The 72,089-nt window shown below is 37.5% G+C and overlaps 2 protein-coding genes across 2 annotated transcripts; both read left to right on the plus strand.

Annotated features, from left to right (window-relative positions):
- Positions 1-7,295: 7,295 nt before the first annotated feature.
- Positions 7,296-40,864, plus strand: LOC145771643 (C-myc promoter-binding protein-like). Its single transcript, XM_082583369.1, has 39 exons — positions 7,296-7,463; positions 8,105-8,257; positions 8,787-8,881; positions 11,082-11,242; positions 12,115-12,184; positions 13,793-13,962; positions 15,384-15,628; positions 16,172-16,238; positions 19,405-19,463; positions 19,882-20,026; positions 20,861-21,036; positions 21,243-21,435; positions 21,923-22,040; positions 22,276-22,501; positions 24,049-24,271; positions 24,685-25,043; positions 25,637-25,914; positions 26,046-26,168; positions 26,502-26,774; positions 28,734-28,837; positions 29,368-29,689; positions 30,148-30,301; positions 30,796-30,899; positions 31,199-31,330; positions 31,631-31,810; positions 32,011-32,153; positions 32,522-32,613; positions 33,031-33,220; positions 33,553-33,724; positions 34,079-34,165; positions 34,474-34,598; positions 34,909-35,030; positions 35,134-35,185; positions 35,603-35,970; positions 36,462-36,522; positions 36,864-37,070; positions 37,343-37,553; positions 37,847-38,053; positions 38,328-40,864. Exons 1-39 carry the CDS (start codon positions 7,303-7,305, stop codon positions 38,468-38,470), a joined length of 6,471 nt encoding a protein of 2,156 aa, XP_082439495.1. The 5' UTR covers positions 7,296-7,302; the 3' UTR covers positions 38,471-40,864.
- A 4,235-nt stretch (positions 40,865-45,099) lies between these two features.
- Positions 45,100-59,123, plus strand: LOC145771552 (lon protease homolog, mitochondrial-like). Its single transcript, XM_082583255.1, has 19 exons — positions 45,100-45,544; positions 46,362-46,510; positions 49,259-49,470; positions 49,585-49,704; positions 50,711-50,801; positions 51,237-51,329; positions 51,778-51,882; positions 52,400-52,559; positions 53,362-53,506; positions 53,792-53,879; positions 54,244-54,417; positions 54,871-55,014; positions 56,037-56,159; positions 56,472-56,588; positions 56,737-56,877; positions 57,004-57,175; positions 57,486-57,694; positions 58,090-58,254; positions 58,653-59,123. Exons 1-19 carry the CDS (start codon positions 45,148-45,150, stop codon positions 58,866-58,868), a joined length of 3,021 nt encoding a protein of 1,006 aa, XP_082439381.1. The 5' UTR covers positions 45,100-45,147; the 3' UTR covers positions 58,869-59,123.
- Positions 59,124-72,089: the final 12,966 nt, after the last annotated feature.

Below are 72,089 nucleotides of genomic sequence, written 5' to 3' on the forward strand. Positions count from 1 at the left end.
AAATGATAGGCCAATGTGTGTAGATTTATTAGCAAAATAGTAAGGTTGTAAGTACTCCTACTGGCCTTCTGGTTCTTGTGTTTTTTTTTTTTGTCCACAGAAGTTCGACAGAGTCTGCAGAAGTTTTTCCATCCTCTTCGACCAATCGCCATCTTTCGGTGAAGCGGTGGCCATGTGCTCCAACCAGTTGTTATTATATCAATATCTTGGACTGGATCGTCATGCTATTGTTTGATTGTTTATCTATTTTTCTAACATGCCGAATTGGATTTTTTTTATTTTTGTTATGGTTTAACGTGTAAAACATACGGTAACCCAAATTTATCATATTACTGTGTCATGCCACTACTACATCCCAGCTGGCGATGCCTGTAGTTTTTGCATTGATTCAACGTTGGATCAGTGTGGAGGTGACGAGTTTAGCTGACTGAGGTCTAAAATTATCGCTTTATCAACGCAACTTTTATCAAAGCACGCTTGATATCTTCAAGACATAACTTCCCTGGGTATAATTAAATTTCCGCAAGATGATGATGTTGTTTTTGCTAGTTTGTTTTACTTGTTTTTGTCATTGTTTTTATGTCGTCAAGTTATAGCCTATCTATTTTGTGAGTCGTGCAAGGCCTATGGTGCGTTGCGCTTGAAATGGCTTTGCCCGTGGTAGGATTTCTTTGTGGGGTTTTCTTTGCCTGCCTTGCTCTTCTTTGCTATGAGCTAAACGCATCAAGACGTGTTCCCCTTATGACCATCAGCACTCTTGATAACGCACCATGGCCGATCTTCATAGCAACTGTCCATACAAATCTTAAATATATCAGCTAAAGCTATGTGGGCTAATAAAGCTATAGCTTAAATATATGTTGTTTTCGTAACATTTTCTTTTTTTATTTTCCCTTTATATCTTAAATTTTTCTGAAGGTGTTGCGACCGTGCCAAATTTCTTTCAACTCAATAACTTACTTCGGTCTCAAGCACGTTTTAACGTTCGCGTTTTGTCGCTTCTACCTTTTTCTCGACCTTTGCTATGCTGACGTGTATTGTTTTGATATGATGGTCAGAAATAAAAACAACTGAACTGAACTGATTTGGTGAAAATTGTCGGGAACACCTGGATCACGCCAATCGTGCGTTTGCCCACAAATCCCGCATTCCCGCCTAAACCTACTGCCCTTGAAATCCAAACCAAGGCATGACCGCTCTTATAAACCTGCCATATGTCGCGCGTGTGGGAAAGTGGAAGATACTCTCCTGAACAATCTTGTCTTATACAAAAGAAGAAGGCACTGAGTCAGCATTAAATAGCGCCACTTAACGGTAAAATGAAACGATTCTTCAAGACTTTGCTTCAAGTTTCCCTCATTTAAACATTTTGAGATTGAATTTGAGTGCTTCTGAGACCAGGGTAGTGAGTTTGTTTACTGACTGACGTTATAACTGGAGTACTGAGAGCTCTGTTGCTTAGGCTAATCCAGCTAATAGATATCCTATTACATAATTATAGATCAGTGCTACAAAGCAAAGTTTTTTTATTCATTATAACAACACTTTAAACACCAGTAACCACCGGGTACATTGTACTGGTACCTTGTACTGGTACCAGTGGCGTAGCCAAGGGGGGGGTTTTGGGGGTTACAACCCCCCCCTTTGGCACATGTGTGACGTCACGATATTGAGAATGATGCTTTCAGTCTAAAAGAAATTGCCTAATTTTAAACAAAACTGCATTAAAGACCGAGTTTTGCCAATACCAAACATCTCAGCCAGGAATTAGCAACAAGAAAACATAGAGAATTAGCTTTATTTCCGAAAAATGCCGAAGAAAACATGATCTTATCCTTTTGCTATGCCACTGGACAGCACCATTTTACAGGAATATTCATACTCACATTCTTGTTGAAAATGCTTTCAGAATGCACCAAATTCAAAGCAATTTTTCAAAATTTTCTGGGGGAGGCCCCCCAGACCCCCCGCCGCTGGGTCGTCAAAACCCCCCCCTTTCAAAATTCCTGGCTACGCTACTGACTGGTACTGTAACTAATAGCCTACTGCCAGCAGTAGTGTACGGTGAGTTGTGGCCATTTTTTGGTGTTTAATTGTTTAAAACGTTTCAAACACATGCTTTATTTGAACAGTGACTCTTTATATCATATCAAATCAGTTTTCCTCTTGATTTTCTGCCCTCCAATCTAGCCTGGAAAGATCTGTTCATACGTCTATAATGATATCAGATCAGTTTATTTTGATGCAATTTAACTGGCTATTAAAAGCAAACTGCAAATTTAGTGTGTGTTTAAAGCCTGTTGAAAAAATGTGAAAACCCAAAAAAGTTGTCACCGTATACTAGGCTACTGACTAACAGAGGTAGGTATCTGCAACTTTAAAAGCAGCGCATTACGATTTCTATAGAATATACCAAAAACGGGTGCTATCGCTACTGTATCATACCCTCTGCCAGTCAATGAAAAGTAGCACGCTCCTGCTACTTGGACTAAAGTAGCATGTGTTACTACCACCATGTCACTTCTCTGCGTTACCATACTTTTGTTTTAAAGTGACACTCGAAAGCCTTACTTAAGTGTATATCTTGTGAAGTCAGCTCGACCCTGAAAACGAATGATACCATCTCACATTTGGGTAAGCTGCTATTTTAACGCCATGGTGGAAAACAAATTTTATTTCTATTCAGTGTTTGCATCAAAAATCTCTAATTAAAAACAATTTATTTTTTCCGCTTTAAAGTGGAAAGTAGTGGAAGAACAGCCGAAGCAAATTTATCGCCTACTTTAAGTCAAATGTAGCATCGCTACTGCAGCCATTACAAGGTTGCAACCTGTTTCATCCCCTGAACACTTCGTACCCTAAAAAGATCAAGAGAAAAAATAGAACACAGCCGAAACTCCAACACTCCGGTTTCCGGTGTCCACAAATTATTTTTGATCCAGTTGTTTTGCATATATTCACATAGCTGAATGTGATAATATCGGCAAGATATGTGAAGCTGGAAGATAGCACTAACCCATCAACTTTTTTTATGAATGATTGTGTGACCATATTGCAGCGACAGTGTTTGCAAACCAAGGGTTTGCACGTGCCTGAATACAGCTTGGGTAAAATGAAATGCACATTGCACAACCACGCATTCAGAGATGGGCAAGATCACCAGTATTGGTGATCTTGAAGATCAAGATCACCAAGAATAGGTGATCTTGAAGATCAAGATCTCCAAACTATGTGATCTTGAAGATCGTGATCTTGATGATCAAGATCACTTTCAAGTTCACTTTTTGTGTATATACTTGAAAAAAAATGAAGTTTTTGATCAATGATGTTGCAAAAAATAATTGATATATATAAGCAACCTGGGTAAAGGTGTATATAGTTGGTATTGCTAACTTTACTTTTAACTACTCGGTCGCTGGCCTAAGAATTGTAATAAGTTAGTGACTGTTGCTATTAGGCCTATCAATTGTTGACTTAGTTTGCGTAGAATCGCAACGTCACACACAAGGCCGAGGTTAATTACAGTACGCTAGTTCTGAAAAAGTCACAAAATTTGCAATTAGTTTTATACTTTTTTTTATAATAAATAAATAAAAATAAACTTTGAACTACATCATGTTTTACCAAATTTTTGTCTGGTTCATGTGGGAGTTTTTATTCTTGTTACTAAGTAGTTTTAACTTTCACTGTATTATGTCAATGTTTATTGCACCATATACCCATCTGGTAATTTTGATACTGTTGTCTGCTATCAAAAAAGTTCAGAGGTTTGCGGTCAGACAAACCGCTCCATACACAGACCCTAAACAAGTCTTGGTCTGGTTGATTTGCTGCAATAAACCACTTTGCATGACCAAAGTCAGCTGGAGTCCAGATTTTTTAACATTGCTATTCTAGACTTTTGAAACATTTAAAATTGGGTCAAAGAAAGCAAACATTTCTTTAAAATTCACACATAAAAATTGTGAACAAAGTTAATTCATTTTTTATTATACGTCAACACAAAGTACATGGAAGTTGACTTCTTTATTATGACCAACACAGAAAACTTTTTCAATTTTGAAATGGCAGCACTGACCAGATTAGATGGAGACTTTAAATCGTCTTTTGTTGGACACATATCATATTAACAGTGGCTTAATGTTAGTAGTTGCCACTAACTACTTTGTACAGTACGAGTTCTAAAAAAATGCCACTATCTAGGCAGTAAAATTCAGTTTTAAAGTGACCTTGATCTTATTGTTCTTCAAGATCAAGATCACGCAAAAGAAAGTGATCTTAGATCAAGATCACCAAAAAAAAAGTGATCTTCAAGATCATGCCCATCTCTGCACGCATTCTATGGTCGGAAAAACAACCAAGGGTTTGCACGTGCCTGAATACAGCTTGGGTAAAATGAAATGCACAACCACGCATTCTATGGTCGGAAAAACAATTTCAATTGCTTTCCAAATCGCTGCTTCGAAATCAAGCACAATACGCATGACACTGGGTTTGGTTGCAAAATTATTACAAATTACTTCAAAAACAGCTTTATAATCCGACATGCATCGTCTCGACATGAAACATAGTGCCAAAGGAAATTGTTTCTTTTCTCCATTTTTTTTCACAAAAGCATGAATAAAAAAGAGTTGTATAAATGGTTTTCGAATGGATTTGAAAGTTGCATCCACGTACCATGTCTTAGCAGAATGCAGTAATTTCAATTGGTACTTTGTTGCAAAAATAATATCATATGTCTTTTGTCACCTAGAAAAACAATCAACAAAAAATCCTCAGGAAAGTGTTCAATCAACAGTTTAAATTTTTTGCTTTTTGGCTCTTGTGGTCGATGCTTTCGCCGAAAGAAATTTACGTTCTTGTTTAAATTTACAATTGAAGGCATTGCTTGCAACGCTGTTGACCCAATCAGAATCTCCGACCGAATTAAGTTTCGGGACATTGTTGCAGCTGTAACAAAAGGCTGCTGTAGTGCTTGCTTCTTGCACTGGACGAGTGAACGTACACCGATGCGGTTTCTTTACAGGCTGCTTTAGAAGGAGAGTGATTGATTGTGGTCTCTGTGTCCTTTAATGGGCTAATCAAATAAAGTCAAAGTCGACGTTCCTTCTAATTCAAAAATTTTATTTCCTTATAAAAAAACGTTTATTTAACACATAACTTAAGGTCGCTGTGAGTCATTATTTTCTACAATGTCATGCTTAGTCGCTGGAAAAATAAAAGAGCTTAGAGCTTGAACTCTAAGAATTTAATGCAGTGTGGGCTAGCTGTAACGGGTCTGCTACTATTCGGTGAGTTCCTAACCTCAACCCCCTAACCCTTAACCCTAAAACGGCAATGATAATTAGGCTACGGTACCCCAATAATTTAAAAAAAAAATTGAAAAAATCCCCCGTTAAAGGATCGGACTCACCAAAACGGGCTATTCCGAGCTGTAACATGCAAAATGATAAAGCAAAGTTCAACAAATTTCAATTTTCTTATTTGCTAAAGATTGATGAAAGGTTTTTGTATTAATTGTAATATGTTTTTAGCACTTCAACAAGCTCACAGTATCAATGCAATTATTATGTAAAATTGTACATATCGTGTAGCCTACATCATTGCCATGAATCTATTGCTTTGTTGAACAGTGAATAGCCTACCCAGCAACAATAAGATTTAGTGCCACGTTTAAAAAGTTTTTGGTATAACCCAACAAGGTATCAAACCAATGTGTACCGATTTACAAGCAGACGCTCAAACTACTAATGCTCAGAGACGATTTTAGTCACTGGCGTGTTTAAAACCCAAAACATTTCAACACGTATCACCTAGTAGTATAGCCCAGGGCTTCCCAAACATTTTTGCTCGCGACCCCTTTCGATCTCCTAAATTTTTCGCGACCCTTCCGGTTAAAAGGATAAACAATGCGAAATATTTCGCAAATATTTCGTATTTTGTATATTTATACGTTTCTAATATTTGTTGAAAGGTTTAATTTAAACGAAAACTAATAACAAGCTATCCGTACTCGAAGCCTGCTACTTTAGGCTACTAGGCTACTTGTAGCCTGCTGGAAACAAAACCAAAAAGCTGCACATTTATTCAGTGTGATGGGTGCGACTGCTTTCTGCTACAAAGCAAGTCTAGCCGTCGCTTTATGTTTGTCAATGCTGGTCTGAAGACGGTTTCAATGTTACTTACGCTGGAACGGTATTTTATCAACGTTGAAAACACTAACACGCACATATACGTGGAGACAAATGGCAGGTGTGCGGTTACTGCTAAGCCTTATGATGGTGAATATTCTGCTCTAACGTTAGGCTAAGCTAAAAAGTGTGAAATTTTTTTTCCAGAAAATTCAAGCCACAACTTAGAGTCAAAAGATAGATCTGAAAGTTTTTCCTGAGATTTGAAACAGAGGTGCTCGGTAGCCTACTTTGTGTTTGCATTACTAATGGGTTTTGGATCCAATCTAAATTGGTATTGTCCAAGTCTAGAAGAAAATACTTTTTAAACTCTTTCAAAAATCTTGACAAGTGTCAATAACCAGAGGCTTAATAACTTTTGATTCCACATCCACATTGTTAGCCAAAAAGTTTCAGTGAATGAGAATATTTCAAATAACTCATTTTCAATCTTTTGTTTCTAGATGTTTTTTTTTTTGATGAACGCTCCAACATTAGATTTCAATGTAAAAGCATAGATGTTTTCTCCTTGGAAGGACAAATTAAATTCGTTCCTCTTTTTCAAACAAACCTGACAAATAGCATAATTTGAAAAGCCTTTCCAAAAACGTTTTTAAAAAAAGCGGCCGACAAAGTCTAAACTTTTTTCGTTGGAAAAATCACGACTTCATTTTTTAACACTAACAACTTTTTAAAGCATTGACTTTAGTTTTGAAATCCACGTTTACAATGCAGCAAAGAGGGTTTAATCTCCTATTCTATATTTCACTAAGTTTATATAAATTTACAAAATATGGGTAGCTTATTGAGTGCACAACTTTTTATAAAGTTGATAACTTTTGCAGCATCTTGCACATAAGTGTTAATATGCAGTGCTTTGTGTAAGATTTGTATACTTTCTGCGACCCCCGAAGTTTGTTACGCGACCCCTTGGGGTCGCGACCCCCACTTTGGGAAGCCCTGGTATAGTCTACTTTGATTTAGGTTTTTGAAAAATTGTTAATTTATTACACATCTATCTGATTTAGGCTTAGCCGACTATCATATAAAAAGGCAAGTACAGTAATAGCCTACTTGCATAAGCAGATATAAAAGTTTCTTTGAAATTATCCAATAACATTTGCTAACACTGATGGGATCGGAGGAGTATCCCAAAGTGGCAGAATACTTTGTTGTTGCCGGGTTGACTGAATCTTCTCAAGTCTTAGAAGAGGACCTTGCTTTTCCCAATGCAAGTCACAAGTTGAGTGATCATCGCAGAGATCCCATCACAGACATTATTGTTATTGATAAGTGAGTCTTTTAAAACATATATAGCATAAGTGCGATATTGTTTGAAACTGATACTCATAGAACATACTTTGAAAACTGTTTTCTCATGAATGTTGGTTTATTTTTGTAAATTGGTGGTTTTTGGCATGTGTACAACACAAAGTACGCATACTTATTGGTTGCATCATTTCCAGTGAACTTTCAGTAACACTAGTAACTATAAAAAAACTAGCACTTCCTTTAATTGTAAACTGAATAAAAAAAATTGAAATTTAACATTGCCTGTAAGACGCAGAGTGGTTTTCCTCTTGCCTTCTCCATTTTGCTGTGTTCCATCTATGGAATATACAGTATATTTACATTTTCCAAACAAAAAAATAAATTAAGAGAACCAAATGAAGAGAAAACCATGTGCAAGTGAACATTTAATGGTTCTTGTAGGTTGCAATTTTTGCACATTTAAAAATTATGATTGCTCATACAAGTACAGCATTTACTGCTTTATAAGAATTACTATTCATTATTATAGAAAAATTGCTTCAATGTATTATGTCCAATATTTATAATTATACATACATGCTAATTTTCGCTAATGTTTTGCGTGAACTTTCTAAATTAATTACAAAATATTTTAGTTACCGGTACCCATTTTTTTATTCTAGAACTCTTGAGGAAACTTGTCCCGAAGAATTTACCTGTGTTGAGCTGACACCTGGAGGATTTACTGCTGATTTAAATCATGGCAGTCTCACTGCTCACAGTATGTTTCTGTGCTATCGACGTGGAAAAGATAGACCTCCTTTGATTGATCTGGGGTATGGATAAGACAAAGAATTAAACGTCCTTAGTTCAATTGTATTGCTAAAATCATATTAGCATTATCTCATATAGTGAAGAGATGAAAGTCTTTGTACAATATTTAAAAGGATGCCAGTTTGGCATGCCTGTCGCCTGAAGGTTGAACGCATAGATTGGCTTCCTTACCTTCCTACCCACTGGGTTGAAATCTTTGGCCACAGTGTGTAAGCCTGGATAAGGCAAATCAGTAACACTATGTTGTTAATGGTGATTAAATATATATTCATTACGGTACTTCTGATCATTAAAATTTTCTTAGTAAATTACAAAGCTTTTTTTTCTAAATGCACTAAATTAGCACGGTAGCCAAGCGATCACAATGACAATCTGCTCCAAAACAAATCGGATCTCACACATAGTAGGGATTTTTAGTTTTGGGTGTCAACGAATTTTGCTGCATTGTTTTTCTTTGATTTGCAAAATCATTTAGTGCTTTGCTCAATGTTCATATTTACCATTTTTCTTATTCGTAACTTTTGATTTTAGAGTATTCTATGAGGGGCTAGAAACCGTTCGATCAGGCATATCTGTATTGGACGCAACACCAAATGGAAAACCTGCTAATGTCAACAACAAGAGTGGTCAGTATTTATCCTAATTGACCATTTGCTTCAACTTTTTACATCTTTCTGGTCTTTATGTTTAAGGCTTCTTAACCTGGATAGGTTAAATAAATGGTCATTTTGTTTTTGTTAGGATGCGAAACAAAACGTACATGAAATATAAAAAACATACAGTGTGCATGCAATGAGAGAGTGCCAAAGATCGCAGCCCTGTGAAGGCGCAGGAGGTCATCGAGTCCACTTTCTCATTCTAACAGATATACGAAAGCAAGTATTGCTTTTTTGAAATGGCAAATTAACACATTGAAGAAGAAAGATACAAGAGAAAAATAAATAAAACAAAACCAATACGTGCGCAAGAAATGCAAAAATAAAAATAATAATGACATTGGAGATAAAATCATGTGGTGGTTGTCGCTTCTACTGCTCTTGCTTATTGAAGAAGTGTTTTTTGCAGGTATTGCCTAACAGTTTGGTTGACTATCTCTGTAGACTGGGTTATTTTATAAAATATTATGTCTACTTTCTTGCAGTTTGTGTTAAATGCATAGAGTAATGGACGTTTTGCAGCAATAGCCTAAAGATAAGTTGGAATGTTTGGATTTTGTCGAAAAAGCAAACACCAGTGTCTCAGTTGTTGATCGAAGTATTTCTCCATATTTTGCTTAATGTATACAAATATATACAGTCTTATTTTCCCCAAAGTAACGTTATATAACTTCTAAACGATTTCTTTGGTGGTTTAATAAATCATTATCCAATGTAATATCTTTCTAAAAGACTTTTTCATAAGATGCAAAAAGTGTTTCATGAGCTCGGCTGCATCTATTAATGTCACCGTTTTCAGCATTTATATTTTAATGTGTGTTTACAAATGTGGTTTACAGTGCTACATTATGCATAGTATATTTTGAAATTCCATCAATAATTCGTACCAAAACGTCACAAATGGCTTCAGTGTTCCACCAGTTGTCATTTTTTGAATTCTTAACCTTTTCTCCACTGGTTTAAGTTTCACGCTTGGGCGATATTTACTTTAAAAAACAAATGACAAATCACGTCAGTGCATTGTTAAGATGGTGAAAAGGTTTTTGGCCTGATTCTGAATAATTAAGTCAATCCCTCGGCCTCAGCTAGTAAATCCGTTTCTCCTTCCATTTATTTAACATCTGGAGACGTTGAATCCACATAAAAAAGCCTGATTTGCTGACCACGTCGTCACTACGACTGCATGATGAGAGATAAAGTTGCTACGCCTAAAACTATTTTGCCTCTGGCTTGTAATTGACAAACTGCATGCGTTTGTAATTCCCAGTACTTATACGATTTGTTACAAAATTATGGAAAATATGATGCATGGTTTGCTTTAAAAGCCCTGATTAACTGATTTGGCCAGTAAATCCCCAGACAGCACTTCAATCGTTGTTTATGATTCAAGGTCTATTGAATCAATGAAAAAAAAAACCGGTTCATTTGCTGTCTGGGTCAGTCTTTGAAACGACTTGAGATCATGACGTGGAACATTCGGTTGAAGGTCAAAGTTGATTATATTATCATGTTAGTTCTCTTCCTTTCTGATGCCGCCAATATAATTTACGTGCTGTGTACTCTGCTTTGGTCTATTTAGTCTATGCAAACATTGAATGAATGCGGATCGGTTGGTAAGGACTCGTCATGTGTGTGGTAGATATTTAACTTGTCGAGTCGTCGTCTTGTGCTGTCTCACAAAACGACAAAATTGTTATAGTTGATGTCAATATACACTAGATAAAAAGAGGTAAGTTTGAACCGATGGTGCATTGAATCTATCAACATCAGGTCGATCAAATGTTCTGAAACATCACACCAACCGCTTAATAAAGAAAAAATGAATAACTATTAACTAATCATACAGAATATGTCATTCCGATATTATTGATCTAGCTTCCGTAGCTCGGCACAGCGCATGTCACTGTGCTTCTCACTGCTCAGTAGTAATTTTATTTACAGAAGAATTCTTGCCTTCAACCGCACTGCAGTATATAACTGCGCAAATTTTATTTTGTATGTTATTCTCTCGGAGGATGCGCATTGTCATTGTGCGCGAAACTTCAGTGAAGCAATAAATCAACTTTGCTTTTACTTTCACTTTCATCAGATGAACGTTGCAACTGGTGCTAGATGTGAGAATTCTTCCAAATGTTCTCACACTTAATGAAATGATAATTTTACTTTGCAGGTATGGGCAGCCATCCTATCTATTTCACTTATCGCAGGGCCAAAAATACCGCCCCACAAAATTCACTCGTTGTTACGGACATTTGTGTCATTCTTACCAACAAAGGAGAAAGGCCGCCGTACGCTTTTTGTCAAATCGAGAAAAACCTCAACAAAGGACTGGTACGCTTGCGCAGCGGTGAATCACCGAACTGTTACAGCAAATCAATCGTTTTTTACGGTAGACGTTTGATCAATGTAAAAATCGGTTGATTTGCTGTCCGGGCTGTGACAGCATCACCGAGTTTGTGTTGTTTGTAAGATAACCACCAGTCAGATGGTATTAAGTAATCGTATGTTGATTATTTCTACGTCAACTGGCGTTAAACTACGATTTACTGTAAAATCACCTGTTCTATTGACCGACATGACACATCCAGTTTCAGGTTATTTGTCACAACTCAACAACAAAATTTAAATGGTAAACTCAGCATTCAACAAGTGTTTTTTTTTTATTCGATCAAATTGTCAAGACTGTGAACTCAAAGTGGCGATTATGCATTGATTGCTGATATTTTAAAATAATTGACAGACTGTCCACCTCATGGTTAAGACAGACTGTTCACCTGTGGCATGTTCTAAATTTACGCTTTTTATTTGCACGCCTTTTGACTGCGATGCACTTCCGTCATTGTTGTAAATGAACAGTTTGTCCGTTGTTCTCGCAGCGTTTGGCACCTTATGCGTATTTGACCCGTATTTATGTTGGGCTATTATTGTACTTTACTCTGCTAAACATTGAATTTTGTTTGATTAGTCAGTTTTCTTTTACTTTGTTTTGTTTAAAACATTAGAAAAACAATCGAGTAACTTACGGATCCTTTTTTTAATCCTTGTAATTTTTCAGCTTATCAATTCAGAAAAATGATTGGGTGATTGCTGTGAGGATAAAGTTTTCAGATTTTTGCGTACTTAGCCATGTATCCCCATGTGCTTAGTGATTCATTTTGCATGACGAAACAGAAGTTAACCATAAAAACTATTTTCTTCTTCAGATTGGATCCAGCGTATATGTCTGTTACAAAAAGTCAATGCGTCAAGTTGACCAGATATCATACAAAGCAGGTTTGCATTGCTACATAAATTGAATTCGCAGTGTGGTTGTTTTCAAGGAACTGTTGAGCCACAGCAGTTTAACGCCGGCTTTGTGTGTACGGTATCATGCTGACATTTCATCTTCACATTGTGAAAAGACTGAAAAATAATATCTTTTTTTCGACTTGTAATGATTTTATTTTTAAATCGTGTTTTGACCGTATGTCTGTTTCATATAATGTGTCTTTCTATAACGCTGCAAGTTTGCAAGGCATGCATTTTTAACATGGAAAAGCTTCAAAAATCAAAATCGCTGACTTGCCTTCGTCAGTTAAGTTTCGAAGTCTTCAGAGTAGAGTATTTTTTTAAAAATTGTTGCCAAGGGGTTCATACAAATATTACAAAAAAAAACGTTTTTGCGAAAGTGTAAAAGCTATCTGAAAATTTCCGAACTCTGCTACGTGACTCCTTTTCCTACTATGGTTTCGTAACCATTACAAGATTGTTGCTCCAATGTACGTCTTTCGCAGAAGTTTAACACGCGTCACTATTGTTAGGGTATCGATTACTTTATTTTTGAATGGGTCGTGAAGCGAGTGGACTTCCTGCCATAAAACCCAATGCATGCTGATTTGCATCAGACTTGCAAGTTTCTTCAGCAAGTTTAACATCAACTTCCTGTTAGATTTGCGTACTCTCTGACGGTCACGATGTTATCCCTGACATTCGTACCACACAATGAGTCAAGTGAACAAGTCCAATATTTAGGCCACTGGCCATTCATCAAAAGTTTTTAGCTTTACATCGTTTCAACGTCTAACAAATTTTGATGACTTCCTCGACAGCAAAATCTGCCATTTTTATATTGATTTAACGTCTGCAGACGTTGAATCGATGTAAAAATGATGGATTTTGCTGTCTGCGAAGGTCGGCAGTCCGGACTCGGCTCGCTCTTAAAGATTACGTCATCGTAATGACAAAAGGAAGCAACAACTACAGCATTGACATCGATGCACTTGATATCAATTATGCATGGTTTTGATATGTCGCGCCCGCAAACAGTGCAGTGTTTCGTAATGTAAAGAATTGCGTTTATATTTCTAAATTTCCGACTTGCAAGTTGCAACCTCATGTTATTTCGAGATGCAGAGGTTTTAAAGTTGATTATTTTCTATCTAAATTACTATTCATTGGTTGCACTTTTTTAAAAAGGTGACACTTTCAAAAGCAACAGTTTTGAGCCATCTTTGTCGTTTTTCTCACGACCGTAGGCCACCGTCAAGCTTTTGACGGCACTCGTTCATTGACGTGTTGAAATACTGCTTGTTATAGCCAGTATTGTCTTTTGCATTTTTGTCCTTAAAATTTTAATGAAGAAAAATTATATATGATAGCACAAGATTTTCAAACCCTTTTCCGAAGTTGCTTCTATTGTCGCTTTCAAAAGCACAGTTACACAGTCTCATTAATGCAATTTCGAGAATGACCGTACGTTTTCCTTGCTAGTGAGTTCAATCGATCTACCAAGACAGAATGTGGCCAGTTAGTCGTAATTAGTACCTCCCTTGGGGCATACCATCATCATCTATTTCGGAACAATTCACCTCATAGGCAACTTTTTACCTTTTGTCTTCTTAGGACTTATTGGAAGATACCCTCAGGAGGATGTGGGTTCGTTTCCTCTCCCAGCCACTGTCCCGTTGTTCTGTCTACCTATGGGCGCCACTGTCGAGTGCTGGTCCAGTGAAAGACGTCACCCACTACCAACCTTTTCTACGTTCGTCCTCACAACTGAAACATCTGAAAAAGTAAGGAGTTTCGTTCTTATTCGACGAAAGATCCCCAGTCAGCAAATCAGTCCTTTTTTACATTGATTCAAAGTCTGCAGTCTACAGACGTTAGATCAATGTAACAAAAGACTGATTTGCTCTCTGGGTTATTGTTAGGCGTTTATCTGTGAATGGTCTCCGGATTACTTCTAAAGCTCTTATGTGAGTTTCATCAGCTTATCGGTTAAATCGATTTCGATCTATAAAGTTAAAAAGATGATTGCTTAAAGTAATTTAGAGCCTCCTTGCTTCTCGACGTTGAATTGTCATTATGTGGATCCAACTGTTCGTCTGTCGAACAGACTAATGGCTATTCCGAAAACGAAAATTGATGACTGAGGTTTTCGATTGTTACGTTATTTTGCACGCATCTGGCTTTCAAGCAGCGCAGCATGTTTCGTGAAATAGTTTTCTATGATTACTTTTTGTGAACGTTTTGATAGATTCTGATACAAATTAGAAGAGACAGCTGATTTGTGCTGTTCAATCCATTAGGTATTAATATGACAATTTATGCACAGTACAGTAAGTGTGACCTTGCAACGTGAACTTGCAATTGTGAACGGGTGGACGAGATTCTGCCTGAGCCGCCACCCTTTGCATCGTTTGGAAACTACAAAATGACCACCAACTGCCTTGCGTACCTTTTCATTTTTTGTGACAGGCCTAGTCGCGTTTAATCGTTTCCTGTTGTGCAGTATGATTGGCCATTTCTTACCAGTTATTTGTTTGTTTTTGCCAAAAGCGCTGCGAGTGCAGTGTTTCCGCTTTTTGCATCTCTTTGACGGCCACAGACGTTACTCCATTGTTGCAAATTGTAATTATTCACCTCACGAGTTGACGACTTTATGAGCTCGAGCCACCATAAAGATCATACTGTACGAGTTATGATTGAAGACCAACATTGAATTCGAATTTCTCTTTGTTTACCCAACTGACTAGTTTTTACATTGATTCAACGCATGTCAATGTATATTCTATTCAAAACGACATTCTCATCATCATGCATCAGCTGTCTCAAAACAAAGAAGACGACGGGTTACCAGATAAGTGCCCATCGTAAAAGTCATCCATCCACCCTGTCATACCAGTAAATTATTGCTTTTTTATTCAATGTCTACAGACGTTGAATCAGAGCAAATCAGAAATGATTTGCTGGCCGAGTGAAGGCAATTCGATGGTGCTTATGTGAAACCAATCCATGGTGCTGTAGAAGCAATTTTGTATTCCAGTGACGTAGATGGATCGAAAACTGACGTATTCAGCAATATCCGTCATTTTTAAAAATGACAATTTTTGCCGTTTGGAAAACTGGTGTTTTTGATCCTGCGCAGGTTTGATTGGGTTCTTTTTCCCAGGTTAAAATAAAAAAAAAAAATTAATCGATCCTCTTTTTTTAGGTTTTTGGTGCTGTTGTGTCTTTTTATGAAAGTTACCCTGATGGAAAATTAACAAACACTGAGCTTGAAAAACTCGGCTTGCTGCAAGACAACGGTTCACGCACTCACACCACCAAAAGTCTTCATACGAACAAGGCAATCTGCTTGCTATCTCGCTGGCCTATGTTCACAGTGTTTCGTGACTTTCTCATGTACCTTTACAAGATGACTGTGTCACCAATCGCTCACTCTGTGCCGGTGGAAAGGTAATTTTCTATAAATCTGTATCAACACATTAAAATTTTGTTTGCTTTGTGTTGCTTTACGATATGTCCGTATTGAATCGACATCGTAGATATAATGTGTTTTATGTTGAAACAGATAAGTTAATTCAATGAAAATAAATGTATTTTTATAACCCAATAATTTTATGAGAATGTTATCACTGGTGCATGTCCGATGTTAATTTACGTCACCACATGACTTTACCCTGATGCGTCGTCCAATTCATAAATCATTTTGCGTGAAGTTCGTTTTCTGGCTACGTCATAGAGTTATCAAAATCGTTTTTTATTAAGCAATCGTTTGTGTTTAAAATCTACAAGACATTTTAAAGCAAAGCATCATTGTTCTTTGAAGTAAAACGAAAAAAAAATGCTTCTACTGAAGTTTTGGACAGCACAGCCAGCTTGTTGAACTGTTTTCAAACAATATCCTCGAGAATCTCCTCCCAAACAGCAAAATGTGTCATATCTGTGTGTCTGTGTCATATCTTCATGCAAATTGCAAGACCCTTCATTTTGTTACAGGCATATTGGACATTTCATTCATAACGTTCCCTTCCCTTCGTCACAACGACCCAGAGTCCAGTACCAAGTATGTTTAATGTTTATTCCCCAGACAGCAAATCAATCGTTTCTTTTACATTGATTCAACGTCTTGAACTCATGCAAAAAACGCTTGATTTGCCGTCTGGGTTCTTTTATCAGGAAGGACATTTTTTAACTTTCGATCTCAGTTGGGCAACACTTTATTTCATATCAACTTTCCGACTTTGCGTACATTACATTGCTGTATATCATGCGAACATTACATTGCTGTATATCATGCGAACATTACATTACTGTATATCATGCGAACATTACATTACTGTATATCATGCGAACATTACATTACTGTATATCATGCGAACATTACATTGCTGTATATCATGCGAACATTACATTACTGTATATCATGCGAACATTACATTACTGTATATCATGCGAACATTACATTACTGTATATCATGCGAACATTACATTGCTGTATATCATGCGAACATTACATTACTGTATATCATGCGAACATTACATTACTGTATATCATGCGAACATTACATTACTGTATATCATGCGAACATTACATTGCTGTATATCATGCGAACATTACATTACTGTATATCATGCGAACATTACATTACTGTATATCATGCGAACATTACATTACTGTATATCATGCGAACATTACATTACTGTATATCATGCGAACATTACATTACTGTATATCATGCGAACATTACATTACTGTATATCATGCGAACATTACATTACTGTATATCATGCGAACATTACATTACTGTATATCATGCGAACATTACATTGCTGTATATCATGCGAACATTACATTACTGTATATCATGCGAACATTACATTACTGTATATCATGCGAACATTACATTACTGTATATCATGCGAACATTACATTGCTGTATATCATGCGAACATTACATTACTGTATATCATGCGAACATTACATTACTGTATATCATGCGAACATTACATTACTGTATATCATGCGAACATTACATTACTGTATATCATGCGAACATTACATTGCTGTATATCATGCGAACATTACATTACTGTATATCATGCGAACATTACATTACTGTATATCATGCGAACATTACATTACTGTATATCATGCGAACATTACATTACTGTATATCATGCGAACATTACATTACTGTATATCATGCGAACATTACATTGCTGTATATCATGCGAACATTACATTACTGTATATCATGCGAACATTACATTACTGTATATCATGCGAACATTACATTACTGTATATCATGCGAACATTACATTACTGTATATCATGCGAACATTACATTACTGTATATCATGCGAACATTACATTACTGTATATCATGCGAACATTACATTACTGTATATCATGCGAACATTACATTACTGTATATTATGCGAACATTACATTACTGTATATCATGCGAACATTACATTACTGTATATCATGCGAACATTACATTACTGTATATCATGCGAACATTACATTGCTGTATATCATGCGAACATTACATTACTGTATATCATGCGAACATTACATTACTGTATATCATGCGAACATTACATTACTGTATATCATGCGAACATTACATTACTGTATATCATGCGAACATTACATTACTGTATATCATGCGAACATTACATTACTGTATATCATGCGAACATTACATTACTGTATATCATGCGAACATTACATTGCTGTATATCATGCGAACATTACATTACTGTATATCATGCGAACATTACATTACTGTATATCATGCGAACATTACATTGCTGTATATCATGCGAACATTATCATCATAATCCATCGTCGGTTTGTTCCCCACTAGTGGGGGTGGCCGATTGTTTCCGCGCAGCAATTGTTTTAATCCCTTTTCTCCATTTCACCCTGTCCCTTGCATCTTCCTCCTTCAGTCCGACTTTTTTAAATTCATCCTTCACTTGTTGTTTCCACGTTCTTCTTGGACGACCGCGTTTCCTCTTCCCATCCACCTTTAGATCTAGCGCCTTTCTAAGAAAACTTCCTTCCTCCCTCCTTATCTCATGTCCATACCATCTTACTCCATTTGCCCTTGCCAGTTGGTCTATGGTCTCTCTCATCTCTAGCATATCCAACAATTCTTCAGTCCTTTTTTCCTTTCTCGTTTTCACCCCACACATTGCTCTCACCATTGACCTTTCCGTTCTTCTCAGGATTGCCAGTTCACTCTCTCTCAATATCCATGTCTCGCTACCATATAGCATTGCAGGCCGCACACAGCTCCGATATACTTTCCCTTTCATCCTTAGTGAGAATTTTCTGCCATACAACATTTCCCCACATTCCCTGAACTTTGCCCAGCCCAATCTTGCCCTTGTTGTCACCGCTGCTTCACATCCACCACTTCCATTTATCCGATCACCCAGATAACAGAAGTCTGTCACTGTTTCGATGCCATGGCAGAACTCATCATCATGGCCTTCCACTTCATTCCTTCCTTTACTGCATTTCCCACAAACAAAACACTTCGCCAATCTTGTTGCGGCTCTCTTGAACATTACATTACTGTATATCATGCGAACATTACATTACTGTATATCATGCGAACATTACATTACTGTATATCATGCGAACATTACATTGCTGTATATCATGCGAACATTCTAAGTCACATAGCTTCGTAGCATGTACACTTGAACAATGAACACTGTACAGTAGAGTAGTACATTGCTAGTAGGGTCAGTGTTGTTATGCTGAGCCTTTTGGGTGTAAAGAATCATTTTGTTACTTGGCTCCCACTTGCTTTGTCACTTGCAGTCGATACCATCGGGCAGCGTATTTTAACTTCAAAATCCACAGACGAAATGTTTCAAGTTTTTTTTTTTTTTTCTTTTTGCGGCCTTCCTCGGTAACGGGGACATCACCGGATTAAAACTGGACATACATACAATCATACATACATACATACATACAATATTATATACATTACATATTTTTCTCATGCAACGTGTTTTTTCAACGTTTGAATGGGTTTTATAGCGGTGCTAGCTAACTTTAAAGTGTTTTGGCACTTTTCACGTTCATTATTATGCTGGTACATAACGGACTAACTGCAGCTGGTATTTTTTCGTGTCAATCAAGTTTATGACAAAAAATTAGACGATTTCTTTGTGGGATTTGTAACAGCATTGCTTGAAATTTCAGATGTCTCCGTTTCACGTCACTATTCTGACAAGGCCTCAAATCACTCCCATACCACTGAGGTAAGCGGAAGCAGTCTAGCTGCATGTACCCATCGACCCAACCAGAAACTCCCCAGACAGCAAATCAGTCGTTTTTCACGTTGATTCAACGTCTGCAGACGTTGAATCAATGTGAAAAACGACTGATTTGCCTGTTGTGTGATTTTGATCATTGCTTTGTGTATTCTCTTGTGGAGTTGGATGTGAAATGTTTGAACCAACGGAAATTTCTCGCACTGTGTTATCATTCGCCTGATATTATTGGAAGTAAAAACGAAAATTTTTTGTAGATATTTTCGTGTTACGAAAAGATTATACCTCTCATGATCTGCATCGACTGGACGTGATTAACGTCTTTCAATTTTACAACATGTCTCTCACTTTTGACTTTGTGCGGAGAGATACCAAACGTTTGTCATGCCAATACTTCACATTTCAGTGGTGCCTCGTTTTTGGCGTTGCTCGATGACTTGGGTCCTGAGAACACCATAGCTGTGTTGGTGCTGGCCTTGACTGAACATAAGATCGTTATACATTCACTCAGGCCAGCTGAAATCACCAGGGTCGCGGAGGCCCTCATCACGGTGAGTTTTCGTTGTATCTATTTGCACCCAGTCAGAAAAGCATTTGTTTGCTTCAAAATAAATCACACTAAAACTGATTTGCTATTCCGGTGCTTGTCACATAAAGTTGACTGTGGATAGGATTTTCATGAGTTTTTTTCCCCACGACCATATGGTCGATATCTATATGTAGTCATATTATGGTTTGGTCGGACTGATTCAGTAACTCATGTAGTGAGCGACTTGCAAACCTCGCTAATGGAGTGGGGAAGAGTTTCAGCCTTGTGTTGGCAGTTATGAAGAGCGTCGTTAGCTCAGTATGTAGTTATGTTGTATTGTTGTATTTTATGTATATATATTGCAGATTTGTAATTCCTGATGAGGACACAAGTATGCGTCCAAAACGTTAGAGTTTATTTTCTTTTAATTATGTTACATTTTGTGTGTAATACATTATGTTAAACCCGTTAAAGTTGCTTTGTTTTGTCTGTCACTGTTATATTGTTGTAGGGTTTAGAATCCGCAAACCCAAAGCTTGTCCGCATTTTCACTGAGAAATAATGAAGGAATATTATTCTTAGACTATAAAAGCTAATAATGGCAGTTACGTTAACTTCAGCCACAGGCGCAAATTCGGTCATCGAGATTTCTCATTGTTGTTCTTAAAGAATTTTATTCAGTTGTTCACTCGAGGAGTGGAACCATTGTCACTTGATATCTTGCTATTTTTGTTTGTGAAACCAGGTGGTTTCCAATTTGTACATATACAGAACTGTCAGGGCGAACAAACACAATAGTTTCTGTTTGTTTCTCAATCGTAAGAAGGGAAATAACAAAAATAACTTTCTGTTTCAGCTTTTGTTTCCCTTCAAATGGCAATGCACGTATGTTCCTCTATGTCCTATAGAGATGGGCTACGTGCTGGAAGCGCCATGCCCATTCATAGTTGGAGTTGATTCACGATACTTCGATCTGTTTGAGCCACCCTCAGATGTCGCATGCGTCAACCTTGACACAAACAACATAACAATGTAAGTCATTTTGCAACAGATCAAAACAAAAATTGAAGCTTTGAAATCCCCCAGGACTGCATCGAAAACAGATCAGTTCATTCTAAAATATGTCGATTGTATTAATCCAAACTTCGATGTTTGTGGTGACGTTTATGAAGGGGATTTTACTGGTTTTAACCAGTTGCACCAGCTAAGATCTATATAGTTGAATGTCTCTTTTGCAGAATGGAAGAAAAAAAGCACATAAGTTGGAAGCTCCTGCCAAAGAAGCCTGCCAAGTTCCTTCGTTCCACCTTGCAACGATATTTCAAAGAAGTCAAGGAATGTCCAAGGGAAGAATCGCTCGGAGCTTCCGTGGGTGTTGATCTTGACACATCACGCACAGAGCGCCATCGCCGCCTTGAACTAGCCATCCAGGTGACAGCGATGTCTCCATTTGAAGACTGTCTTAGAGTTCTTTATATTCAATCATTAAATGTGTCAGTTTGAAGGAAACAGTTTACTTGTCAGAATGTTGTATATATTGTGGTTTGCGAATAACAACTATTTCTGTCGTCTTTGATGAATCTTGTATACTGTCTGGGTCGCGCTGCTTTCTAAAACCTCGTACTATTTCATGTCCTGTAATCACTAAGTTGTTGCAATTCATATGTTGATAAAAAATTTTAAAAAGAAGTTTAGAGTCACTTTCTCATCTCCAGTTGTAAGCCTGGTAAAGCTCTCAACGCCAACCGTTACCAAAGATAAATCGATTTCTCCTGAACTGGTTGATGTGATGCTCCAAGTCTTCCGTATGATCTTTCTATCTTTAGTTGGCTTAATTCTTAGAGGAGTCTTTCTATTGTCATATCTATCAACGCTCGTTCCAATTGCTATCACTTAACCAGTCTCTCCCAACATTCAGGAAGCCGTTCTCAAGCTGATGACTGTCCTAATGAAAGGCTACCGTCAGTATCTGCTTCCGATCACGGAGGCACCTAGTGCTGGAACGACCGATCCAAGTTCTCTTTTTAACATTCAAGGTAACTGAGGAACATCTTCGCACAGGAATGTGTGATTACATTGTTTGTGTGTTCCTGGCCACCACGTGCTCGTGGTCAAGAAGGTCCCAGACAGCAAATCAACTGTTTTTTACATTAATTCAAAAACGGCTGATTTGCTGTCTGGGGTATCTTTCATTGTTTGAGCTGGATATCTGATTGCTGCGATTTTAGTCTTTTAGTGATATTTTACCGGGTACCGTATTTTTTATTGTAGAATTCGTGAAGAGCCGAGATAAGTCGAGTCAGCGTTTTTTCAATTCTTTAACCGGGACACAACTGTTCTCCTCCTTCATCGAAGAGCGATCCTTGACTTCTTACATCGGAGGTGAGGGAGCGGCAGGCCGCTCCTCCAGCTTGGTCTTCTTTGACGAGTGCATCGATCGCATTGGGACGGATTTAGAATCCATAAAACTCATCGAAGCTGATGAGTCGTTGAAAAGGTAAAAATCGATTCCTTAGTGTACTAACAACATTTAACAACGTAATAGATTGAGTAGAATGGAGCGTTCCTCCTGACTATCAGCATAAGGCTGAGCATTCACTGGATTGTTTCGCTTTTACCCGCTCGATCGTTGTTTATTTTCACAAGTGTAGGTACAAACGACCTGTTTTAGCCGGATCATGCGTGGTAGCGGTTTGTCACTCATTGAATACAGTTCCCTAGTCATGTGCAATGCTAGTGACAAACCGCTATCACCTCATAGCGTCAAACTAAAACAGGTCGTTTGCATCTACTGTACACTTGTGAAATTTAACCGCATATTTGGCCGGATTTGCACTTGATACATTCACATCGGTAAAAATTAAACTCTGGTTCCTGCTCAGTTATCTAGTAAGTTACTAGGCCTACTTGTCGTATAATTTGCGTTGTACAGTGGAAACTCCTGCCGCGTTTCGCGCATAATGCCTTTGGCCAAAGCAACTATTGAGTTGGCGCACCCACTCTATTTACTTGCTTGTTATGTTGAGGTGCGGTTCAGGTTGATAATTCTTATTTGTCTGAAGTACTAATTCATTTGTTTATATTTATTTAGATGTTCTATTTAGTTTGTTAAACCTAATATAAGCTTGCGTAATAAAGTATATATTAGAGCATAGTAGTATGTATGTTGGAGGTAGGGTGTGAAGGCGATTGCGGCACTTGGAGGTGAATCCGGCCACCCCCCGTAACGGGGACATCATCGGATTAAAACTGGACCACTACTACTAGTTCACGACACTACTGAAACAATTAGTGATGGTATAAAACGCGATTAGTCCTGTTGCCAACTCCGTAACACTAGTTGTCATGTTCGCTCGGTTCTCGTTGACAAGCACTCATATTAATGGGCGAACCGTCAAAGGTAACTTGCCCACGAGTTGCAAGTTTCGATAACAAGGAGGGAAGTTTTTAAGCCAATTACATTTGAAGTGTTTTGTCATAAAGTGTGCTTGAGAAGGAGAAATAATGAATGCCTGGCAAATTATTCTTTGTTGTTTTTACAATACTCATATTTTTAGTGTTTTGTTCTTCAGTTATTGGCGGTTTCTTTGAAATGGCCCTTCTGCAGCTGAGGTTCGTTATCTTGTGGTTTCATTAAAACTTTAACCAATCCGTAAAGAATTTCCGTGAGAAAATGTCTTCATTAGCAACAATGCTTCACTTACTGATCTAACTCCCACAATACCACACAGCGCGAAAAATGTTTATTCCCACCGCTCGCATGCAGGTTACCCAGTAACGAGCTTTCAAGTTACCGCACATGAAATAAATGGCATTGTTTCTGTTACGTGTTTTTTGTATCCAAAATATACCATTACAAGACAGATTCCAATAGGAAAAGCACGATGTTTTTGCACAGGTGTAGCCCACGGTCTCTTTAGGTGCCAAACTCTGGAAAATGCTTTTTATGTACAAAGCGATTTCAGAAGCTTGTGCCTAGTTTTTCTGTGTTCCTTTATTTATCCTCTGATCAAGAGTTTGATCCCTGTGTATTTTCCTCCTCAGCGAGCACACAGTGATGATCATGGCTCCGGATGAGACTGGACTCCCTCCTGGTGTTGGTTACCAGTACACCACCTTCCCGGATTTGCAGGATGAGTTGTTCATGGTGGATGACCCAGATGCAGAGCAAGATCAAAAGCTGGACAAGGTGGGAAGAAAAAGGAGGAAATCTGACTCCATCACGTTTGGAAGGAGAACGAAGCAGGAAGTCCGAAACATGCAAAAAGTAAGCTTGTTCAAGTGCATTTATTAATTACTCATTACTAGTGTTATCATGTTATCCTTGTGCAAGAAAGCATCTCATTGATCACCGGTTTCTGTTTTGTTTTAACAACATTTTTTTTTCCTTTCAAGATAAGTTTGATAGATTTGCAAATGCATGAAAATTACAAGGCCCTGCAAACGTTGAAGAGCATACAGGTGTACACAATTTTGCTCAAAAGTTTATCAACAAGTTTTTTTGTGTTATGACCTTGAAGATTATATTTTTAAATTTAATCTTTCCATTGAATAATGATAAATACATAAACGCCTTTCTTCCTAATTAACTTTTTAAGGCCAATTGTTGTTGCAACTTTGTACATCAACGTTTTGTTGTAATTTTGACTCTTTGCCGTGACCTTATTTTTTTAATTGCAGGTTTCTAAACTGCACTACAAGGACCCAAAGTTGTGGGCTCAGTTATTGCTGAGTCATACTTACGGTGCGTGGTTTGCTTGCCTGCCTGCCTTCGTGCAGGAGTGTCGTCACAAGGATGCCGCTCTCAGAACCGCTCACAATGCTCTCCATAGTCTGAAGGAGAAGAATTGCTTTCCTCTTCCAGATGAGACCTACTATCGGATGTTGCTGCATCTCTGCTTAGTTCACAACAAGCCGGCGCTGGCTGTACGTGTTTACCACTTCATCCGAAACTCGGGGATCCAGCTGAGCGCCATCACCTACGGCTTGTACAACAAAGCTGTACTGGAAGGGACATGGCCAACTTCAAACAGAGATGGGTAAGGTTTATTTTTCTGTTGCTTTTTCCAAGTTTTTTTTTATATATTAGATGTCCAAAAGCCGGTAAATGTTTTTATATCACGTCAATCTTCGTTCGACTTCGTTGACGTTCCTTCGTTGACTCCCGGCTTCAGCTGGTTGTTGAAAACATCGCTCACCGCTACCTGGGGTGTAATAAATTGGGTGGGCAACTGGGCATAATTGCTGCAGGAAAGGCGGCCGAGAGAAAGGAACTGGCCACCCTACACTCCTTAGTGCCGGAGGCTTAGTACAATGAGAACCTTATCTTCTCATACCCAACACTTGAATCAAGTATGGGACCACCTTTACCTTTTTACAACCTTTGTTCAAGTTTCATTTTTGTGAAGCTTGCAACCGCAGTTTACAACCAAGTGCGACATCAACTCCTAAATCTTATCATTTCATTGTTGATTACAGTGACTTGTATTGTGTCCGATCTGTTTGTTTTCTTAGTGCCAAGTGTTAACTCTTATTTGCTGTCTTCGATAGTCGTTAAATTGCATCCATCAGAAACTGCATTGCCACTCTGTCATGTACGTTTGAAAATTTAGGGATACATGCTGTTGCTCAGGTATATGCTCTGGCAGAAGTTACGCAATGTGCTTCTTGCCACGCGCAAGTTCCGTTACGTTTTGCGTCGACGCTCGAGCAGCACAAGCTTGGAAGGAAGCTCCGACGCAGACACTGTAAGTCGGACCAGCTCTGGCGAGGAACAATTTGCCGCTTCCGAAATTCAGGACTTGCCACAGCCGCTGCAACCGATCCCTGCCCAGACTAAGGCGACAGAAGATAGCTCCAAAAAGACAATTCTTCCTGCTTCTAAATCGGAAGATGATCGAAACAGCACAGGTACACAAATGTGTATTAACTTTATGGCGTTTCATTTTTCTTGCCTATGAATTATGACAGTAATGTTTCATGATAGTAGTACAGCATTGGCGGATTTATTTTTAATAAAATGCGATTTATGTTTCCTGCAGGAGGTCAAAGCGACCACGGGTACAATTCGATGCCTAAAGATTTGGTCCGCCGCGGATCGCCGGTGAAGAAAATGAAGCCGTTAGATGACACTAGCGAGAACGTCGCAGGACAAAGTGTGTCAGGTACTCGCGTCAATATTGTTTTTTGAGAAGTAAATACAATTTCACATTGTGATACGAACAGCAACAATGTGCCTAGTTTTCTTACTTTGGTCACAGCAGATCGTGATGATCAAAGTTAAACGTGTTTTATATTTTGCAAAGCCAGCACTTTGGTAAAATGACTAAGACTGCCCTCCCAGACAGCAAACTAGTCGTTTTTTTTTTCAAATTTGTCTGCAGACGTTGAATCAATGTAAAAAACGACTGATTTGCTGCCCGTTTTTCGCTAAGTGACAAAATTAACAGAAATACAAAATATCAATTCAACCTTCAGTTAGTTGTTTCTCTGCCCAGATTCTACCAAGCGGAACGACAGTGGAAGCACCGAAGCAACAGACAACACAGCAAGTTCGACAGATACAGATGGCACTCCAGAACATCTAGTTTTCCAACGAAGTTTGTCGAACCGAAGTGTCCAGCCCCCCAGTACTCTCGACATTCCCCCACTGAACGGGCAAGCTGATGCCGAAAACCACTTTCCAGAAGTGGGCCTCAAGAGCGACGATACCTTGGTAAATGGGGAAAGCGGTCAACAGTTTAAAGGCCTTGTTGACCAAATAGAAAAAGGTAAGACATAACTTAAACAATGCGCTCATTACCAACACATTTTTATGCAATAATGATCAAACAAAGTTCATCCCACCAACCACGAATCCTATGTGGCGTTCTCATCATATCGGATGAGTCTCCCGTAACTTCGTTCTGGAGAAGCACACTCACTATGACACATTTTTGTCTTTGTCTATCAATATGTACAGTTTGTACACTAAGATTGTATGGAGAAATAAAGTGATTCTGATGTTTCTTCGCCTCCGTTCTCACTTCTCGATGTTTTGCAGATTATAAATTTTATGATCTGCAATGACTTTCATGATTTTTTCATTAGTTAAGATTATATTATGTATAGTGCTCTTAACAATTCGAATTTTGTTTAAATCTCTTTTCCAAAGCACTGGCACATATGTGCGTGTGCAAGGATTGCAGCGTACTAAGTCATTTCAATCGTTTAACATTGCTTGCGTTTGGTTGTTGAAATTTCTGCAATTTCGACAACAATTACAAAATCTGCATCTTCATTACACATGCTGGCAATTCAACATGTGAAGAAGATTTATATTTTTTTATGCTCTTTCAACATCACAAGATGTTGAAACTATGTCTACCTGCAAGCTTCTATCAGTTGTGTAACATTTATTAGATGAACTGTTGCCTCATCGCCCGAGAGTCTCTCCCGTGTCTCCAGGCCTGCACAGGAAGCCAGGCCGTCTGAGGTCTATTGTCAAGTCATCCAGCAGCTACTGTGGTGGGTCGTGTGGCGAGGGAGAAGAATTCTCTTCTCAGGAGAGCCCAGACACTCCGGATGACGTTTTTGCACCCACTAATTCTTTTAACGTCTTCACTCATCACAACGGCACTAATCACATGCTTGACGTTGACGTAGATGGTTTGGATAACCAAAGTTTCGCTACTTGCAAATTCTCGTCTTCAACTAACTCGACAATGTTAAAGTCTGAAAACCCAAACGCTCAAAATCTCAAATTCAACAATCTCAATGATTTGGTACCTTTACCGAACGACGATCAAGTGAAGCCATTATTGCCGAAATTTGTCGAATCCCATCGCCCCGCCCCTCATGTAAAAGTTACTGATTACGACACTCCCACCTCCACTGACCAATCACCACGCATCGCCACTTCAACTGGTTTGATACCAGGTAGAAACAGCATGGCCGATTTTTGCACCATTTTTCTTTCTTTTTTTTTTGTTTCTTTCAAAAGTACGTTTGATTTCTTATCTGTGAAGACTGATTGTCAACTTCTATTGGATAGACTACCAACAGCTACAACAAAAATCAACGCTTTAATTTCTCTTGTTTTAACATGGCTGTGTTTTCAACTTCACTGACTTATTTGAATTGTTTTGTGCTGTGCATTTACAATTGCTTTCTATTGTTCATAATTTTGATCTATTTTAATCAGCAATGGTTTGTTTCTAAATAACAATTCTTTTTGATTTTTATTATTTGCAAAAAAAGTATATCTTGCTTTCTAAGTGGATTATTGTCAGTTTTTGTTTCATGATTGCTGTACTGTAATATCGGAAGTTATTTCGTCAAATCAACAAAAAACAAAACATTTCTTAAGTAATAAGTATGATATACACCAACGTTGAAATAGACATTGTTACATTTGCTTTGTTTTCTTTTTTTTGCATGCCTTGATTTTTAGATTGTTAATTGTTGTTTTGATGGCATTGGTTACGAACGTGACATGCTCAACATAATTATTATCTATATACAAACACATGAATCTATAACCAACTAGTTTTATCAAATTTATGTAGAACATTTTGGTATACAGTAAAATGTCCCTCGTTGCTGACTTCCTTACTTTTTCAACTCCATTGGAATTTATGTCAATAAACTATAGCTAAAAAACATCCATTGACTGGCTTGACCATCCATAGAAACAGGATGCTTATTTTTCTGATCAGGAACTGTATTTCAATTTTCTCATTTCATCGCAGATGTATCGACCATGCCACTGCTTTCGCCAACCATCGCTGATGACAATGTGTTTGCCGAGAAGAACTCTGAAAAACGTCGTGCCAATCAAGATGGCGTTTCAGTGGTGAGTATTTTGACCAGTAAAACGTGACCACCTACTGTAACTCTTGTCACGAGCAACGCATCAAAAGCAAAAAGGGTTTATTTTAACACTTTGTTAGAAAGTTTATATTTTTACTGGCCGGTTCAGTGCCACTGTGGTGTACTAGTGTACGTCGCATGTTGTTGATTGTGACTTGTTTGAGATCATCACTTTGTAGCTTGATGGATGCGATATCCGCTTTTTAACTAAAAAATCACGAGAACGTTTATCTCTCGACACGTGCAGTTAGGAAACGCATTTGGTCGATTGATCTTTAATGATGTGTTTTTCTTCGTTTGAGCATCTGGGGTCGAATGTCTATCATTTTACCACCCGATGTTCCAAGACTCCCTGCATATGTTGATAAGAAATATTGGAAAATTTCAATGGATAAATATGTAGACGTCACTGTACGTATCCCACGACAAAGTTTAAATTTATTTTAAAACTGAACATCAGATTTTTAATTTAGTCTTTTTCTATTTTCAACGTCAATGAAATTAAATTTTTAGAACGCTGAAGCTACAAAGTTACCAACCAAAGACGACACCAACTTTCTCACCCCGGAACACAAACCTTCTGGAACTTCTCACGTGACGTCGTCAACTTCCGGGTCTCCCGCTACGCCCGAAATAGCGAATTTGTTTGGCAGCGACATTAAGTTCTTCTCCAGTCTCAGCGACGCTGACCAGTTGCGCTACCAAGAGCTGTGTGGTCGTCGGCCGTCCAGTGTCGACCCAGAGTCTGCTGACAAATTTCGATCGACGAGACACGGGTCGCTCATGCTCACTGCCAACACCACCAGAGGGCGATCAAGTACCTCTATATATACCGGTTTGTTATGAAATTTTTGTTTTGTTTTGTTGAGCAGTGACTGATGAAAGTAATTTATTTATTAGTCAATTAACACATTCAGAAACTTTTTGTGTCGATTCATCTGCTATTTGCAAGGTTTGCTTGAGGCAAAACATTTATCACAATGTGATGATCTTAAGGCATCGATGCTGGTCTTGTCATAGATATTGATGTAACTCACATGCACATTGCACAAGTATGATTTGCGCAAAGACAGCTTTTTATAATTCTTGGCACGTTTTTGCAATGAGAAATTGACTGAAAAATTTAAGCCTTTTTTTGCAAAGCAATCAGATGTTCAGATTCACCTAACGCATCATGCGTAGGCCATTATGTAAAAAGCTTGTTTTTCGTTAAACCTTATCGTTTTATGTCATTTTTTTTAAAGAACATTGTTTTTATTTCTTTTCATGAAAATATGTTTTTCAATTTTTTAGGAGGTGGCGGTATAAGCCCGTTAGTGGGTCAGAACTCGTCGCAAAGTGGCAGCAACCCCAACACGCCACTGACTCGGTGTAACTTCGACAACATGACAGCCGATGATCTGATGTTAGCCGGTGGCTCTCCCACCCACTCACTACTGATGGGAAGGTATTTGAGTAACATACTTTCATCAACGTAGAACTCGCCTATAGTGATACCTGAAGGGATTTTCGAAAAAGTGTCACTGTAGGCAAAATCTGCCTGTAGTTTAAAAGTGGGACTTGGCAACAGATGTCACTATAGCCGAATTCTACTGTATTTGAAAAAGTTGAAAAAGTGGCACTAGAATTAACCGATGTTTTGCTGTGTTTGATCCACTTGATGCTGCAAACTGGTGTTTTCTCTCTTGATTGTAATGTCCAACATCTCAGTGCCGATCACATTGATTTCCACTTCGAGCAAACGTCACTCTATTTATATAATTTCAACATCACCAAAGCTTGAAACGACGTAATAGGGTAGATTTTATTTTAAAATAAACATTGTGACGTTATCCTGACCAATGCACCCTTTGTTGCTCACCATGGGCTGAACGCCACCAGCAAGCTGTCGTGGCTTCAAACAGTGGCAAATTACTGTGACGTTGAAACCTGTACATTTAGATCTGTCAATAGAAGCATCATCACGAACAAGAGTCGCTCACCGAACAGATTGTTGTCTGCATCAGACTCGCCTGCCCATAAGAGAAGTGCAAGGAAAATTGCGGGTAAGTGGCGTCTTAAAAGTCATTCGTTCAACGCTCTTTTTATGTTTGTTGGCAACAAAACGAACGTTAAATATTTTAGTTTTGTTCAAGTTGACATCTTAAAGCCATAACTTAACGATATTTAGTATGCAATTAACGATAGAATTTTAGGCTTAAAAAATGCAATTCGCAATAATTATGGCACACCGCAAACCGAGCGACTTTTACAATGTTGCATTTTTTTCTGCTGGAACGGATCGTTTATAAAATTGTGAATAATAGAGTTTTGAAACTTGTTGAACCTTATTGTACCGATACAGGAAGCAACAGTCTGGTAATGAAAGATGGTGTCCCCATGCTCTCTAACACCCCTTTGCAGCCACTGATAGAGCCAAGTTGTCCCGAAACAGAAGTAGTGGATGGGGCTGCTGTAGACGCAGATAAATCAACAAGTGCGTGGCCGAGAATTGTTGTACATTCGTTTCAAACCAACTGTCATTGACTCTGGTAGACTGACCAAAGTCGACATGAGTTAGGAAGCTAATTGCAGTTTGAATCATAACCTCATGCAAATAGCTGAAGTTTTTCGCTGCAAAATTTGATTGAATTAAATTGGTAACAATGATAAGTTGTACCAGATCTTGCGATTAGCTTAGAATTTTGGACCATTGCCTGTAAAGTTCATTTGTTCAACGACAAAACGTCAATTTCAATACTGATGTGGTGGCTTATCAACGTTTGTGTTATCACAGAGAATGTTAAAGACTTCCTCTTAGATCCTCTTCATTTATCCTACACAACATCATCGCTTCCTTCGTCCAAACAAACCGCTGTCAGAGAGGACATCAGTCATCTCGCTGAAGATCCTCTCTCTCCAGGATCTAACAACTTCTCTGAACCTTTCCGCCCAGGCTCCAGTGGAGATGCAAAACGTGAGGACAACTTGTTACTTCGACTTTAATGTTGATACGTATGATAAACCATATTATGTTTTTTATTATACCTCTTATTATTACATCATTGCTTATAATATGGAACTTATATTTACTTAGTTTTTATTAGTTAATTGCCAGTAATCAACTTTTGCTTTCTGTTCCCACAACGTTGCACGATAACTTTGTTTAAATTTCAGACGCAAAGTCCAACAGCCGTCACTTAGTGAAAGAAATTGAAGATTACCTGCAGAACGATACTTTAGTGCGTTGCTCATCTGATGCGACGATCTTGGAGGACCAGAAGAAAAGGATACAAAATTCCGACGAAAAATTGAACACCGTAAGTAGACGCAAATTCACTTAACCTCCCCAATGAAGCCACGTAAGGTAGAAACTGACACCGGTAGTTACGAACCTGATGTTGAGGCATATCGTTTCTCGGCAGCCAAGCCTAGTAGGAATTGACAGCGATGAACACCAGTGTTGCTGCGTTCGGTTGTCGTGAAACATGTTGCTGATTGGATGGTTTGCTTGGTTATTACGTGGAGGACCCGCCGACATGGTCAACAAAGAGCAATGCTCGCTGTGCTAGTGACTGCTTAGTCCAGTGCTGACACCAAGAAGAATTACAAAATGCCCTCTAACACCAGCCGAGTGCTGCCTACGTTATTTTTTTTTAATATAAAACTTGTTTCTTTGACATTGCAGGATGTCAGTGAGAGCAAATTCCACAGGAAGAGCAGCTTGCCTTCCTCCAGTCCGACAATTCCAAGAAAGGAAAGTTCCTTGTCATTGCAGAGGTGGGTTGCTTCCTTTTCTAAACATGAAGTTGTCGTACAAAGAAGACTGCGCCCAGTAATTAAAATAGATTGTATTTGCATTGTTTCAACGTCTACAGAAGTTGAACGTTACAAGGACTAATTCTTCTCGCTGAGCTATGCTTTCATTTGAACGTCATAAGGGCTCAATTCAGCGCTAAAGGTAATATGCTAATATTATACGTCAGCATATGATGTAAAATGGCAATGTTTTTTTATTATTGATTTAGGAGTGCGAAAGGGCACAGGGTTAAAAAAGAATTGTTGCAAAATACTGTATAGTTGACCCAGACAGCATAATCCGTCATTTTTAAATTTTGCTGTCTGGAGATGACCCTTAATATAAGTTCCAGCAAGAGAGGCGCACTTTAGCTTATGAATTGAATGTACGATTTTCAGATCAATAACATACCACGATGACGAATCATCAGCAAAACAAGGTTGGTTTGGTACCGGGTCAAAGTTCAACAGCTTGTTGAAAGCAACAACGTTAGGTATGGCCTCAAAGGCTAAGAAAGTGGCGACAAATCTAGCAAAGGATCTGAACGACACCATGCAAGCCAGCATCGCATATTATACCCCAGAAAAGGTACTTTTGCTAGTGCAAGTGGTATGTTTTGTTGTGTTTAAGTTTTCTCTTTGTATCTGCGAAAAGAGTATGCTGTTGCGTGGTTTTCTTACCTGATATACTGTAATGTTGATTTGTACCCTACTCTGAAGTGAAAAACCTTTGCACCCTTACATTTTCTCCTAAAAATCTCAATGGCGTTAATATTTTCATTTTCTCTAAAAGTTGTTTTGCTTGTTTTCACAAAAAGTTCGATTCTTTTTTGCCGTTCTTACTCAAAACTTCAGCAATTTGCATCAGATTATCATTCTAATTGGGAGTGGCTGCCTCATTTATTCTGGTGTGTCTTTTAGACCAAAGGATCTACATCTGACTTACGCGGATCTCAGGAGGATATTTTAAGCAAGTCCTCATCAGATTTCTCCAATTCCGTGAAGCATCTGTTGCAAGGACAGGAGCATTACAGCAGCCAGTCTAGCCTGCGTAGTATTGAAAGCATTCACAGTGCGCAAGAGTCGCGAAACAGTAAGTTGATCACAGTGTTCTTACGTCATCATTTTAGACAAAACTTGTTTTCGAAACATGTGTCTAATTGGCCACGTTTTTCTACGTTCGACTGCCTAGCTTTTGTGCACTATCACGGGATGGTTATCTCATACTTATTCAGAAGAGGTTTCTTAGCCAATCATTAATTTTCATTAAATCAGTATCAACTATAGTTCTAGCCAATATAATATGTCGATCTAAAATCATGCGTGTTGAATTGACATCACGCAGTGTAGTGTAAACGTTCTGACAGTGAAGACGTGGCAGTCGAGTGCTTCAAAAGTACATCACTCCCGTGCATACGTTCATTCTAACACAAATATGCACTCGTAGCTCAAGAGGACAAAGTGACTCGACGTACCAGAAGAAAAAACAAAAAGACTCATAATCTCGGGAGGCCCCACAGCGTGCCTCAAGCCGGTAAGTGGATGGTTGAAATCTATGTGGTCATGGTTGATCGATTTCATTCTTGTTTGGATTGGCGTATATGGTTTGTCCCATTGTATCATCTTCAGCCGATGTTCTGATATTTGCTGACGCCGATATTTATGCCTCATCGGCTGGCCTAACCCTAATCCTGGTTGTACCTCGCGTAAGTGTAACTCAGTAACAAGTAAGATCAAAGTGTCATGTAAAACGTCAATCAAAACGTCAATCAATGTCATTTATGACTGAAAAAAGTAAGAGACACAGAGGTTACTATGCTATCAGTCTGCTTTTTTTCTTAGACACAAATCCTTCATCCCGGGTTCCTTCTTATTTAACGAGCTCGCATCTCTCCATACCTGGATTGAACAATGAACCGCCGTCTGAACTCAACGTCACGTCATCGATGACGTCATTAAACGTCAAGGTAATTATCACTTTCGCCGAGACCATTGTGTGGTTGGCTGTCGCGTGGTGGTGAAGAAGGGATCAGTGATAATAATGGTATTAAGCAACATCCTTATCAAAGTAGTGCGACCCATGCTCTCCTAGGCGCCGCACAAGACTTTAGAAGATGAAAATACCCAACGAATTGGCAGTAATGTCCATCCAGTGGCGTGAAAGGTTTTGAAATGGCCCTTGAAAACTTCCGACTTCTTATTTAACGTCAAAGACGAATCCTATCAACTAAGTGCAGTGGTGTATGAGAGATTAATGTTTGATTGTTTCATTTCCAGGACACGTACCTCGTTGAGGTGACCATCAGTAGTTGCTCTCGCTGCCACAAGTGCGGATCGTTGGTCTATGACGAGGAGATCATGGCAGGCTGGATCGCTGATGACTCCAATCTGAATACGCAGTAAGTTGATAAATTACGTTACTGTACGTTCTATATACGTTACGGAAAGTCTGTAGCACGATAGGAAAGTCGAAAATCCAACCAACTGCTGTTTCTTTTCCAGCTGTCCATTCTGCGATTCCTTGTTTGTTCCTTTCCTGAACATCGAAATCACGGTGAGAAAGTTTTGTCGACAACTCTGCTTGTTTGAAATGACTAATGTGCTGAGCAGAGCATGTACGGAGCAAAGTGAATAGAAAAAGCTAATAAAAACACTCCCTTCAGAACAAGCGATTGTACATTAGTTGTGTACCTGCGTCCTTCTTCGAAATAGAAAATGATGACCATAACTTTTGTTAGACGTTTTTGTGAAAAAGACGATTTTCAGGAGTACATCGTCATTTTAGTTTGGTTTAATATTCAAATATTCATCGACATGTATTCAACATAAATAGGGTCAAATTACCGTGAAGCCTTGTTGTACGTATTGCTGCTTTAATGACACCTTTTTTTCTTCAACTTGAAGCAAGAAATCGTTTTATTTTACATTCTTTGCGATAACACACGATTCTAACTCACACTGTTGTGACTAGGATTACCGGCACATGGGGCGTCGACTGTCAAGCGGTAAGATTAAACCAGCCTCATCTCAAGAGGCCGATGTTGGAGGAAATTGCAACATGTTGGATCCTCATGACCTGACCTCTGTCGATCTTCTCTCCTCTTCCAATGCTGACGTAGCTCAAGGTGATGCCGATCCTCAAAACCAACCTTTTCCTCCTCTTGACATTTTAACAGCACCCTCACCTAGTTCTCAGTTGTTACCTTCGCCTCTGATACCTGATCAACCCCAACCAATACCTCCATCCACTGAAGATACTGAACTACTCGTTCCAGTGCAGAGTGGAGAACTATCATCCACTGCCACCGAGTCTTCATCAATCGTGGATTCTGCTGATGGGTATGTGTCTACTTGCTACACCGCGTGATAACGTTGACTGATACTCGATAGGACCTCGGTTCGACACCCACTTAAAGAATGTAGCTGAGTCTCGCCAAGAATGTAGCTTAGCAACGCACGTTAAGGACTCTAATGGATGGAATAATTCCCCGGCAACAAGACTTCAACAATCGGAAACTTCACTCTGTCAATTAATTCCACTCTGTCAACCTCGGTGACCGGGCCTGCGTCAGTGATTCAAAGCCTCTAGTCTACAACTATGCAAAACTGCCAGGATTAAGCTATGCAAGAAGCTTTCCTACTTCGAGGATAAAGATTCAATCAATCACATCCAATCGCATGCTTGAAAGTAAACGCGACGGATTGGTTGACTTCGCTTTCTCGTTCACTTTCGTCACTAGGCATAAACTTGGTTGGTGGAAACGACAATTTTTGCATAATAAATTCTCAAAATTCGTTGCTTACACTAATGAGTGCTGTCCTTTAAACAGAAAAGAAAATGAGGAAACTTTGAAGCCAAGCTCTCCACTGCCAACTCCGGATAACACATCGGTAATTTTACTTGAAGTTATTACATTGCACTGTTGTTGGAAGTAATGATGCAGTAACAAGCTATAAGTTGACAAGAAGCGTTACTATATCGCTTGTTTGCTTATGCTTACACGACTCGAATCATCCATCTAGTCTTTCCTGTTGTTCTAGCACTAACGCTGTGTTTTGACTTACTTATCTGTGTCAGTTTGTGATGTTTTTTAAATTGTAGCAAAGAATAAAAAGTAGATGACCTCTTGTTTTTACTATCTTTAACTTTTCACAAATTTTAGTGATTGTTTATTATTTCTTTCAATTTGCAAGATTAATATAAACGTTTGATTCGTAAATGGCGTCAATAGGAATCTCAGAGCATCGGGACGATGGAGAGTCAGTCTACCGGAACTAACAACGTTTTTTCTCCGCGAGTTTTGGAACCTGTTGCCGTTCCTTACCTCAGTTCATTGGTCTTACGAAAGGAGCTGGAAAGCTTGCTTGAGAACGAGGGCACAATCGTTTTGTCAAGTCCTGGATTTGTCGACCATCATCCAATTATTTACTGGAATTTGGTGAGTGGTAATAGAAGGCCAACTGTTTGCTGAAATTCCGTCAATATTTTTCAGGTCGAAAACGCTAAAAGTTATGCTGAAATTTTGGAATCTTTTAACAGTTTGTCGACTCATACTGCGATAGAAAGTATGATTTGTTGTTTTGCAAGCTTGTAGAACACAATATGCACCACTAAGGTTTTTTACTAAGATTTTTTTTCTTTGTATGATTTTTTTTATAAAAAAGTGAATTTCTGTATGATGTTTTTAACACAGTCTACTTTATATTTTAGGTTTGGTATTTCAGGAGACTCAATCTTCATTCCAATCTTTACAACTTGCTCTTACAATCTCAACTGGTGCAAACCGGTATTGGCGAGATGTCTGTTGTGAACAACCAATCACAAACGACCAAAAGCAACGTCATAATCCACGTGATGTGGGATAATCTGAAGCTTCATGATGGCGCAGAGAAGCCTCCTTTGTACTGCGTCTGGCATCAATGTAATTATCTACTCACTGTAGTCAATCTATAGCTGACTGGACAAAGGAAAACTATAAGTTTTTCATTCCTTTGACTTTATGTCTTCAGGAACGAGTACAATACCTAGAAAAATAATATGTATTCTTATGTCAAATGCCCAATAAACAGTTGATAAATTTGAAAATCGACCAATAGGCGACAAAATAGAAGACTTGGTTGGGTGTGTGCTAAAGAATAGACTTGCGTCATCTTATTTCACAACGCAGTGCACTATTGTTAGAACAACACGACTCATTATCATCTCCATTCGCAGTGGTAAACCAAGTAACGAACGAGGAATTCGCTTATTCCTCATCATTCCTGGAAAGCATTCGAGATAGTATCATGCAAGAAGACGTACGAGGACCTCTGGTGGCCGTTCTCAACGAGTTGAACGTGCAGCAAGGTGTCAGGAGAAGCTCATACAGAGAGATCTTGTACTTGATCATTGTCGCTCTTGGGAAGTTATCGATCGATTTCGGTGAGTTGGAACGAAAAACTTCTATTCAATGTTTCAGCTTTGTTTTCGGATCGATTTTCGTAACTGGTTTTATTTGCTGTTTAAGTTTGCTGCACTGCAACCATGCGCAGTTTAAATGACAAGAATCAAAAAGATGTTGTCTTTGAAATACGCTGATACTGAAAGAAGTTTTGCTATTATAAGTCAAACACTCGTTGCTTCGAAATTTCTACGAGAATGCGTCCTTGCTTTAGCTGAGTAGACTATTGGATGACGTATTTTTCTGTTTTTTCAGTTTCTTTCGATCGCGGATACATCAGAGCCTACGATGCACTGACAATTGGCGAACTCGCTCTCACGAAGACGTGCGACCAGCTGCCTACCAACCACGCGATCAACTGCCGCCATTTGTTTGGAGAACTTGATCTTTACAAGTGACGTCAAAACCAACATCACTTGAGCAAAGGAGGATTCGTTTATTGACTGTAGTCACTGTGATGCCTGCGTTGCTTGTATGCAGTTAGCAAAAGCGGCACTTTTACATCGTTTCAATGTCTGGCGACGTAAAAAGGGCAACTTTTACTTCTTGGGTAGCGATCCATCCGGTACATTGGTGTCTTTTCTGCTTTAGTTTCATTGGTGATGTCAATCCAACTGCAAAATAGAATTTTCAACTTGATTTTCGAGCCATTCTCTTTGCTTACGTCAGGACGATCGATCGTCTTCAATCAGTTCCTGTCTCTCCGAACTGAAATTTTTTGACTCGCAACAACGCAATAAGAATTTTTTTTTTGTCCACCAGGACATGGTTCGATAAAGAACTGAGCATCCTAGGGAAGTTTTCATAAAAAGAACGCAATTTTTTCTATAGTTTTTGTATCCTCAGGACTACAGAGACTCCACGTTTAAAGTGTCCACTAATGTCAAGACGATCAATCGTCCTTATTTCAATGCTTCAATTGACCGTCCTGATGTCAAGTCAATCGCTATTTGATTCTTTTACCTCGTTGCGGTTACCACCACCTCAGTCACGTGATCAGTTGTCTTTGAATTTGTTCTCACGCATTTGAACACCTGGTTCATCCACAACATCGTTTCATGGCTCTGAAGAATGTCATTCTATGAGAAATTCATATTTCGCTGTTGTCGAAAATTTAATGAATTGATTAATTAGACGTCGGCCGTTAAGAGGCAGCCGGTAAAACAGGAGTAACTTCTTATAAGCATCTTATCGTTGACCGCATATGTGTCTGGCTCTTTTTTTCTCATTACTGATGCAAAAATGAGAGTCGCTGATTTTGTTTATACTCGTGCTTATTGTGACATCAAAATAGTGGTGGCATTATTCTTTTTTGGCGTTTATCATCAACTTTTTATTGTCATACATCCATATTACAATAAATACGAGCATTTTGCTTCATTTCATAAAGATGACTGACATTTGGAGGATCGATATTAATTACAGAGTTGTTGAAAATCATATCCGGCTTGCAAATTGTCTGTAAATATTCAAGTGCTATTGTTTTGCCTACTGGTAATACACTTAACAGCTAATAGACGCCATAGGCTATCACAATGAACAGTAATTTAAAAGTAAGGTCTGGTACTGTACCTTACTAATCTGAACAATGCCCAACACAGAGCATGAAGCTTGTTGGAAAATCATTGTATTTTTTTTTTTTTGGAAAATTATTGTTTTTTTTTCATCAACTTGTTTTTGGCGTCTGGGTTTTCTGTGTACTAGTTTCTCAGGATTCAATCCACTTTTCCTCACTGCCCCATCAGTATCAAATTGTTAATTGTTTCTTCATTTGATTTGTTATGAATTTAAAAAGAATCTTTGATCACTCAGTTGTTACTACTGCCTGGAAGCATGGGACACTATTTTCCTATTTGCTTCATTACTTTTAAACTTTTCCAATCGAATTGTTACGCAGTTGATTTTTTACAGAATAAGCGGACAACAAAACCTATCACGTCACATCAATTCAACTTCTTCAGACGTTGAATTAACGTAAAAGGCAAATTTTGCTAGCCATTTGACTGCTTTGTGGTGTCTTGTGGTTGAATGTTTCACTTTTAATTAGAAGGCTTCTGCATTCCAGTTCATTGCAATCAGAATATCTTTTTACTGATTTCGTTGACTCCGAGCTGTCCGGATTGAACGAGAAAATTTACCAAATCAAAAATGATTTCTTGGCCATGTGGCAATCGTACTTTTGTGCTGTGTCACGTTTTATAAATGCTTATGACCCAATGAAGTTTTTGATTAAAACATGAGCTGGTGGTCGCAACCCAGCGATGATCAAAGATACTGGAAACAATAATATTATTCTGAATACATATAATAAACTATTACTTTTTGTTGTTTTTTAATGCTTTGGAAAAAGTTAGGTGGTATTCCCCTCTACGATTACGAATCCCTTTCCCCTAATGTTACCTCGAAGTCGGTGCTTACATAAAAAATCTACAACTTCACTAGCGCTATTCAGCAATCGTACAAATGGCAAAGATGGGCTACATTGAAACAAGCAGTGGCGTCACGTTCATCTTGACTGTTGCCGTTTAAAAAAGTACAAATTTTTTCGCGACTTGTTCAGCTCGCAACTGTTAGTTGTGCCAATGTATTGGAGGTGAGCTATCAACCATTTAATTTACATTATTGATGTTTTTCATAAACTTTCCGTTGCTGCTTATGCATGTTGATTGATGATATCAATTGCACGTTTATTAGGCTACATTGTAGGCTAAATTCTTTTTGTACTGGTTCAACCAGGAATGCAAAATGTTGAGTCACTTTACTTCAGCAGCAAATAAACGACTTGAGTGAGATTGTGTGAAGTTGATTTTGGGTTACTGCCCGGTGGTGTTTGTGTCCTGAGACGGATAATGCTTTCCAACGCCTGCTTTGTTTATTTGCAAATAAATACAAAATATTAAACTTGCAGTTTTTACCTGTTCTTATAGTCTAATCTGATTGGTCAATTCACTCGACACTGTTTTCTAACCCACTTGATCTGACGAATTAGCCAAAACCCACTGTAATCTAAAAGCCTCACCGAACTCTAAAAGCGTAGCCTTTCATTCCTGCAACAGTATATTCTAAGAATTTCACTTTTTATTTTGCTAATTCTTGTGCATTTCAATTTTGCTCGTATTTTTTTTCGTAGGTAGGTTGTGTGTTGTTGTATTATCATTATTTATTTGCATCAGACAAGAATGTCCATACTGTATTCGAATTAACAAACCAAAAAAGATACACAAAAAACTAATGGCATAGGCCTACAGTTTAACACAAAAGCAGCGGCGCAAGAGTAGCTTCAAGACAATTCAACACAAACACCGGCAAAACAATGGACTGCGGTCAGCTCAGTAAAACTTGATAGATTCGGAAAGAAAAGAATAAATCACCAAGAACAAAAAATCAAAAAGATTGCACGTGGAGCATGTCATTTTCGATTTGTTTCGATTTGGACAAAGTGTCAAAGGAGAGTGCTCAAATTACATTTATTATGAAACGGAAATATTGAGACGAATAGAAATACAGTAGAATTCGCCTATAACGGCACCTCTAGAGGATTGCAAAAACTGACGTTATAGACGAACTACCGCAAACTATTCCAAAACTGTATTTTTATTAAAAAGGTGTATAATCCAGTCAGGTTTACTGTGTACCACCAAACTGACAAAAGTCACGCAGAAAATACAGTAAACAAAGAAATTGTTTAAAAAAAATAACCTACAGCGAAAGGTAGGCTGCAGGAAATTTGCGCAATACAGCTCGTTACATACAGTAGTAGAAAATAAAAAGGCATTGATCTTCAACTGTTTCGGTTTTGACACGGATTTCTCTACCACATAGCGTTCAGCTTTTGCTAAATAATGTAGGATTTGCTCGCTATCGCCGTGACTTCGGAAGTACTGCACGTACAACTGTTGCTTTGAGTTGTTTAAAGGTCAGCTGTAGAGCTGCTTTTTACACGTGATAGGTTTTCACCGGGGAAAAAAGTTAATTAAAGTCCCTGCTGCAAACGACGTAGCAAAATAAAGGGAAGACATTTTGCAAGCAGCAGCGCTAACTGGATTAAAAGACTGACCGTTCGTGGTGAAGGTGATGGCTTAAAGTGACGTTATAAACGAATAAAAGACGTCTGGGGACTAATAAAGGGTGCTGTTACATGCAAATTGACGTTATAGGCGATGCTGTTGTAGCCGAACTACAATGTACGTAAAAGATGGGAATTCTGCTGGGACCGAGCGAAATGTGACGTAATTGGCGAATTGACGTTATAAACGAAGCCGTTATAGACGAATTCTACTGTAGCAAGGAACAACTTCGTAAAAATGAAAAAGACATTAACAACACGCAAAATCAACACTCAAAAACGAATTATGAAATGCTATATATGGACTCGATACTTTACAATGCAGAAACATGGACACTATCATTACAAATGGTTAAACGACTTGAGGTATTTGAAATGTGGATTTATAGAAGAATGCTTAAAATTTCATGGAAAAACAAAATCACAAACAAAGATGAACTATCTAGAATACAAACCAACATAGAAATTCTACAAACAATTAAATCAAGAAAATTGAAATATTTTGGCCACCTGATTCGCAATCATCATCATCAGCCGGTCATGCCACTGCTGGCAGATGGCCTCCACATATGTTTCCACAACATTCTGTCTTTTGTAGGCCTACCATATTTTCATCACCTAAAAAGAGGACACGTTTTGCCAGCGGGTAAAATACAAGTAGAATGTTACGTATGAAGAATTTTTACATCCTTTTGGATAATTATAGACGTATGCAGCAAAAGTTACAGCAAAAAAGAAAAACAGACACAAAAAACCCAGACAAGTTTGTTTTTCGCAAGCCGATTTGTTAGATTTGTGGGACAAAATAAAAATGTGATGTAATAATGTAATAAAAATGTGACAAATCAGGTAATATCTGCAATTAGCCATGCCTTAACTTGTTTGAGAAAAAAAGGATCAGCTTTAACGAAATCATAAAATTACTTGCATGAAATATAATTGAAGTTGTATACAGCTGTTAATGAGATGCTAAGGACAGACTCAACTAAAAGGCTGTTACCTTCCTTGTACTATTGTGACTGCATCATGGATTAAATTCATTCTACATTTGCACCCACATAAGTTGTAAGCATCCACGCCACGATTTATTTTTAAAATAAATGTTTTTGAAATATTTATGTTAGGCACAGTGCACATTGGATATTTATTCGATTTGCTTCACTTGACAAATTAGTCAAACTATTAAGTTGGTAATCAGCAACGTCTACAAGCGCTGAATCAATACAGAATAGATCTGGGTAAAACAATAATTTATTGCAAAAGTGTGAGAAGCTTAAAATGTAAATATGTCAAACTCTTTTGCAAGTTTTTGCGTTTTTTAATGTTTTATTTCTTTGTGATTTAGCCTACTCCTTTTTCTTTTTTTTGATTTTGTTCCAATTTTTAATTTTCATAAATTTGTTGATCAGATCTCCTCAAATGAGGAAATTTTCTTACATGTGGATTTGCAGTTCCACAGCACTCATCGCTGACCACTATTTGACTACTTAAGTCTTAAGACAATCGCAAAGCAATGTACTGTAGTATGTTTCAATGAACGTCTAAGATTGTTTAGAACAGCAGATCAAATAGTAGGCTACGTCAATGTTTTTTTTTCAAAATCTATAAATCAACATGTTGCATTGATATAGAAATGGTTGGAAATTGCGAAAAAGTCACATGACAATGAAATCCTGTTGAAAATATAACCAAGAAAATTGAAAATGTTAAAAAAGAGGACATTTGAGCATTTTTGGATGTCCTCGGAGGACAATTTATTTTTCTTTAAAAAAGATGACAAATCCTCTTAAAAGAGGACATATGGTAGCCCTAGTCTTTTGCTGTTCTCATCCAGGTAATGCCAATTTTTTCTTCTATGTCATCTCGCCATCTTTATTTTGGTCAACCTCTAGTTCTTCTTGCATGTATTGGTGTCCATGCTGTGGATTCGCAATAATTCTATTCAAAGACAACTACTAGAAAGAAAAACGAACGGCAAACGAAATAGGGACAGACCACCAAGAATTTGGACTAATGATATTGAAGACTGGTCAGGACTTAATTACAAAACTGCTGTAGAAAAATCTCACAACAGAGAAACTTGGCGCCTCATTGCCTCCAGCCCTCAACCAGAGGAAGGAACTTATAATGATGATGCCATGATACTTTTAGCATTCTTTTTTAGCACCATAGTTAAAAGCATTTTTTTAATTCTTGAATTTTATGTAAATTAACTACCATTTGTGCCATAGCCTAATTAGTTACATAGCATGACAGACTTTGACAGTAGTCTCAGCTTCAACTCAACTGTATGCCTAGGTCTCTTCCTAAAAATTCTTTGCAACAGCCCTTCACAGGTTGCGCAATTTCATCGTCATTGATGCGTGACGTTGTGTGCAGTCATGTATTCAAAAATCAATAATAACATTGTAGTTTGCAACAATGCGTTTTGCAGACAGCATTCCAGTTGTCGCATGTAAGCTAGTAGGTAGGCTACCAGTAGACTACACAAGAAAATCGACAAGCACGTGTATCACTATAGCCTGCTATTGTACACTAAGACCAATATTGATAGCCATGAAAGTGCTTCTTTCAACAAAATTACAATAAGTGTCTGGATATGTGACTGAGATTTCTTTCTCCAAGACAAGAAGACCTAGTGGTAGCCTCTGATGTGATCAATCGAATTTATTCTTCATTACACCAATTTGATAGCATATTTTAGTTAGTTCATTGAAGGGACTATGTTTAGTTCAAGTGTCCTCTCTGCTAGGTTCTGTACTCCTAATATATATAGTAATTAGCTGTCAGGATTGAGCTTTTGCTCCTTCCAGGTTTTGTAGCCTATGTCATGTCTGATTCATTCTTGCATTGCAAGAGCATAGGAATATAAGGCCGAGGCTAAACTTAGAAGAGGCTAGATTTAGTAGAACTCCGTAGATAACTTTTCATTTTTAAAAATGTTTTTGTTGAAGTTATAAAATCAATGTAGGAGTTATTTTTAAGTACTATAATTGTTTATGCAGTACAATGATATTTAGACAACCAATGTCAGCATCCAGAAACATATTTGCAATTGGCAAAAAGAGAAGATGGACAGTTGTCACACTAGTTGAGCGCAAGATGTCTTTATCTAGGAATAGATATCTCAGCTCTTATTTTTCAAAAAAAGATTACTCAAACAGAAAAGATTCGACCTATTTAAATAGACTTCAAACAGACTTGTATAATTCTTCACAATGTTTTCTTGTTGGTTCACCATTGAAAAGATTTTCATTGTTATTGCAACCTAATGCATGGAATGAGTTGGCATTATTAAACTTCCGTGGATATTCATCTTCATCAAGTGGTGAAGATGATAGCAAAGATGATTCTGAAGATGGGAGGGAAAAAAGTGGGAATGAGGGAGAGGTGTTTGATGGACAGGGTGAGGAAAAGTGTGGCCTCTTGTTTCTTTTAGATTGGCCATAACTTTTATCCATTTCAAACTGGTGTTTGGACATGTAGCCTGTGACTGTAGTTTTTGCATTTAATAAGTTATCGTACCTCATTTTTAAAGACTCATTTTCATTACAGTTTTTATAGCGGAGCATAATGTTCTAGCTTACTATAGTCTAAAAATATTTAACCTTGTTTATAGAGAGTTAAAAAAATCTACTAGCCTAAGGTTTATGAAATTTATGGTTATACTTTTATGATAATGCTTTTTCAACCATCCTTCAGTTTAGGTAGCAAAGCTAACACCTTGGGTTTAGACATTTTCTTATTCTACTGAATGTAATTACCATACAACTATTTGTGCACTTTTTCAATGCCTTTTGTTAACATACTAATTACATGTGCTTAGGTTTTTTTTATCTATTTCATAGAGGTTGAATGACTTGCAAAGCCATGTACTTTTTACAACACCGTATGTAAATTTCTACCTGAATAAATGTTTTTTTTTAATGTCTCAACAAAATCATTTGTATGTTGAGAAGAGTGTATGATGTTATTGAATTAAATGCCAGGTGAACAGCCCCATTCAATTTTTAAAATAATTTGTGTGTTGTTCATCAATAATTCACTTTGACATTGCCCTATATTTTTAGTTTGACCTGGATCAAATACAGTTAGCCTACTATACACCAAAAACCCTAACAGGCTGCTTCACCTTCATTGGGATAGAAGGTTCTTATGGCCTATGGTGCATGCTTGTTTTAGTTCTTACTCATACTCAATTAGATATTATGTTTTCATGTCAGATGATGGTGATTCGCAAGTTGTCTATCAATCAGTCATGCCTGCTGGTGGTGCCTTGAGTACAATGAATGTTCCAGAAGACTTTCCACACGTACCCTTGATAGCTGTTTCTCGAAACCCAGTCTACCCTAAGTTTGCAAAAATGATTGAGGTCAGATGTTTGATTTGTTCAGTTTTATTTAGGCTAGCTGTAGGCTATCGTTTAGTTCAAGTGTTAATATTTAGTGTTAATGTTTAAGTGTTATAAGGTTAACTATAAATGTTTCATCCAATTTTTTAATACTAGTGTTTTTGATGCAGATAAATTAAAATACTGCTGCCCAAATTCTATTACTCAACACATGTAATATATTTAATTGTAACAGAAACTTATTGCTTTTCTCTTATCAAATTTTGAGACAAAATTAGCCTTTCAAAATTATATTTGTTTGGAAAAACGTTACCACTATTCTTTCTCTCTTAGCACGGCATCAGAAAGCAATCATCTATTCTGTCAAATTTGCATATAGGTTTTATCTCTTAAAAAGTTAATATTTTATCATGACTAGGGTGATTTTTTGTCACTAAAGTTATTTTTTTTAGTTGTACCAATTAACAAAAGAAATGTAGAACCAAAATTTCATGGTAATGAGGTTAATATTTAAGAAGTTATGAAGTTACCAAAAGTCACTTTTGTGTTTTTAGGTTACTTTTCATTTGTTAGGTCACTTTATTTTGCATACTTTTTTTGCTTAATTCCCTTATTTATTTATCCTTCATTGCTACTGGAGAGAGGAATTTATATTCTATGTAATGCCAAGATTTTTAATATATCTTCTACTATGGTACGGATTTTAGGTTTGCACGAGCCTATGCTTGTTCGTATAGCTTGTATTCTCGTAAACTGGTAAAGCAATTTTTTCTATGAAACAAATTGTGTTAACTATATTTAGCCACTTGTTTTCGCTGCAACAGCTAAAGTGTTTGATTGACAGAAACTTCCTGCCAGAGAATGTAAAACATTACATATGTGTAATTTGAGCACAAATTGAAACTAACTTAGATGCTTTTTTAGCCTATGTTGAATTGCTGCTATTTCTTTTGCTTTCTTGTTTTCGTTGAATAGGCTAAAGCAGTGGTTCCCAACCTTTTTTGGTGTCGGGGCCAAATTTCAAACTTCAGACTACGTATGGAGCCGCATGAAAACACTCAAGTAATTATAACGAAAATTTTAAAGCATGAAAGCATGTACCAACGAATAGCAACACCAACAAGAAAAATAACACAAATCAATTTAATGTCCAACTTGGCATTGGCTTTGAGCTTTAACAAGTTTGTCAAAGCGAGGCGCAATTGCAGAGGATGCAGTAGCTGCTTGAGGTGGTCATCGGTCAACCGATTGCGATATTTATTTTTGATTGTGATCATTTTGCTGAAAAGTGCTTCACATACGTAAGTTGATCCAAATACAGAGGCGTTTTTCTGAGCATTGGTTTTCAAGTTGGGATACTTTCCCTCTGGAACTCAACTCCAAAATTCAAGTAGGTCTTTATTTTGAAATAATTGTTTGAGCTCGATATTTGTCTAGCAACTCCAATTAAAAATTATCAGGAGCAGTGGCCACATTAACTGCAATAGGATTTGCAAACATGTTCATCATTGGAAAATATTAACGGAATGAATTTATTTTGATGAGTTCAACCGCCGCATTAACATTAACATTAACGGTAACCGGAAATGTGTTGTAATACCACCTGCAAGCTGCGTTTTCCAAAGACAAAGCTTGCAAAAGCAATTGCTGTGCTGTACAAATTGTGACAAAACTTGCTATTGCCTTGTAGAGTTCGATTTAGAGTAGAAAGGTGTGTAGTGAATCTAGTGATATCAACAAAAAACGCCAAATCAGCAATCCAAACTTCATCGCCAAGCTGAAAACTGTTAAACCGCGTGCTTTATGCTAATTGGTATTGGTTGCAAATTATTGGGCTTGTTTTTGTGTTGATTTGCCTGTTTTGGGCTTGATTTTTAGATTCACTTGCTTGTTTTCAAAAAACAACCTGGCATCACTGTGTAAAATGAAAAGTTCAATGACAGTGCAACCTCTACGACACAACGACAATGCAGTTTGTAAACAATTTTGACTTCGTAAACAATTTTGACAAGTCAATAAATAGCCCTATTTATTATAAATACATTTTTTGTGGGATTTTCAGGGGTCAATGAGAGCCGCAAGAAGGCTAGCTTGGAGCCGCATGCGGCTCTAAGAGCCGCGGTTGGGAATCACTGGGCTAAAGCATGGCTACTCATTACTCAACTGGCGGACCGCGGTCCGAATCCGGACCTTCTGGGTGTTGAAGGTGGACCTCGGGCTTATGGAAGAATAACTTTATTGCCACATTTTAAGGCCTTTTTAAACAGATTTCTATTATGGAAAAGCAATTTTTTGTGATTATCTAAGGAGCTGGGGGCTTCGCCTCCAGACCCCCCAACGCTTTGCCGTCTTCTCTGATGTGCGATCCACACAGCTACACCACAAAGAAACACAATACATTTTTTCCTTTTTTATTTCTTTGTTTGTTTCAGACAAAAATCCAAGTCATGTTACATAGGGTACTCGTTACTACCTGAAAAGTGTTTTGGTGCTCGTACTGGTTGTTTAATTTTCCTGGTTGCATGTAAAATATTCAACAGACCGCAAAAATATTCAACTTGTCAAAATGGACCTTTGCTAACATTAGTTGGGTAGCCCTGGGCTAAAGTTACTTTTTGGTTACTTTTTCGCAAAATTAATGTCACCTTTTTGAGTTTTTTAGGTTACAAAAAAATCGCCCTAGTCATGACATAAACAGACAGACATATGACACTTGTGGTCCATGTTGTTGGTTTTACAAACAATTTGCTGGAACTAAGTTTAATTCAGATTAAAGACCGTCGGTTGACCCAGTTGATCCGCCGTAAAGTCAGGCTATCCCTTCCATATGCTGGTGTGTTTGTAAAGCGAGATGACAAGAATGAAGCAGACATTATGCTTGATTTGGAAAAAGATCTCTATTCTGTGGGAACATTTGTGCAGATTCATGAAATGCATGACACGGGTGACAAATTACGAATGGTTGTCATGGGACACAGAAGGTTTGCTCAAAACTTTGCACAAATACTTCGTTGTGACTTTCATTGTACATCATTCTATGTTAATTAGAATTAAGTACGCTTTCTATTTTAACTCGCTACAATATTAATCACTAGGCTCAAGCTGTGTGGGTCACTGACAATCAATGAAGATGGTTCCACTTCATATGAATATGATGATTCAGCAGTTGGTGAAGGGACTCATCGTGATTCTCACCATGACAAAGCCGGCACCAGGTAAATTATTTTCATTATCATATTCTACTTTAAGTGTGGTCCTCACTAGTGGAAATAGTTGATTTTTTTTAATAGAACGATTGTCTTCGCCCATTTATTTTCATTATTCTGTCCATCGCATCTTCTTGTTTCAGTTAGACCTTGCTACCACATTCTTCATTTATTCTTTCCACATCCTTTTTGACCTCCACTTTTTCTCTTTCTATCTTTCTATCCTCTTTTTTTTCCTCCTTTTTATCAAAAAACTTTCTCAATTCTTTGCACATGCTCATTGCCCATATTATCTGACTTCATTTCTATTTGCCAGTTGGTGCATGGCTCCCCTTATATCTAGAATGTTGATCGTTTCTTTAATCCTTTTTTTCTCGTTTTCACTCTACTGTAAGTCTAAACATTGAGCTACCAATAACTTTTCTATTTTGCTCTAGGATAGATAGTTTACTATCTCATAACATTTTTGTTTCTCACTACCGGTACCTTACAGTATTGCAGGCAACTCCGATAAACTTTTCTCTTCATCTCCGATAAACTTTTCTCTTCATTTTTATTGGACATTTTCTGCTGTACAATATTTCCCCATCTTCCCGCATTTTTTTTTCCGGTTCAATCTTGCCCTTGTTATCACGGAATGGCCCGTTTCGGTGAGTCCGATTCGGTGAGTCCGATTCGGTGAGTCCGATTCGGTGAGTCCGATCCCTTAACGGGGAATTTTTTCAATTTTTTTTTTAAATTATCGGGTACCGTAGCCTAATTATCATTGCCGTTTTAGGGTTAGGGGTTAGGAGTTAGGGTTAGAGGTTAGGAACTCACCGAATCAGACTCACCGAATCGGACTCACCGAATAGTAGCAGACCCTGGTTATCAGAGCTGCTCGTATTCACGAATTATGATTCCATTACCTAGTACATATGTGTTCTCACTAATTTTTTATTGCAGCAGTTTAAATTTAGCATTTTCACAAAACTTATAAATTAAAATAATTTCCATCAAATATCAACTTTTTTAGATCTGCCGAACGATCTTCTCGTTTGAAAGAAGGTATTTTGATGGGGCGAGTGGAAAACCTTCCAATGCCTGTTGCAGGAACAACTGAAGACGTAAAATATCGTGTTTTTAAACTAGTTTTAAAAGCTTTGTAGTTTGTGTCATAAAGTGATTCTGATGTCTCTTAATCTCTGTTTTGGCTTTTTGGTGCAGGAGAATTGCAGGTCGTAAATTTTATTAGGATCTATGGATTGTAATATGATTCTATTTGAATAAGAGTGCTGATGAAGCCGTCTTTACGGCGGCAAAAGCTCAACAACATTGTTATTTAATTACCAAACTGATTGTTTTGATTTACTGATTTGTCATGTGTATTTTTCATTTTCTTTTTACCGTCTAATGCTCCAAGGTCCCAACATTAATGCCAGCAGCTTGTAGCAGAAAATGCAATTGAAGTTGTTTTTAGGCTTATGTCAACGCAGAATGAATCTTAAAAGTATTGTTGCAGTGATGGTGTATGTTTTTAACGTGACGTCATAAATGTTTAGATCAAAGCTCTTACTGCGGAAGTTGTGAAGACCATTCGTGACATCATTTCACTGAATCCCCTGTATAGGGAATCGGTGGCACAAATCATTCAGGTAAATCGTGAATTTTGTTTAAACACGCGTTCTACTTTGCCTTCAAACTAAAGGTCTCCTCAGGAAAGTGCGTTATTATTTTATCAAGTACAGTATTGGGTTGCTCTTTAAAGTTGCTATATTAAATTTTTTCAATTAATTCATTTTATTCATAACAATTTTAAGTACTTTACTGTTATCATTTGCCAAGTAGATCCAATATTTGAATGACCAGCGTTTGTAATATTCTCATCGTAATTGCATATGTTTGTGCATTTGCATTATATTGAGTTTTAAAAGCAGCCCGATGCGAAATCTGGGTGGAGGATCTTGGCCAAGAACACCACGAGCGATTTGTGGGCTGAGAATCAAACTCCGGAGCTTTTGAATTGCAGCCCAACGCTCACAATAGCCGCCATGTTATAGCAACTTTTAAAAAAATATCCAAGTTCTTTGTACTTTCATCCAGGCTGGCGAACGTGTTGTAGATAACCCTGTTTATCTGAGTGATCTTGGAGCTGCACTGAGTAATGGGGACACTGTGGAGCTTCAAGATGTGTTGGAAGAAGATGATGTAACAATGATGTTTTCTCTACGTTGATTGTCCTTAATTTAACGTTACTACTGCGTTTTTATAACATTAATTTCCAATGTAAGTCCTCGGATCGTTGACACAAAGGTGGTTGAAGTTTCGGCGTTTGATGTTGAATGTTGCATTTTGTTAAACTTTCAACAGCTCTTCTGCAAACGGCTTTTTATCCAATTGTCTGTTCTTCGGTGAACACTGAACAGCTGTTTCTTCGGATCAAATAGTTGTGGTAGAAACACTGATATAGCATATGATTATGGATGATACATTGTATTTTACTTCGAAAACATATAGTGTAATTACTCTAAGATATAACCAAAGATTTAAAACATGTTGCTTTTGCCCATGCAAAACAATTATCCCGGGTCACTAAAAGCTTCACTTGGGTCAGCTCGGGTCAATACAAGTTTAAGTAAATATTTATCTTATATATCAGTTTTTCTTTTCTGAACAGAACTCGTTTGAATGCAATCTTTTTATTTTCTTATTGTTTGCTCATCAGGTCCGCGAGAGGTTATATAAGTCGTTGTCGCTGCTGAAGAAAGAGCTGGAAGTCAGCAAATTGCAACAACGCCTTGGTCGTGAAGTAGAAGAGAAAATCAAAACAGCTCACCGCAAATACATGCTTCAAGAACAACTGAAAATTATCAAAAAAGAATTAGGTGAAGGTTTTTCGCAAGTCGTATGAAGAAAAAATTCAATGACTAGTTTTTGTGTAGAAGGAGCGATTCACATGGATTCAGCACAAGGCTGAGTACTCACCATAGAATAACGAGCATAGCCTTTTGCTGACCCTACCGATGCAGCCTCCACTTTAACGTTAACATTCCAATCGACAAAACGTTTCACGACATTCGAGTGTGGCGATCGTTAGACCCATGTGGTTGATGTAAAGTGGTCCCATACTCAGTCAGGGCATGAGTAGATAAGGTTTTCATCACACCGTAGGCCTTCGGCACTAACGAGAGTAGGATGGCCAGTTCCTTTCTCTCGGCCGCCTTTCCCTCAGCAACTATACGCGCACCAAATTTATTACACCCCGGGCAGAGGTGAGCGGTATTTACCAACAACGAGCTTAAGCCGGGAGTCGAATCAGGTTCGCATTATTGGAAAGCCAGCGCCTTATCCGCTGGGGTATCGTATCACTGATTCATGCCACAGAGTTCTGCTTTTTCCAGTCAATTGAATCTTACCATTCCAGATAGAAAACAACCAAACCAGCTGTTGCCAAGGATGTACAGTTTTGTACGTTGTATGAAAATCTCTTAGATATCGGATTGAAAATTTAAAGCTTCTTTTTTTTCTTTATGTTCTACTATATATTTCGAAATACTCAAAGATTGAACTCTACTGTGGTAGTGAAATAGTGATTCTGTTGTTGTCAGGCAATTTAAAAATTTTTCTACTCTTTTTACTCCACTTTTTGAAGTAAGATTTTGAATAATCTTTAACTTCATTATTCAGGACTCGAAAAAGAAGACAAAGACGCCATCCAAGAGAAGTTTCGAATGCGCTTGGAGAATTTGGATGTCCCCGATTATGTCCAGGAAGTTATTGACGAGGAATCCACCAAGCTCGGTTATCTTGACAACCACTCATCAGAATTTAAGTAAGATGCAGTTGAAGTAATGGACTCGTGTCCTGCGTTCAACCACACTACCATGATGGGGGTTGCTTTTTGGTCATACAAAAAACATTGTTGATAAAAGTTGTATTAACTAATTGAAGTGTTTGAGTTTTTATGGGTACCTGTAGCTTTGATTTAAGCAACTTTTTAGATTCGCTACAACTTTATCAGGTGTACACATTTGTATCACAACGTGCTTGTGTACACACCAAAAATAAGAGTTTCCAAGCTTGGAATTTGAACCGAATAATGTCTTGGTGCTTTCAGTGTAACTCGCAACTACTTGGACTGGCTTACGTCGATACCATGGGGAAAGTCTAGTGAAGATAATTTGAATTTGCAAACAGCGAAACAGGTTCGCTCTAGTTCTTTTCCTTCTACAATTTCGTTTCCTTCATCGCAGTTAACTGCAAAATACTTTTATTTACTATTGTTTCAATGTCGACAAACGAAATGTTTTTGAAAAATAGTAAGTGTATCGCCGACTGTTTTTGTATTTCCAGAAGGTCTAGACGAGATGCTTTAGCTGTGTAATGTCAAAGAGTGGTAGTTACACCTGAGGATATGCATTGGAATTAGATACGGTACTGACTAGTTACTCGGCAAAGTTTTGTCAATACCTGAAGAACATTGAAGTCTTGTCCGGATCATCAATCTAGATCTTGTTTGAGCGACCGACCAGAAGCAGAAGATAAGATTTTAATTTTTTTCTTTGTTAGATATTGAAAGAAGATCATTACGGGATGGAAGATGTGAAAAAACGCATCTTGGAGTTCATAGCTGTCAGCATCCTCCGCTCTCATACACATGGGAAGATACTTTGCTTCCATGGTCCTCCTGGGGTTGGAAAGACCAGCATAGCGAAGTCCATTGCTAAGGCTTTGAACAGGAAGGCAAGTCGCAACTTTATCATCTCTTCTTCTTTCTTTGAACCTGGTGAAGTTAGTTTTACAAAACCGAACGTTAAATTAAAATAACTGATATAGCCTATGTTTCTTGCGTAAAATCGTGCCTACGGTTGTTGTTAGTTATTGTTACATTTTAGTTGATATACTACTGGTGCCTATAATGACTTATCTAGGAAAGCATGATTAAAGTTTTAGCTAATTTTAAGCAAAATTAATGAAAAACCTAACTAATACCACAAACGTTTATTCGCTTGTCATCGTCAAATAATTAACTCAAAAGTGAATAGCTTCAATCCTCCTTTGCACGGCTGCTTGAATCCCACTTGGATCAACGTGTAGTTGTGAATGGCGCAGTGTCAGCCCTGTATTCGAATAAAAACATAATTGATATTTACTTTTTCTGATAATATTGTAGATTGATAAAGCTCTTGCTCACAGTACTTCCGGTTTAGCGTGGGAGGAATGCATGACGTGGCAGAGATCAAAGGTCATCGGAGGACATACGTTGGTGCCATGCCTGGGAAGATGATTCAGTGCCTGAAGAAAACCAAGACAGAGAATCCATTGGTTCTGATTGATGAGGTCAGTCGAATGGCAATTAAACTAAGATTCCAATTAACATTCGGGTAAGATACTCAATCTCAACATCTTTTGGAATGGAACAAGGTCGTCGCCTTATGTCCATCCAGCACACTTGAGTGTGAAGCTTTGCAGACTCCTTAGTTACCGATCTCATGTTGAAAAGCTCAGAGTTTAAGTATCTGATTATCCAGCCTTGACTGAATAATTTCAGGTTCGTGCCCAATCAGCTATTTCGCTATTCTGTCTAAGCTCTGCACTACTCCACCGCAGAATGTGCGTTTTCTGTGTGTGATCGTTGAGCGTATGCTAAAAGACTTGCTCAATATTGAACAACATCTGTCTCTGCGATCTACATCGCAGAATGCCTCAATCCAGCAATATCAATTTCTTGGACAAAATCTCCGAAAGATCTTCTGAAAATTGGATATGCATAAACAACAAGAAAAAATAATACTCAAGATTGCAACCCAAGGTAGCCTACATCATTTTTACTACAAAATTTCCTGGCGACTCAAATAAAAAGCTCCAGTGTCACTGGCAAACCATTGGACGAAAATGTTTTTATAGTCAACAAACGTTTGACATGCGGATGAATGCATTGAACTAAACCCTCCGTGGAATAAACATTATTAAGGATTCAATAAACTAAAAAATGACAAATCCATGGCGTAGTTCTGAAAATAAGAGAGACGTAATTTACGAAACTAAATAACTTTGCACTAAACAACACTAATCTGACAGCCACACAAGAAAAAAGTTACATCGGTTGATCGCAAGCACACACTCGCAAGGCCTGACACATATGTAACTGAACGTTGGTGCGGTTTGTAAAACCGATAAAAGAAGGCGGAGAGCTGAAGACACAAACGTGGAGCACTGGATCGGCGTGGACCCACTAAAAGTGTGGTTCCTTATAATTCGAGATGAATAAGCCACAAATGTACAACACGCACTTTTATTGTTTCTTGTATATTTGCATCAACTGAAGCTGCAAACAACCAACCATTGCAAACTTGTTTCAGGTTGACAAAATAGGAAAAGGCATGCAAGGCGATCCATCATCTGCCTTGCTGGAACTGCTTGACCCAGAACAAAACAACAATTTTCTCGATCACTATCTCGATGTGTCTGTTGACCTCTCCAAGGTTTTACTTTTTTCATTTTATGTAACAACTCTTTAACTCTTTTACTCGAAGTCGTACTTTCAGCTTTGCAAAATTTATTGTAACCTGTGAGCACTTATGGTTTAAATAAGTTATTTGTCAACAACGCTTTTTGCTTGTGTCAATACTATTATAACGTTTTAGCGATCACATTCGATGTGCTTGCCCGATCTGTTATTGGTGGTTACTTTTATGTTTGGCAACATTAAAGTATCAGTATCCCTCGTCACATGATGCATTGTGACATCCTGCATCGAAATAAAACTGCACGTTATAATTGAAAGCCTTGTTCAGGTCTTGTTCATCTGCACGGCCAACGTGCTGCACACGATACCCGATCCACTGCGCGACAGGATGGAGATGATACAAGTGTCTGGATATGTCGCGAGGGAAAAGATGGCGATTGCAAGGGTAAGAAGTTAACTGAGCATATCACCTATGGGCTTGGTGTTGCCGTAATAGACCCAGCAGAATAAGGATTCTCTTAAACAGACCCCTACGGTCACTCGTATTGATGATTACGAGATGATTCTCAACTAATCCTGATGTATCACTGCAGCAATACTTGATCCCGCAAGCACAAGCCTCATGCGGGCTCACCACAGATCGAGCTGTCATTCAAGAAAAGGCTCTGGACTCACTGATAAAGAATTACTGCCGAGAGAGCGGGGTCCGCAATCTACTCAAACAAATTGAGAAGGTAACCAAGCGATACTAAATTTAAAACAATTTAATCTTCTTAGTTTGGTCTATGAATTAAAAACCGTGTGATTTTTGACTCAAAAGAAGTTGAAATTTTTGCATTAAAGTTATAATGTTTTATCAGGTTCACCGAAAAGCCGCTTACAAAATAGTGAAGTCTGACGGCGAATTGGAAAAAGTCGTTATCACTCGCACTAACTTGAAGGACTTCTTGGGGAACCCGCTTTACAGCTCTGACCGCATGTATGACGTCACACCGCCTGGTGTTGTCATGGGACTCGCTTGGACGGCGATGGGTGCAAACGATTTTTCATTCCTCTCCCTCTGTTGAAACGCACTCAGTAACAACTTGCTGTCTATCAGAAAGCATTTTTGCGTATATAATATACATATTACTAACCCTACTTATTCCTAATAATGGCTAAAGCTCATCAGGCTAAAATTTTAATGTCGTATTGTATGATAATGATTGTATATCAAAAAGCATTGCAATGGTCTTCCAACCACATACAGGCTCAGTAGATTGGTGAGATGATTGAGAGCTTTCAGAATGACTGAAGTGGTGTAAGCATATGTAAGAATACTTTCAAATTGCTTTCTGACCAGGTGGTTCCGTTTTGTACGTCGAGTGCTGTGAGCGTCGTCCCAAGGATTCTAAAAGCACTGACGTCAACATAGAACTAACAGGGAGGCTTGGTGACGTCATGAAAGAATCAGCGCAGATCGCATCCACGGTGGCCAGGACATTCATCAAACTGAAACACCCCAGAAACAACTTTTTCAATGGAGCCTATCTGCATGTGCACGTGCCAGAGGTCGGAGTTCGAATTTATTTGTTGGCTAAAACCTGAGTTTTTTTGTTTATTTTTCGATCTATCAGATAAATTCGGAATCTTAATTATTTTTTGTCGTATCTAGACTTCCATCTTTTGGTTAAAGATTTGCATTGAGTAAACGCAGAAGACAAGGAAGCCAATATTTGTCTCCGCTTTCAAAACTGTCATTAAATGTCTTGTCTAGACACTGCCCCAGTGCTTCATGCTTCCAATAGGCGTTGACTGTTCAACCGTGCAGGAGCTCAACAATTGATGAGGTTGATAACAATGTACTCAGTTTTTTTACTCAACTGTTCGCATTGTTGAAAGGTGAAGATCAATTCAATATTGAATGCAACATCGTGTAATACACTTATTATCATTTTCATCAACAGGGGGCGACACCAAAGGACGGCCCCAGTGCGGGGTGCACGATGGTATCCGCAATGGTATCTCTTGCTTTGAACAAGCCGGTTCGTCAGGATATAGCCATGACAGGAGAGGTCTCTCTTACTGGGAAAGTATTGCCAGTTGGTGGCATCAAAGAAAAAACTCTCGCCGTGAGTGAAAATCTTTTAATTAATGTGCACGTTTGCTCTTACATGGGCTCCACATTGAACAGTGACTTTGGTCGCGTAAACGGAGCGATGATTTGATTCCCGGCTCTGAAAACCACCAAACGTTATTATTATCGCAACATCAGTTCAACTCTAGTTGTTTTAGCGCAGTCAGGTGTCGCTTCCTTGCTTTTAAACGTAATCGGTCACGCTTAAATAATTACACTTTGAGAAAATTTTGAACTGTTTCTTGCTCGGTGGTGCTCAGGTGACGTAGGCCAAGGTGCTTACGTTTGTTTTGGCAGATCACTAAAGATCCTTCCCGGATGTTTTCGAATATTTTGGTTTGTTTTTCTAATTTTGCCTTGTGGTCATTAAGGTTGTTATTGTTTCAATTTCAGGCCAAACGCGCCGGTGTGAAGTGTCTTATTCTTCCTCTTGAAAACGAGAAAGATTTCAACGATTTAGCGGACTACATCAGGGAGGCGGTAGAGGTCCACTTTGCCTCTCACTACTCTGACGTTTACCAGTGGGCCTTCTCCACGTTAGACACCAACGATCCTCTTTTGCCTGAAACTTTGACATCGAAAGATTCCGAATTGTCCTTACCTCAGTGATGACCATACCCATTCATCATTGATTACTTAACGCGGAATTTATCATTAAAGATGTTTAAGAAAGTCATGCAACAAACTCTGACTTTCCCTTTGTTAATCCTATAGTTTATGTTGCCAACAGTAGCTCATCGAAAGGTGTTATATCGCATAAAGTATATGACGTTATTGCAGTTAGTTGTTGAAAGGTGTTCGCTAATCACAAGTTTTATTGTATATTGTTCACGTTGGTTATTAAACTGTGACTTTTTTAATTGTCTATCATTGATGGCTTCTTCAATGTCATTAAGACAGTCACTTTGTATGCAAATTCATCTAGCAGAAAAATGCATCAATGCCACTAGGTCGCTAGGTGATGCCATGGGCCACTTTAAAACGAAAAGTGTATTTCCTCCAGGCTTGATACGAAGTTGTGCATTTCAATACCAACCATAGGTGCATTTTCGCAGTTTTACAATCTTGTAAAGGCTTTGAACCACTGACGCAGGCTAGGTCACTAAATTTGACAGGAGGTGCCACTGAATGGAGAGTTGTCTTTGAAATGCGTTGCTCAAACGCACACCTCGTGAGTCGAACAAGCGCCGCTTGATCTTGCAGCCAAAATATTTGTTTTTTTTTTCTTTTTGGTACCTTCAGCCTATGAATGCTTCGTCACATTTACAGTAAATTGACGTCAGAAAAGTAACCTGCTGCAGCTTTGAACAACGAAAAAGTTTCTCCTCGTCATATTGAAATGTTATATGCATTCTCAATCGAAATAGTGTGCTGACCAATTCTTTTCAATCAATCAATGTTTTGTTTGTCAGTAACAGGAACATAGGTACATGTTTGAAATATGCAATATACACAGTACAAAAGTTACACAAGTTCCCATACCGACAGGGAGACAACGAGACGACCATGCGGTCTACTAGTCAGTTGCCACCCTACGGAAATTACGATTTTGCCATTTAAAATAAGCTTACAAGAGAAAAATAATAATTGAAACGTTCCCGCGCTTCAACAACAGCATACGCACAAAAAAAAACATATTGATGATAACGTAGGCCAAAACACAAAATTCCATGAAGCAAGCAGAGAATAATAAAGTTTCCGAAGCAACTGACAAGTTGGTTTCCATAACATATCACTTACGATGCACTGTAGCTTTGTAAAATTAACGTTTTGATCTCTTTTTTGAAACAATGAAATGATAAGTTTTTTAGCCTACTTGGAACCTCTGACCAGAGCATTGGTCCCAATACCTGCATGGACTTCTTGCCAAATTCTGTGTTTGATCTGTTTATAAAATAATTGTTGCTTGTTTGATATCTTGTGTTATGCTGATGAATAGATGAAGCATTTGTCACTAAAGTCACTAAATTTGACAGGAGGTGCCACTGAATGGAGAGTTGTCTTTGAAATGCGTTGCTCAAACGCACACCTCGTGAGTCGAACAAGCGCCGCTTGATCTTGCAGCCAAAATATTTGTTTTTTTTTTTCTTTTTGGTACCTTCAGCCTATGAATGCTTCGTCACATTTACAGTAAATTGACGTCAGAAAAGTAACCTGCTGCAGCTTCGAACAACGAAAAAGTTTCTCCTCGTCATATTGAAATGTTATGCATTCTCAATCGAAATAGTGTGCAGACCAATTCTTTAGTTACTGTAGGCCAGGGGTCACCAAACTACGGCCCGCCATGTGCTGCCAAAATAATAGCTGCACCACAACTGTTAAGTTACCAAACTTTTTGTAAAAAGTTAAATAAAAAGAAAAAAGTTACCAAATTTTTTGTAAAGGACTGACGTTGTGTTGAGAAAATTTGGAAAGATGTAATGTTTTTTCAAGAGCACGATGCCCTGTAGTGTATCACAGCAGGGTATACCTTTTCCAGCAACCTTTCGATTTTCATCACAACTTTGCTATTCCACCGCTGACTTTGTTATTTATTGTGCTCAATTCAAGTCAATGGAGATCCTAAATAGTTGTACTGTATATCTTTTCGCAATTTGCATCCGGCCCGCAACTGTTAATCTCGCGGCAATCCGGCCCTCAGAGAAAAAGTTTGGTGACGCCTGCTGTAGGCTATGTAAAAAAAACAAAAAAACCTTAGATTATTTACATAAAAGTTTAGAAAAGAAGAAGAAAAAAGCAAATCGTGTTTTTTACTATAAAAGATTGTAAATCCAAAAGTCAAATGAACATGTTATGTTCGCAAAGCGTGCAGATGAATTCGAGCTTCAGAATAACATCATAGATGGATCTACAAGTTAAATCTGCCATCATAAGACAAAAACATGTTTATTTGGATTTTCAATCACTATCTGGTGTAAAACCACCTGGCAAATGGGTGCGGTAGGCTATAGGCAGTCATTTTGTACAATTCTATAAATAATTGAAAAAAAATTACCTTCATTTGAAATATTTTTACTTTAGTGACTTGTAATGTAACATTATAAAATGTATATAAACAGTGCTTGCAGAAATGTTTCAAGATAATTAATAGCTTTTCAAAGCTTGAGAAGGAATTTATCTTTTCATTGGGTTTGCAAAAATAGAAAACTAGGCTTTGTTCTAATCAAATTGACGTCGTAATGCCGTCATGCTATTTTTTCTTACGTCATGACGCTACAATTAACTTTAGTTTTCAGAAAAAGGAAATACCATTTTACGGTTTCCCACCTATAGTAGCTTAAATAAGCAGACTATGTCCGACCAATATAAAATATAATGTGCTAAAGCTGCTAGTATAAACTTATGCAAATATTTAATTAGGTCAAAGCGCTTTTAAAATCAAACAAAAACTTTTTAATTGCTTTATTCCAGTACGACAAACCATCAGTCAATTGCATGCAGATGAGATCGTAGGCTTAAACGTCAGGTGGCAAACCTATTTAGTTTTTATGGGGAGATAAACAGAAACCATCGCTTCTTTACTTAGACTTTGTCAACAATGTGACATTTGCATAAAACATATCACGGGTGGGCTGCCATGAGAAACAATCTTTTTCTAATTTTGTTCTTTTATGTTTATTCCTTATCTTTTAGTTTTGTCACTGAATGAACTTCTGATCTTGCTCCAAAAGGGATCGTTAAAAGATCCCAGACAGTCACTTTATCTGGTCCAGATCTTTACCAGATCGGGTATGGATCTGACCAGATCTGGGCTAGGTAAAGTGGCTGTCTGAGATAAGTCATTGAATCATTTTTTCAACCGCAACATTTTTTTTTCTTTGCTTAAGTTCTTGTTTATTTTGTTCTAGAACGTTTGGTATATTCTTTCACCAGCCATCATCATCATCATTTTCAGCCTGTGAGAGCCCACTGCAGAGCGTAAGCCTTCCCCTTTTCATGCCAATTTACATGATTATGTGCTAGTTGGTACCAATTGGTTGTATTGCATTGTTTGTCAATGTCGTCCCTCCATCTTACTTTTGGTTTTCACCAGCCATAGTGACGCCATACTCACGAAATACACTAAGAATAGTTGGTTGCTTGAATCTGTATTTAGTGAGAAAACCTATTGATGGTGACAATGTTTTCCAGGTTATATTAGAAGTTATTGCTGATAGGAATGTTGCAAATACACCTACTCAATCGTCGCGTAAATTACAAGGAATTTATGCGCCTGCTGTATATTGTTGTCTGTTAACCATTTTCAGAGTTCATGTTTGTGATCATGTTTTTAACCAACAGTTCATTTGCATGTTTGAAAAGTATTTCTAATCTGACGTTCGGGAAAATTTTGATTTCAATTAACCTCAAATGTCATTCATATACAAAAAGCTAAATTATTTATTTTTTAATGGGCCTAACAGTGAAGTCATCGCGTTATACAATATTGCACCCTTTATCTTGACATTCAAAACAAGTCATTTTGATTGAAATCAATGACATTGTAGGCCTACGCTGTTGGAAGAGTAAAACAGGATCGTCACAAGCCAAGAGCACCAGAAATAAAATAAACTCCGATGACATTCTCAGCTCTCAAAATTAACAACATATCCAGTAAGGCTGCCTTATCACATTCTTTAAAAGTCGCTACTAGGGGTTGGAGTAACGTAAAAACGGCAACAACGAGTGTGGCAGATGAAAAACAAAATATTAAAGTCAATGTGTTCTACATTTCTTTTAATTTTATTACGTTGATCAAATGAAACAATTTAATTTATGTGTGGCTGCTTCTACAGTGCGTGGTTGATACAATAGGAAAGTCTGTAGATCAAGGTGGCCCAACGTTTTTCACGCATGGGTCTCATTTCACTATTCATGAGTTTTGACAGGCTTAGTAGCAAATCTATAAAAAAAACTTAGGGGCACTAGATTTTTAATAAAATAAAAAATTTAACAAGAATAAACTATAAAACACAAAATTTAAGGTTCAAAAAGCAAATAGTTTCTCATAGGGGCTTGACAAATTTTACCTTATTTCATGATCATTTTTGCGTATGTTTTTGGCGCAATAAATTAATTTGACTTGACAATTTATCTTTTTGTTAAGACGCCCACATGATAGCCTATTTGATCAAACTTATCAAATCAAAACGAAATACAAGGTTGTCTTAAAAATTGAAAATACATTCCAGATTAAATTTTCACAGTCACAGAAAGATTTCAATAATTTATTATCATGTAGCGCAAGCATTTTGAAAACCTGATGTGCTAGAGCAAAAAAGTGCAAATTTTTAATTGGCGCAAAAAATAATAAGAAAAGTTGATCTGTATTTTTGGTTATGAAAATATTAAAATATGGGCTACAAGTGTAAAAGACGTTGCTGCGTTAAAAATGATAGAAATCTCGAGTTTAAAAAATCACATTTTTTGATTTCAGACTCAGAGCAAGACTACTGAAGACCTAAAACAGTCCGACTAAAGATGACCAAAGTTGGCATTAAAAATTACACAACATTTTGCTCTTAAACTAAAGTTAATTAAGACCTCCATGATTGATTCAATGTAATGCATGGCTACATAAATTACAAAATGTGCTTACATTTCTTATTCAATTCAAGTTTATGGTGTTTTTAATGCTTTTTGAAAAGCAACAATAAATCAGTTACTCTTGTAGCCTACCTCAGTAACGTTTGGACTGATCCAGCAAAATTGGAATACTTTGAGCGTCATGAGTCGATGAGATATCACCAAACTGGAAGTTTTAAAAAGTCCAATATGAAGCTCTTAAAATCGAGATTTGCGAATACCTTGTAAATTTAAACTCGAAGCTGAACAGAAATCAATAAATACCACAACTCTGTTAGTAATTCCTATACAAAAACCGGCTTAGGGAAAAAGAACGAATAGTCTTACTTTCATTAATGTCATAGGTCTAGGACTAGGTGGTAGAAAGAGAATCAACTCATCCTACTCATTTTCAAATATTAACGGCTTTAAAACGTTTTTATCTTTTAAAGATTATGGTGTTATTCGTTTCATAACTTTTGAACTAATTTGAATTTTGAATAATATTTTTCAAGTTCAAAATTTTAACTCAAGTTCAAAACTCAGCGCAGCGGCCTAACTTTTCTTGGCTGATTGACTTGAGGTTGAACTACCGAAATCTTTGATACCATAACGTTTCACTATGATCATGCATCAGACAAAATATTTTCATGGAAAGTAGCCTATTGTTGATAGTTTTACTATGAAAGAAACATTGTATTGCAAAACACGACGATTTAAGGTGACTAATAAAAAAATACATCACAAAAGTTTATTGCATGGAAGCGTTTTTGGTATTATTTCTTTGCCTATCTGCTTAGCCAAACTTACATTTCGTTTTTCTTCTACTATAAGTCTATAATTGTTTCACTAGATTTAGGTTTATTTTATTCTGATGTTAACCCCTGAAGAGAGTCAGACGAGAACCTGTAGCTTCAAGCTATGTACAACCTTTCCAATCGTAATTTTCAAGTTTTTTTTACCACCAATCAACTCTTCTTTGCCAATAAAATACACAGAATTCGACAAATAAACGTCTAACGTTCACAAACAATAGAAAAGATTAAACTATATGGCACGTGGCACAAAAGATAACTTGTATGTGACCCGGATGGCTGTACATCCAAACGTCTCTTAACACTTGATAAGAAAAATTCTTTAACTGCAAAAAATAATAAGAACAAAACCTTTTGCTTTTCAGCAAAGAGGAGAGAGCTTAAACAAAGAGGAGGATATTTCGCACTTGAGGCATTTCTTATCCTTGATTTAGCGGCGAGAACGTTACGGCTATGTAAAAATATATAGTTGCACGACATTTTTCGTTTGCCATGCAACGTCACATCAAGAAGCGCCACTGTTAAGTCATAAATCAATATTGAAAAATATTTAAATTAAATTGTTGCCGTGGTACCATAGCGACGGTGCAAATGAGCATGACTCTTCGTTAAAAGCTTTTATATAAGAAAAGCCAATTGCACAACAGATTACATCGGCCTATACTTGTTTTTAGGAAGACGATTGCCTGTCCAAAACTTCAGAGTAACCTCTGTTAGTTTTAAGAAAGTTCAGAGTAACTTCTTTTTTACTTTTGTCTACCACATAAATATACTTCATGAAAATTATTATGCACTACGGTTCTTCAAAGTTGGTGAGCTTTGATTTACCTCACAACATTGTAAAATAATCAATGATCTTGATGAAATAGCAAAATTTGTTAGTTTTATTCTAAAATATGTTTTTTCATATCTCATTTTTGGAATGACTTTTTAAATCTTCTCACAACGACCACATGTAGTCTAAACTGTAGAGCTTGAATCTTTAAACTTATTTTCGCGACAAACAAAACTGCTCAACGTCATGATTTATAAATTCTGGAGGAAAAACTTAAAATACTGTAGCTTGCTTTTGTTCATTAAAGTTTTGGCTTTGTTCAAGAAATATCAGTTTAGAAAAGCTCGTACTGAAGTAAGACGAATTTGAATATTTTCGAACTCAAAGCAATAGTTCAGAAAAAAAGCCAAAAAAACACTAAGAATCAAAACAACAAAAGAGTTTCAACAAAATCTTCAGCAAAACAAGTCGCTTTGACACTTGACAATACTTTCTAAAACGCTACTAGACTACAACTTTCTCTTCTTCCTTCGTTAAGAAATAAATATCAGAGTTTTTGTCTAAAAGTATTCTTGTCACCCCGGGGAAGCCCCGGCGCGTAGGGTCAAGCCAGGAAACATCTTGGAGTCTCGTTTCTCTAATGTTTCCAACCAAGCAACACGTGCCACTGTGTTATATGGGTCCAAGGTTGTTCTGACGCAACGAACCATGTAGATGGAGAAGAAAATGAGCAGGATGAACAAAAGAAAATAAACGATTGTTTCTTCAATGTAAAAATGACTCGCTTCCAATTGGTCATGCTCATCAGAAGGGGCGTGTGAAGCGGCGTGGGCCACAACTTTACGTAATATTGAAGATGCCTGTTGGCCATGCAGCTCATGTGTGGATTCTTGTGACAAAAGATTTGTCAGCAGTTGATTTGTTCTTGTAATGATCGGATCTTCATTGAGAAACGCAGCATCATCCGTAGTTGCTTCAAGGTTCATCGCCAGTGGTTCCGAAGACGACCGATGATGCCGTATCGAGGACATTTTTTATTGCTCTAACCGGCACGTTCGTTTAATTTTTAAGTTTAAGGAGATAATTGTGCCACAAACTCTATTTGCCGAGCATCGACTTTTCAGATATGATATGCGATAAACTGCAGATATTGGAGCTGAGGAAATGTACCAAAGTGTCGCTTCAATATATAGATTTTTTGAGAAGGAATGTTCAAGAAATCAGTTAAATGGAAAACCTATTTCTTATTTACTTGTTTCTTCGAGAACATATCTAATAAAACAACAATTCTATTAATCACTGTAAAATAAAATTAGTATAAGAGACAAAAATAAAATAAATTAATTGTGATGTTTTAGTGACGTCAAAGATTTCAGCAGCATGCCATACATAGCCTTTTTTACATTGACTCGATCTCTGCAGATATTATATCAACATGAAAACGATAGATTCGTTGACTGTGCAGTTTTCAGATGGCACTAGAACATGCGGCAAAAAGGTTTCGCTTCTGATATCGAGCACTTAGACTTTGAAGGAAACGTCAGTAAAAACACTCTTATCTTGACGCCTGTGGTTCAAGTGCCACAATCTTACTAAAAGCAATTGCATTGCAAAGACCCGTTATTAACCTTCAGTTTTCACTTGGTCCAGTAGAGCAATACCATATATTTTTATTTTTACATTTGCACCGTTTTTCCAGAATACAGCTCCAAACTGAATTTACCGAAGGACGTACTCGTCCATGAGGTATTTGTTATCTAAACTCGTTTTCTCGTTGGAAAAACTTTGTGTCTCATAAAGTAGCCTATTTTCTCTATAACAGCGCTCTTCAACCTTTTGTCATCGCGAAACCCCTGATTTACTTTCACTTTTCTTACGGATTCCTCACCAACAAAAATTTAAAACGATAACGTTCTTGTTATTAGCAATGACTTTTTCGCATTGACTGCACTCAAACCTGTGGTTAACTAACTGGCCCACTTGGAGTGCAAATGTGGCACGGTAATCTAAAATGTCAGAATGACGCATCAATATACTGAAGTAAGACATCAATTCCTCTAAAAACGAGGAACTTTTGCAAAACCCCCACGGAACCCCACGTGTTTCGAGGAACCCAAAGGTTCCGCCGCTTCGCGGAACTCCTGTTGAAGAGGAGTGATCTGGTAAAACAATTTTAGAACAAATGATGGTGAAAATGCTTTCACTGACACACAGCGTAGGCTAACATATTTTCCAGTGGTTTTCAACCAGGGTTCCGCGGAACCCTAAGGGTCCGCCAGTAAGTCTAGGGGTTCCGCAAGAAACATCAGACTCAAGTTTCTGATTGAATTTTTTATGAGAATAAATCTAATTTTTTACAGTTTGTATTTTTATTGTACATAAATAAATCTGAACATAAGTATTTTCATTTAATTTTATTAATCAAACTATTTTTTTTGGACAAGGCAATTAAATTATTGAACAGGGGTTCCTCGAGCTTTTGAAATTTTTCATTGGGTTCCGTTCCACCAAAAAGGTTGAAAACCACTGGTTTAGCCTGTCTGACTGAGATACAGTAGCTTAACAATACGTGAAAAGTACCCTACCCTGAAACTGCTTGTCCACATAACCTACCAAGCAACGAGTGAAAAACCATTTTGATCTTGTCAGCAAGTTTAGCGTAGCTTATCCGAAACACAGTCTTGAAATTTATATTTCGTATGGGTTGGGCATTCACAAGCGGACGAACTGCTGAATTAACCGGTATAGGCTATTGAATAGAGAGCCTACTAACTGGCTGAGAATTTATGTAGCCTATTGCAAATAAGTAGTAAAATATGTAGCCTTCTGTCATTTGCTAATGAAGACTAAAAGCTAATTTAAAAGAGCTGTCCATAGCTGGCAAACACCAGTGAACATGAGAACACGTGAAAAACACCATAATGTTATTTTTTTGTACAATTTAAAGTCTTTCTGGGACAGTAAAGCAGACAATTAGTTTGCAATAGAACTACGCTGTCTTCGAAAGTCGATTCTATTGATTTGAAAAGAATTGCATATTGATTTATACGTCGTGGTTGACCTTTAAAAAACGGAAGAAAAGTCTTGATTTTTTAAAGTGTACATTCAATGGTTTTGGTTTTATCTCTTTCATGCATTAGTTACTTTCAAATTTATTTGTAAACAAGTTTCACTGAAGTCATTACAAAACAGAAATACTTTGCGACTGATTAAGGTGTGATCGATAAGACTTCCATAGATAAGCTACTGTAGGGTTCTTTGAAAACATGTTTTTTTAAGTGAAACAAAACCAAAGAAAAGATTTTGATTCCAAACGAAGCAAAGTATTTTGAAATTTCATCCATGTCACGAACAATTATTCAAAATATTTTTAAAAATATGTTAAATTGATTTTTTCAAGCTTTTTAAACTTTGAAGACACAACGCTGTTTTGCATTGTTTCAGTAAAAGTATTTCAAAGAGGAGAAGCATTTGAAAATCAATACAACTGCAAGAGGGTGACGTAGCAGTTGTCAGTGTTGTTGTAATCACTAGATTCTCGCAAATCAGGTTTCATAAATATTTAATGTTTGTTTCCAAAAAGACGGTCGGTGGAATTTATCCGCCCCGGTAGCTTTTGGATAGCGCGTGACTTCATAGAGTAGACGAAAAAGCTTCAAGATCAAGCGTGGTGTGCGCTTGAGCAACGCATTTTAAGAACTGCTCTCCATTCAGCGGCACTTAATGGATGGAATAATTCCCCGGCAACAATCGAAAACTTCACTTTGTCAATCTCGGTAACCGGCTCTGCGTTAAAAACCACTACAAGTATACAAAACTACCAGGAAAATCTTATCAAGGCTATGTTACTCCGAGGATAAAGATTCAACACCAAACCAATCAACGAATCTCCACAGCAATGGACGCGTATATCGTAAGTGATCGTCGCTGTATCTTTTTTTAGAAGGCAGTGAAAGGCTCTGAAAGATACAAGATCTTGAATCTTCTTTTTTTGACGATTACTTTATTTTTTCCACACAAGATATTTTTGTTACACAATGTCTGAAAACTAGCTTTGCACAAATAGCTGATAAGAAAAGTTATCAGCCATAAATATTTAAAAGGCCTAACAAAGCTGTGAACAACCAAACTGTAAACTTGCTGTTCTGTAAGTGCTACAGGCCCAAGACTGATCACGCTTCATTTTTCTTTATTTATTTTTATTTTCTCGAGTTGAAGATGCTTCATTTTCACTTGATTAATTGTAAATGTTTCCAAAATATTGATGTGAAACGTTTCACCAGTAAATTTTTTTTGTTGTGGAAAAAATGGAAAACTAATAAGTTTTTATTGATGATTCTGTAATGTAACCCACCGTTCCAAGTTGATCGGTAGCTGGGACGGGATCGCTTTGACAAGGCTACCAGGATTTCGTTTTGTCCAAAACTAAGAATACATCAATCGAATGTTAGCCTACATTCGTCTTTCACAACATTTAATAAATTTTGGAGAAAGTTTTATCATGAACATTACACCAAGTTCTCTTAATAAAAATTAAAAGCTTTGCAATAAAGCAGGATTTGACTAATATCGCTACGTCTGCTGGTAGTGTCATGTTAAATTTATTTCTCTGCATAACTACTACTATAGGGGCTAAAGTCACAGATTCCCAAAAAATAAGAAAATGTCTAAATCGAGTTGATGGTATCTGAGCTTTCGGTAGAGCAAGCATTTAAATATATAATTACTGTGATGAAGAAAGCCTGGCAAAGCTGAGAACAATTAACTTTTAAACTTGCTGACAGCAAAATTTTGACCACATCACACTCGTAAAGTTTGTACGTTTAGTTTCTCTGCATTTAATAATGTTAGATTTTTAGTGCTAGTCTCCTGACATTTGCGTTTTACAGGTCTGTCGCTTAGTTTTATTGTTTTTCTGCAGACTGTATAGCCTTCTATCTGAATATTAATGATGGCACTGCAGAGTGCATTCATGATTTCTTTTTCTTTTGAAGACAATGTTGCGCTTTTGCTCTCTAGTGGCAGTAGTGGCATTACAAAATTTTCGTTCAGTTTATTTTTGAAGCAAAATTCTTGCAACACAACGTCACACAAGGATGAATTGTTTCTGCCGACCTTTCAATTTTTATGACAATCGTGAGAGCACGGAGAGAGATTGAATGTATGAATGAAGTAAAGATTGGAAACAAAACGTCACAAACTTGAGATACGTTGGAAACACACCCAGCACTTAACAAGAACAAACGAAAAACTTAAAAACATTTTTATTTTTCCGTTGTACATAAATGCAATAATGTGTTGTTAAATCCATCACGAGCTCTTGATGCACCGATACGTTTGTAACACACGGCGGCGACAAAAGTTGCAGGAGAAGTAGCGGTAGCGTGCGCTACTTTAGCTCGAGAAGCGGTGGCGGGTAGCTATAGCTACCTTTAAAGTAGAGAATAATCACCTCCGTTTACTGAAAAGCTTGGATGTTCATCAGGACAATTATCGTTTCTAGCACCAGTTGCAGCGTTAATTCTGATGAAAGTGAAAGTAAAAGCAACAACAAACAGGTTGATTTATTGCTTCATTATTTACATTATTGTAATTTAATTTCTTGAATTTCTGTTGGTCTCCACTGCTTCGAATTTATGTTTAATGTTGGAAGTTTTAGCGTAATTTAACGTGGAAAGTAACCGCTCATACATCTTTGGCCAATCTAATGATGTGTGTTTCCTTTTTTCTTGTCTTCAATCGCACTGCAGTATGTAACTTTGTAAATTTTGTTTTGTATGTTATTCGCTCTGAGGATGCGCATTGTCATGGTGCGCGAAACGTCAGTGAAGCAATAAATCAACCTGTTTGTTGTTGCTTTTACTTTCACTTTCATCAGATGAAAATTGCAACTAGTGCTAGAAACGATCACTTCCATTGATATATGACTCAGTGTAAATATTACCCAAAAAGCTCAGTAACTAAATATGGGACCAACTTTATATTTCCCTAAATAAAAGTAGAGGAGTTATTAAAACTATGGTATGCTTAAAAAAGAAATTAAAATGTACGCAGTCAATGTAAGTGAAAGAAAAGTTAAATCAAAATTTACAAATTTCTTTCATGCTGTAGGCTATACTCCGTTAAGATATATCCGGTATGAAATAATATAGCGTATACAGCATACTGCGCGTGCAATGCAGTATTATTGTAACAGGTTTCTATTATTATATTATATTTATATCAAACATATTATTATATATTATATACAGTATATCGAATATCATAAAAATGTAATATACCGATGCACCACTGCAGTGCAGAGGATGCTCTGATAAAATTTCGAACTCTTTAATATGATCATCTAAAATAGTCTATTAGTGACTCTCAGACTTGGAGTAGGGTGAAGATGTTCCACGTGGAAGTTAACAGAGGAAGTGACGTCAAAATCACGTGGTCAAATTTTGAGAAATCCTCTCTTCAGATACTGCTAAACCACTTTGAAATTTAGTAATTTTTCAGAAAAATTCAGAATTTCTCCTTGGGTGAACCAGGGTCAAAGGTCAAAACCCAACAAAAATTTTTGGTTTACAAATATCAGTGAGCAAAATGGAACATTATTCCAAACTGACAAAAATTTTAAAGAACATCAAGGAAAATGAGCCACCCTAGCCTGTAGCTTATTAAATGCCACCGATTTACGTATAGCAACGATTT

The sequence above is a fragment of the Aplidium turbinatum genome, chromosome 6 (genome assembly GCF_918807975.1).
Source record: "Aplidium turbinatum chromosome 6, kaAplTurb1.1, whole genome shotgun sequence".
NCBI classification, from domain to species: domain Eukaryota; kingdom Metazoa; phylum Chordata; class Ascidiacea; order Aplousobranchia; family Polyclinidae; genus Aplidium; species Aplidium turbinatum.

Bases quoted from the DNA above. Each gene is read 5' to 3' on its own strand.
- LOC145771643 (XM_082583369.1), top strand. From the start codon at position 7,303: ATGGGATCGGAGGAGTATCCCAAAGTGGCAGAATACTTTGTTGTTGCC. The intron at 8,258-8,786 runs GTATGGATAAGA...TTTTGATTTTAG, and splicing joins CCTCCTTTGATTGATCTGGG to AGTATTCTATGAGGGGCTAG. The intron at 30,302-30,795 runs GTATTTGAGTAA...CTGTACATTTAG, and splicing joins CACTCACTACTGATGGGAAG to ATCTGTCAATAGAAGCATCA.
- LOC145771552 (XM_082583255.1), top strand. From the start codon at position 45,148: ATGATATTTAGACAACCAATGTCAGCATCCAGAAACATATTTGCAATT. The intron at 53,507-53,791 runs GTAAGATGCAGT...TGGTGCTTTCAG, and splicing joins AACCACTCATCAGAATTTAA to TGTAACTCGCAACTACTTGG. The intron at 56,589-56,736 runs GTAAGAAGTTAA...GTATCACTGCAG, and splicing joins AAAAGATGGCGATTGCAAGG to CAATACTTGATCCCGCAAGC.